Here is a 72,089-nt window from a genome sequence, read left to right as displayed (position 1 = left end):
AACTCTGTCTGTTAATTGGCCCATGTGACCTAACAAGTATAGTTTGTTTGGTTTGTTTGTGCACACCGTGAATCATACGATCCCAGAGGGTGGCCCATATTTTTTAAAATGGCAATTTTTTATTTATGATTACCCAATGGCACACACTACTAAAAGAGTATATTAGGAAAATATTATTTTTTTTACAGGTATGGGATCCGTTATCCGGAAACCCATTATCCAGAAAGCTCCGAATTACGGAAAGGCCATCTCCCATAGACTCCATTATAATCAAATAATCCAAATTTTTTTCTCTATAATAATAAAACAGAAGCTTGTACTTGATCCCAACTATGATATAATTAATCCTTATTGGAAGCAAAACCAGCCTAGTGGGTTTATTTAATGTTTACATGATTTTCTGGTAGACTTACGGTGCAAAGATCCAAATAACGGAAAGATCTGTTATTTGGTAAACCCCAGTTCCCAAGCATTCTGGATAATAGATCCCATATCTGTACATGAAGCAGGGTTTTACACTTGAGCTGTTTTATGCAATATCTTTTTATAGAGACCTTTATTATTTGGCAGGTATAGTTTTCCTTTAACACTGCACTTTAAAGTGTTATTATCTTTGCTTGAAAGTCTTCCTGTCCTCTTTCTTTCTTCTCCTCTCACTGCTTTGGACCCAGTGCAATTCAAATCCCATTGCTGGAAACTGCAAAGCTCTGCAGCTCTTGTTGCCAAGAGCTTTGCCATTTCAATGTGTATATAAAATGACAGCTTTCTTCAGCAGAGAAGAGCCCAAAACTGCTACTGCCACCTTCTCTTCACTTGAATTATATAAACCTGGCAATGTCTGTACTGGTGCTTTCTGACAGAAAATTCCCAAACCCCTATTGCTTCCCATTCCCATTATAGCACCAGTACTGTCACATATCAGCCTAAAAGTGCTCACAATAGCATCCTTAGGCTTAACATGACCTTTACTAGTGTTACCAGTAGTTGGGAGGCAGTGTCAGGTGCTCAGGTTCTCATGTGCCATCCGATTTAATAGATTATATCTTCCCTTTAAAGGTAGCTGTTATCTACATGTTTTTGTATCTAACATCTGAGATACAAGTGATAACTGATTACTGCTGGGGAAATAGTTCAAGCAGCCCAGTCATAAAATAGCCAGGATTCTAAGCAGTTCAATATATACAAGGAGCAGTCAGTCAGCTTCATACATTAAATACAGCCTTACAAGCAAATATTAGTTACAGTGCGTTAAATTAATGGCAGGCAGAAAAAGTTGCGTTCTCTGTTGTGCGCAATTGTGCACGCGCGTCCTCGGTTGCGCACGCGCGTCCTTGATTGCGCACGGTTGCGCAAGCGCGTCCTTGATTGCGCACGGTTGCGCACGCGCGTCCTCAGTTGCGCACCCGCGTCCTCGGTTTCGTGCGCTTGCGCACACACAGGGGCGGCCGACCTGGCCCAGTACTGCTTATGGCAGCCTTTCCTCCAATTAAGGTTTGCATTTTTTTAATGACGTTTCTAATGCCATTGCAATGACGTGTTCTAGTTATTTAAATCTGCTAATGTTCAAAAGCAATATTTATAAAAATACATAAAGGGCTGGACTGAGGGCCACAGGGCCCACTGGGGCTTCTGCCTCAGGGCTCTTCCCCTCTAGATGGGGGGCTGCTGCCTCAGGGCCTCCCGTCTGGCAACCCCACCGTTGTGCACATGCGCATTTGTGTTAGCGTGCATTCGTGCATGAGCATCACCACATCTTGGCACGCTGCAGCCACAGGCCGGTTGTGGCAGAAAGAAAACCAGGGTGCAGATCTAGAACCACCAGGTTTTTTCCCGTGTCCCGCCGGCCCAATCTGACTCTAAATACAAAACTAGCAGCAGGGGCATTTTAGTTAAAAAAGCTATGATGGAGCTGTTACACCACACCCTTTTGTTACAGGGTCTGCATGGTAGTATTGCCCTGTTCACTGGAGACAGCCCTGATTTCTAAAAGCAATTGGGCAACTGAGTGTGGTATCTTAAAGAGATACTGTCATGGAAAAAAATGTTTTTTGTCAAAACACACCCATTAATAGTGCTGCTCCAGCAGAATTCTGCACTGAAATCTGTTTCTCAAAATAGCAAACAATTTTTTTTTTTATTTAATTGTTTATTCTGACATGAGGCTAGACATAGGGGGTTATTTTACTAAGCTCCGAATACCCAAAATTCCCCGAAATCCGAAAAATGAGTGATTTTTTTTTTATATATAAAATCGGACTTTTAAAAAAATCACGAATTTTTCGGAATTTATTAAACCCCGAGGGCTAAAATGCGGTAAAACATGGAATCTCAAACTTGTCGAGGTTGCATAAAAGTCAATGGGAACAGTCCCATAGATTTTTGGTTGTGTCGGGGTTTCACGCAATTTCACTATGTTTTCTGAGCTTTCGGATGAAAACTCAGAAGATATCGGAGATTTCAGGGAAAATTCACGAAAAAATTGTGAAAATCTGAGCTTTTCCCGTAAAGGAAATTGTCTGGAAAATGTAATAATAAATAAGCGTTAAAAACCCGAGCGGGTTAGATCGGAGTTTGTAGCAGCCGATATTGAGATAAATTCGGACCTTGATAAATAACCCCAATAGTGACAGTTTCCCAGCTGCCCCAGTCATGTGACTTGTGCTCTGATAAACATCAGTCACTCTTTACTGCTGCTCTGCAAGTTGGAGTGATATCACTCCCTTTTCCCCCAGCAGCCTAACAACAGAACAACGGGAATGTAACCAGATAAAAAATTACATTTAATGGTTCAGGAATTACATTTTATATTGTAGACATGGGCGTACACAGAACATTTTCGAGGGGGGGGGGCAAGGAAGAAAACATATTACACAAATTACTTGTACCAACATTTGGGTTTCCACACAAACCTAACAACAGCTTTTCTATAAATATATAGAGTAGTAACTGTTGCACATGTATAGCATTGCCATTCTATTAGTGACACAAACTCCTTGTTTGCCAGGACAACACTTGGTATTTTGTGCTTTCTTAACAAAATTACTTACCAGAGGTTTGTAGAATGTTATTCCATCTAGAGTTCTAGTTACAACTAGATACAGTGAAGCATCCATTTTACATACCCTCATTTTAAGTATTTCCATATGTTATACAACTTTTTGTGGTCCCACCAATATTTAATGCATAATAAATTTCACTGACTTTACACCATTGTTCTGGTCCTTTTTTACATATGGCAAAGAGAATATCCTCTATTATGAAGTGTGTGTGTGTGAGAGAGGGAGTGTGTGTGAGAGAGTGTGTGTGAGAGAGTGTGTGAGGGAGTGAGTGTGTGTGAGGGAGTGAGTGTGTGTGAGAGAGAGAGTGTGTCCTAATTAAAGGAAGCACTGCATGCAAACACTGTCCTTGTCAGATTTAATTAGAAGGTGGATGCCTTCCTCAGCACCTGCTACAGTATTGTACATACAAAATATCTGTGGTTTCCAGAAACTGCTTCTGATGTAGGAGCCATGTTATCTCTTGGAGAAGACAGGGGCGTATTTATATTAAGGCACCCGAGGAAATTGGAAATCCAGTGACTGAGCTGGGGGGGGGGATGATGAGGGGTTAGGGTGCACGGCATAGGGGGAATGTTTAGGCCCTTGCTGGGTCTGCTGCACCCTAATAAAGCATATTTGTTGGCTGCAGCTCTAGTCTCAGAAAACTATCCCAATTCAAACATAAAGAGCTGCAAAAGAGTAAAGTGAAAAAGCATATTACCAACAGAATACCACTGTCTGCCTCAGTGATCCTATAACTGTATCTCTCTAGCCACTGCTAAACTACAATTCCCAGCATTCAAAGTCAGAACCAGTAGCAGAGCTATGAGCTCTCAGCAGGACCTTCATTCATTGGGCATGGGAGAGTCCAGTCAGGGACCAGTGAGTTCTGATGGTGGTCCTGGATCTATGACTGCTTATGTTTGATATCTATGTGTTGTATTTTCATAAATGCACATGTGTGTGACTGATGTGATTGGCTGCCAATTACTGGTATATCATGCCTTACTTGAGGATGACATCACTCCCAGCTCAGCACTGATTGGCTGAAAGCTGCCGGGGAAGGTGACTTAACGGCTCAGGCACAAGTGACCAGTATTTCATTTCTGGATTCAGAGGTAAGTGGAGCAGACTTTATGGGGGGGGGCATAAAGTCAATGATACAAGGGGATAGTTTGGGCAGTGTGGCTTCCATTATTTATAGTAGTTCTGGGACTAGAGCCTGGCCCGGACTGGGTTCTGGCAAACGCCAAAGGGGGTGCTATAATAGACAGACACTATTTATTGGGCTGCTGGGGGGGGGCTGTGTGGACCTCTGTGTGTCTCAAATGCCAGGGCCGTTTTTAAATCCCAGTCCGGACTTCAGTCTCGAGCCAAAGCTCCCAAAATTGCCCCACCATTGCCTGGGAAGGTGCTTGTTATGAAATTGTCCATTGGAGATGTCAGTTTGTCTTTCCATTTCCATCTTTTCCAATTTCATTGGAAAAGTGTGTGTGCGGGGGTATTTTTGGTGATAAGCCATCAGGGGGTACAAATGGGTACAACTACAAGGAAGGGGACAATCAATGATGGGGCCTTGAAAAGGGTTTCTGGTGGCAGCCCTGCCCCTTCCCAAACTACTAAATCTTCTGGGTGCCAAAGTACCCAAAATCTGCCTGTGTGCCATTGCTAAGGGGAGTGAGACAATATGAGAACTTGCTGTCTCACTGACTCTAAACCTGTGCTTATCTAGCTGTGCCTTAACTACAATTCCCAGCACCCCCTGTGGCTGACTTGTAGTTATAGAATATAGTGTGATTGGTATTTCTTGTTTACTTGTTACAGCTTTTGAAGTGTAAGAACATTTACTCTGCTGCTCTTTAGCTGTTAATGTCAACTGCCATTTTCCAACTGCCATTGGCCAACTGTCCCACTCATCACTCATCCTAGTGGCCTCGGCATTAGAGTAGATGATGGGTAAGGGAGGACCTGAGAAGAAAGACAAGTAGCACAAGCCAGAACAATAATTACATGCCTAGAATTAGGGTGCCTTGTGTTATGGGTGCAGGGGCACTGATCAGAGCTTGACTGGTTATGAAAAGCCCCAGTGGGCCCATTACTCACTTGGGCCTCTAATGGGAACCAGTGTCTTCTGCCCCTAATACACCCTGCCAGTAACATACAGCTTTACAGTAATGGCACAGAGGGATTTGGGATGTTTTGTCCCCATGTGATTTCCAGTTCGGTGTATGGCCAACCAAATGCTCACTCCCAAATGATCACTCCCGTTCATTTCTAAATTTAATTGAGCACTGGCAAAAGCAATTGGCATAGAAATGAAGGGTGATTCCAAGTGTTCATTTAACTATTAGTTTGTGCATTGTGTCACCAGGACCCAACCTTGGTTAGCAGGGGTGTCTAGGGCCCTTGATTGCACCAATAAATTCTGTCTTCCCAATCAGCTCCTTCATCTTTTAAAGTTGCTGCTGATTGGTGACTGGTTATTTATAAGGCACAATCATATTCAGTATCGCAGTATTGAGCTAGTAAGGGAAATCCAGTATATACAGATAAATATGGCACAGAGGGTTCAGTTCATAATCTTTTCTCTCTCTTTCTCTCCCCATAAAGTGAAATACGAGCGATTCCTAGTGATTCTCAGTGATTCCCAGGAGCAGAAGGCGATAAGGAAGAAACACAAAAGTCTTTTTAAAGACTATCAACTTTCATCAGGAGCAGAAGAACAACTTGCCCAACCCATTGTGGGTTATTTGGAGGAAGGTAAGGGTCCTGCATTTCCCATCCAGGGCCCGAGCCGTGCAGCCATTTTTCAAGTCCCGAACAGCCGAAATGCGGAAGTGCCAAAAAGCTGAACAGCCAAAGGACCCAAAGTCACGAAAACAGCTGAAGCCTAACTCCCGAAGCGGCGAAAAGACTCAAAGGGGTATATTTATCAAAGAGTGAAGTTAATAGTGAAGTTCCGCCACTAGAGTGAAATGCCGCCACTCCCCATTCATTTCTATGGGATTTTTAAAGGCGTATTTATCAAAGGGTGAACTTTCACCCATTGATAAATACGCCTTTCAAAATCCATTGAAATGAATTGAAAGCTGCGGAATTTCACTCTAGTGGTGGAATGTCACTCCTTGATAAATTTACCCCAAAGTCACAAAAACAGCCCAAATTGAAGTCCTGAAGCAGCGAAGAGACCCAAAGTCACGAAAAGAGGCAAAGTTGAAGTCCTGAAGCCATGAGTTCAATTCTACTGACCACCAATTTGTGTTTTTTTTAATCCCCTGGCCACCAATGTATTACTTTAATATTCTATAGGCCCCTGGGGCCCCAATTTTTTTTAAACTTATAAGGGGGCCCTGACCATCAATAGCTTTTTCTAACTTGTGTGTGTGGGGGGGTTACTTTTTTAGCGCTGTCTGTGTGGTCTTTTAGCTGTGATGTGGAGTGGGTGGAATCTGGGGTGGGGCTCAGGCACAAGTGTGGGCGGGGCCCAGGGGGCCCCAAAAAGTTGTTGTATTAGGCCCTGTGATTTCTAATGGAGGCCTTCTTCCCATCTATAATATGTATTACACAGTAGATGAGGCTGAATAAAGACACACGTTCATCAAGGTCTACCTTTTTGTGTAACTGCTGATCCAGAGGGGGCCCGGACAGAAATAATGGGCTGATTTGTGGACCAAATAAAATGGGATGGTATTGTCTTAAAATGGGGACATGGGGAGCTGGTGGGGAGGGGCATTCTATATACATAATTAAGCATTTGTTTCTAATTGGAACCATATGAAAACCATAGTTTCTGAATGAAAAGGGTTCTTATTAAATAAGGTGTCAATATGCTGCTGTTTTTTACCTCTTTATTGTGTTTATTTGGGGGTCTTACATCTTTACGTTAACTCTAACCTTCCCAAATCTCTATTTTATATTACAGGAACATCAAAGATGGGCATGAGTGCAAGTAGCAGGCTTTACTACCAGTGGCGCTATGAAAAGGTAAAGGTGCTCACAGCTAATTTCCTCATATTATTTTCTGACTGCTGAGAAAGGTATCCAAGGGGTTAAAGGAGGGGCTAACCCAATGCTAAACATGGCATATCTTCTGTGTAAATACAATGAAACAGAAATATGAGAGGGTTTAGCATAGTGTGTGCCCTGACCTCAATGTTTTCTTGCTTCTTACATTTTTCTAGCCCTCACCGTGGATCTCGCCTGATCTGGGCATCTTTGAGATCAGGGATTTTGAAGATCCACTCGCTGGCCCTTATCTCGAGTGCATCAGGGACAAGATCACCTATGACATCAGGACTGCACTCTACGATCTGTGGATGGCAAAGGACTGTGTGAAGATCACAAAATGGTGGAAATTACACCTTAAGAACGAGTTCTGGCAGGACTACAGATACATCAAGGCCCACCTGAAACACCTCTACAAAGACCTAGCGAAGATCAACAAGGCCATACTGATTAAGAACAATGAGAGATATTCAGGTGCATTATATAACCCATACTTTTCTTCCCCACACTTGGTCAATCATTTAATTTTGCTTAATCACTTGATTAGTGCTTAATGTGCGCCTAAATATTTGAGGTGTGGGATCCATTATCAGGAAACCCATTATCCAAGAAGCTCCGAATTACGGAAAGTCCATCTCCCATAGACTTCATTTTATTCAACTAATCCAATTTTTTATAAATAATTTCCTTTTTCTCTGTAATAATAAAACAGTTTAATGTACTTGATTCAAACTAAGATATAGTTATTGGAAGCAAAACCATCCTATTGGGTTTATTTAATATTTACATTATTTTCTAGTAGACTTGAGGTATGAAGATCCAAATTACAAATATCCAGAAAACCCCAGGTCCCAAGCATTCTGGATAACAGGTCCCATACCTGTATATGGATTTTACAGGGATATCACTTGCTAAGGTAAAAAAATACATAGTCTGAGTTATCTTGTTTGGTTTTACAGATGGTCCTCGGAACAACTCGCAAACGGCACAGGATACCAGCACCACCAGCAGTTTCCTCGGTACCAAATACCGATGCACCTCAGTCTAGGCATCACATCCTCAGGAAACAGCAGTAAGTATGGGGCATCTCAATTCCACCAGTGATGCCCCCTTTCATCCACTGCTTATTCACCAGCGGTACTTTCAGCCACTGTAGTTCCAGCAGTGGTTCCTCCCCTTTATCCAAAATATGGTGTTATACACAGGAACTCCTTTAAGCCACTTGGTAGACCCTGCATTCCTTTTCATTCCATCCCTCAGACTGCAAATGCCGGGGTCTGCAGGCTGCCCGGGTCCAATGGAATGGAATGCAGCATTCATTGTGTGGCTTAAATGTGCCCATGTTTATGCTGCCATATTCCTTTCTCTTTCTCATCCTTTCACCGCAGTCCCTTACCTTACCACAGGAGCGCCCATATTTTACTAATGCGGGGCCTACTTTTACTGATGTTGGCCCACTGTGATCTACATCCATAATAGGATTGTTAGCATTCTGTTCCATTTAAAATATTACTCAAATATAATATATTTATTTATGAGAGAATTTATATTGCTATACTGTATTTAACAAACAACTATTTTTATGTAACCTTAAAGTAATAAATATCAGAATGAAAAGCATGAAATAGGAGGGTGATTTAGACAAGCTGTTTGTTGACAGAGTCTTGAGATCTACTGATCCCCAGCTAAAGGTCTACTGGTAGATCCCAATCTACCTTTTGGGCACCCCTGCCTTACCATATTCCCCCCCTCTGCTTCCCTTGATTCAATGTGGCGCATTGATCGTGGGAGCAAATCCAATCGCCTTTAAGGGGTCAGGAAGGAATTTTTCCCTCTAGGAAATTCGCTTTTTTAGAGGTTTTTTGCCTTCCTTGCGATCAAAAAGCACAGTTTATCTAATTATTAATAAAGCTGTGGATTACACAGATTAACCACAAAGTCATTGTGTGTATCTTTATTGTGGGTATTGGGCTAGGGATTTGACAGGGATAACATATAGAGGGGGAGGGAGAGAAGTTAGAATAAGGCTCTTATAAAGCAGGAAATGGTCGCATTGGTTATGTTTCTCCTTGGTTCCTAACAATGAAACTGAAAAAACGCATAACTGATGTGTTAGTTCTACTATCCTCCATAGAACTTATAGGAACCTATGTAATACTGAGAGCCAATAAACATCCTTCCTAAATCTCACCCTTACTGGCCTTTGGACAACTCTTCCGTTTGGGCCTTTGGAAAAGGGCCGGCCCCACAGTTTAAAAGGGCCCTGATAGTCTGTGTTGGTTTAAGGAAGTCATGGAAATGTAATATTTAGAGAGAAAACCAGTTACATGCAGATCTGCAACCAAATTCTGTTTTAGAATCATCATCTCATGGTCTTTTACCTTAGTTGTCTAAAATTCCCTGGAATTAGGAAGGAATGTACTAATTTAGCCTCTTCAGTAGATGATAACAAAGGCAAGTTATACTGGGTTGCAGCTTGATTAGGTGGGATATTTATATAGACTTGACACTGCCCAGCCTTTATCACACCCATTTATTAGTGTAAGAAGGTATAATGTATAGAGGTTTTATGAAACAGAATCAGACTCCTGGAATGAACACAAGGTTGAACATAGCTAGCTGTACTGTATGGAGGAAGGTTATACAAGCTAAAAGTGCATTACACAATTCCCTCTGTAAAAAGCTGATAAAGCAACAGGGTAATACTGAGACGGTGGATGGTTAAATGACAGCAAGACCAGCAGTTTAGACATACAGTATGAATGAGGGTATTATAGATAAAGGGATCATGCAGGCAACTGGTTGGCGGAAGTGATGTCATGCGCACACATGCGTTTTTAGGTCAGGTGCTTAGGGTGGCATCTGACTTAAATACAGCCCTAGGAGAGAAACAAATTGTTTGAAATTAAATGTTAATTTATTTCAGAACATGGAACAGTACATTAGCTCTGATCTCTGTTTGCAAGCGATATCTATTGTTAATGTGGCTACACTTTTATACAAGTTAATCCTATTGTGTATATGTCAGAGCACTGGAATGAGATACCTGTACTTGGATTCTTTCTCGCACATCTAGATAAGTACACCAAAAGGGATTCTATACACTTACATATTACAGCAGAGTTCTGGTAAGCCCAGAGGAATGCCCAAGTTGACAGTTTTATGGTATTTTTCCACCAAAATGCACCATTTCAGGGGCCCCTAACTACTCAAAAAGTGCTGCACATAATACTTCATGTTTGTAACTCAACACAATACCTTTTCAAAAAAAAGTAATACTATCTAGGTGGTTTTTATTGTGCAGCATAGTGGGATGTCTAAGCAGTTACTGAATGAAGCAACATTGCAGTGAGTTGTGACAAAGTGTATCATTTACATTATATAATGCTGCTAAACATTTGGCATATCTCATGGTCATTCTTTATTTCTATGAGAACAAAAAGACTAAATAGATGGAATAATAGATGATAGTATTATATCATGTAAAGAAAAGAGACTAGGAGAATAGAGGTTGAGCGAGGAGAGGAAGACTAATAGTACTGAGAGTGGGCCCCTGGTCTAATGTTTTTGGGTGGGCCCCTGGTGTCCGAGTCTGACACTGATGATCGTGTGGCGGGGCAAGTGCCTTCTCCCTCAGGGTCCCAGGCTGTGCCATTACAGATGCACATGGGCAAGGGCAAGTCCATGGGGGGGGGCAGTGCCCCCTTTGCCCCCTATATATGGACGCCCATGATTGTAGAGTAACATTTGTAATATTTTAAGTGTAAGTGTAATTTAGAAATAAAAATTGCATCAAAGAAATCGTGACAGATTCCCTTTAACAAACCACCTTTGGCTCTGGATAAAATGATTTGGGCTGGGCCCCTTTGTTTGATTGTTGCTATACATTATGGGATATACTTATAAATCTGTGTAAAAAAACTGCATTCAAATTTATAAAAACATCACTGTAATGCCTCAGTAAACAATATAAAGTCAAACATATTTGAAAATCAGTGTGCTGACTTTATACGTGGGTGTGTGTATAGTCTAGTATAAGATGCTGGGGTAAAAAGCTTGCAAGAAGGAAAGACAGCATGTAAAAAACTTTTGAATGAAACACTTTTCCACAACATTTTATAGCAGAATTTGAAGGGGTCAAGCCAGGTATGAGGTGATGTCAAATAATTTCCTAGTTCTAGGCATCAGTGTGGCATAAAAATACACAACATTTTAAATATACGAATTAGCTTTTAACATTACATGATTTCTGCAATGCATGAAAGGACAACAACAGAGCTTTGTAATGCACCTTTAATTTGTTACCACTTTTGACACATATTTCGGTATAAACACCTTTATAAATATACCTTGGTGTCTAGCACGCTAGCAAAAAGGAAGCCACATATTTCCTCATATTCTGTGTTTGTGGAAATGTATATATGTCTGTGAAGTGAAGAGTGTGAGCTACTTTTGCTGGTTAAAGCTGTGGTGCTGCATGGTTTGAGAGATTTATTTACAGACACAGTCTATTCTTTTGTTACTCTTTTTTTACAATTTACAGCTCTGAGTAAGAATATACATGATTTGGACACATAAACAATAGTAGTTTTCAGGTCTCATATTGTATAGCAGCTGCCCTAATTTAAATCTCTATTTTCAAGCATCCTGGTGATCTCATTTAACCCAAATATATAAAGCTTTGCTGGGAGCAGGTGCACTCTATGCAGGAAAATAATTATCAGTACTAGCAAAAGTCCATTTACAAAATGCTGAATATATAATCACAATTGGATGTAGCAGTGTTGCAAATTCCTTGTTTAACCAAAACATTCCAACAAGGTAGTTGAATAAAACAAAGTAAAGAAATACTGATAACCCACACGATGAAAAATCAGATTAAGTCAAATAAAATCCACTCACCATGAACAAAGGGGGATCCAAGTGCACATGCCCCAAACCTTCTGCAAAGGGGAGTAATCGCGTATCCATGTTGAAAAAAGGCTGGCACAAACCGTTGTGTTATCGTGTTGTAAGCAAAGCCTGACACATTTTGTGCCTCTCATGGGCATAGTAGCCTATGATTAAGTGCCACAACACAATAAGATTTTCACTAATAACATTTTTTAAGCTGCAATTTTTGATTGTGATCCGGTTTGTGCCAGCCTTTTTTTCCAACATGGATATGGTAGTAAAGACATATCCAGTAATAAAATCCTGTCAACTGGAATGCTCTGCCTATGAACAGGGAATGCTCTGCACAGGGCTAGCAATTACTGACAATGAAAGTGAATAATCTTTAGCAAACAGTTAGATGCTTTATGCTAAACATGAACATCAATTTCTCTGCTATAGTGCCATACACATAAGAAACAAGCATACCAACACAGCTTATCTAGCCGGAAATACAGAAAGCCAGAAATACATCTGCCGCTTCCTTATTTAGAAACAAATAAACCTATTTCAGAAAATAATTAGCATGTTTATCTGTGCGACAGAAGTAGGTTTTAGAAGAATTTTTTACGTTCCTATAATTAAGTTAGAGCTCTTCCTGAAGTCACAGCAACAAAGTTAATATTAATTATAAAAACCAATAGCACCCAGTCTGTCTCATTAATTCCTGCATTGTAATCATGTGACACCATTATACCCTGACATTGGCAATCTGTAGAGCACTCCAGAAGGAAAGGGGTTAATATCTGTTCTAAAAAAACAAAACAAAAAAAAAACACTGTTGGTATGTTCTGACCTGAGAATGTGAATCAGAAATGTAACAATAAATAATAGTCAGATACACTCATACATTTATTGTTTTCACAATGGGATCAACGGTTTCAAATCTTTAAATGGCTTTAAACTTGGAGAAAGGACAAACTTTTTTTTTTTTTTTTTTAAACAATTACAGCTTAATAAGACCAACGCTCCTTTCACAAAATTTAAGGCACAGATCACCTTTAAATTAACTTTTGGCATGATGTTGACAGTCATATGCTAAGATGGTTTGAAATTGGTCCCATTTTCTTGTGTTTTTTTATGTACATGTATTTAGCTTTTTCTTTAGCAGCTCTCCAGTTTGGAATTTCAACAGCTATCTGGTTGCTAGGGTCGAATGTACCCCAGTTACCAGGCAATAGTTTGGGAAAGAGATATGAATATGTGTAGGAGAGGGCTTAAACTGAAAGATAATTACAGTATACAGGTTTTGTAAGTGTACATTGCATGTTAAAGGGGAGGTTCACCTTTAAGTTAACTTTTAGTATGTTATAGAATGGCTAATTCTGAGCAACTTTTCAATTGTACCTCATTTTTTCTTTTTTATAGTTATTCAATTATAGGTCTTTTTTTTACTCTTTCCAGCTTTCAAATGGAGGGTCACTGACCCCATCTAAAAAAACAAAACAAATGCTCTTGTAAGGTTACAAATGTATTTTTATTGCTACTTTTTATTACTCATATTTCTATTCAGGCCCTCCCCTATTCATATTTAAGTCTCTTATTCAAATCAATGCATGGTTGCTAGGTTAATTTGGACCCTAGAAACCAGATTACTGAATATGCAAACTGGAGAGTTGTTGAATAAAAAGCAAAATAACTCACAAACCACAAATAAAAAAAATCACTCTCTACATCATACTAAAAGTTAATGAAGGGTGAACAATCCCTTTAACTATAGTACTGCATGGCGTATTTACTACCATAGGCACTAAACTGGACTACTATAATTACCCATAGCAGTAAATCAGCAAGTAGTTTTGTTCAGGCTGTAGAGAGAGCAAGCTTGGTTGTTAAGGGTAACCTCACTGGTGCAATTAAGCACCCATGTTAATACATTAACTCCTGTTTCTTTCTTAGCTATAAATATTGTATTATTGAATGTTCACAGGGTCACTGCTCATTTCATCATGAAACAGTAATTTTCAATAATGTGACATTACATGAAAAAGGACACACTGTTCTGCCTGGCTCTTATAAAAGGACATTTTATTCCCATCCAATTTACAAGCATCAGTTCAACTGAAAGAAATAGTAGAGCGTTACAACTAATAGCTAAGTAAAAATAAAAAAATAAAATGAGACATACGTTTGTTTTAATATAGTACAGGTAGTGTAAGAACACAAACCTTTCCTTGCTGTCTTCTCTGCTTGATCAGAGCTAACTGGATCCCCAACTCGTTTGCCATTATTTAATGTGCTCTACTTCCTACCGCTGAAAAAAAAATTAGGGTTATGCAAATGAGCTTGTTACTGTACTTCATGTACAACAACCAATGCAATACAAAATGTTTGCTGAGAGAATGTTATGAAGCCTTTAGAGTGACCTATATTCTTGCATTAAAGGAAACTGTACCCCTGCACTCAGGTTCCAATAAAAATACATCACATACCATCAACACGGCTTCATTTAACAAACCATTTTAATAAAAATATACTCTTCTAGTACACGGTAGTATGTGCCACTGTATAATCGATCCTAAATAGATTCACTGTACTCAGAAACTATATATATATATATATATATATATATATATATATATATATATATATATATATATATATATATATATATATATATATATATATATTTTAATATTCTTTCAAATGTCACTTATGATTATATACATTTTTTTCAGTTAAGTATTCATTATTAAGGTATAGTTTTCCTTTAAATTATCTCACTGGGTCCTGATATTCTACTAAACCCCAACGGTTTTCCCATAAACCTTATTAAATAAAACAGATTGTATCTTAAATTGATTGTAAATAGACAACTGGCACAGAAACATGCCCCTGACTTTAAAAATTTTATGTTTTCTGTGCTTCCCTACAGAAAGATTATTTCTGCCTAACTGAATCCGAATTTGCATATGCAAATTAGAGGCGGGAAGGGAAATCACTTGACTTTTTGTCACAAAATAAGGAAGTAAAAATGTTTTCCCCTTCGCCCTAATTTTCTCTCAACACTGTTTTATGGGCACACAACATAATAAAATAAATATTCCAGCAACATGAGTAAAGAATTCCACAGAATCATTAATAAAACAAAAACGATCAAATCAGTTGCATCAACAAGAAAGCCTCAACAGCAAAAGTTCTACTAGTGTAATCTAGAATATCAAAATACAGTTATCTTGTAACCATCACAATAGGCATGTATACACGAAAAAGGTCTGTATATTGAGCCCTAAAATGTATACATAGCTAAGAAAAAAAACTGTCCAGAATGACTTTTTATTTCCTTCTAAATGTTTGGCATTGGAAAAAATTATTAGAAATTTTTTTTAAATGAACGCTACCTGTTAAATAGCATTTTTTCCTCATAAGGTTAAAACAGCATCACAAAGCTATGACATAATATGACTACAGGAACAGTTATTTTAATATTCTAGTCTAGAAAATGTATCTGCCTGGAGATCTGTGGAAATGGTTAATCTTGGGACCATTGGTCTTCAGTAGAAGTGTAATGCACAGATCCTATTACTCAATGTACTGAAACAAACAACTGTTCACTTTTGTTGAGTAGCTTGAAATTCCATCAGCTGCTGCTGGTACCATTCAGGTGCCTCTGGGCCATTTTTCCCTGTGATGTTATGGTCATATCCATAGGCCACGGTGAGTTCTTCCTCCTTTTCCACAGCTTTAATAGTTCGGATGCACTTGATGGGTCCAAAGCGAGGATGGACAAAACTGCATACAATAAGATACCTCTTTTATAGGCAATCTCAGAAATTGCAAACACTGGTAAGCCAATATGAAGCTTGTTTCAAAAAAAATTACAGTATATGTAATCTATAAGTAAAACATTATTAGGACACTGGCCAAGACCTGACCACTGCATCACATATAGTGACGAACAAGCATTACTTCTGAAATACATAGCACAACCTATTTATTACCTATTTTTCCCCCTATATAGGCCTCCTTCCAAACGACACTGAACAAGAACCCCAATGCACCTGTTCATAAACACACACACACACACACACTCCCCTAAAGTTCTAGGTTTTCAGTAAAGATATTCTAATAAATGTGGAAACTGGATTTTGGTTAGTAGCCTTTTGCTTACCTCAAAGTGCATTGTTGTAGAAAATAAAAGTAAAGTTATCTAGTTTAAAACAAACAAACCAAGAAAAAAAAAAATCTTTGCAGCTAAAAGGGATACTTACGTATCATACATACAGTTGGGTGTGAAGGAATGGTTTGCCTTGTGTCCCAGAGATGCACAATATTTGCTATTTGAGTTGTATGGTGCTGGCACATCAAGGACTGTTTCATCATCTAGAGAGATTGTGTTTCCATTTAGGGCCCATTCTCTGCTATCCACCTATTGACACAACAATTAGTTTCTTACTCCAGTGAATAAGCATGACGGCATGTTAAATTGATTTGATAGTAATTTTACACATTTTATTACCTTCTTCCCATTATTTTTACATTATTCACATGCTATGGAGTAGTATAAAGGTTGAAAAAAAAAACCTCAACACTATCTGACAATAATTTGACAATATTTTGTCATTTTGATATGGCTTACTATCACTCAGCATCAGGCCCTCAGTTGACCAATAAGAAATCTATAATCCTAGGAGATCGCAGATGATTTGTCTCTCATAGTAGAACAGATTTAAACGTGAGTGACAAATCTCCCCAAAGTGGTTTCCCAATGGAAATAAATGAAATTGCTGCTGGTAAAACATACTAGATGCTTCTTTTTCGGAAGTCACCCAAAGTTTCTCTGTTCGCAAAACTAACCTCGGTATATGTTTTCCCACTGCCGATTTACATTATTATTGCCGGTGGGAAACCATTTCAGAGAGACCTGCCACCCACGATTGCAAAGATTAAAACGCAGGCAACAAATCTCTGTGTGTTCTAGCATCCTAAATCTTAACCATATGCATATTAACCAAATTAAGCACTGTATCACACATGTGGTGGCTATGCGGATCAAGTTATATTACGCTAGATCACCGAATTAAAAGAATCCCCTTTGTTTTGTCCAGTAAAATCTTATGTTGACTACATAGATGCATAAATTACTTTTCTTAATACAGGTACGACAAAATGTAATATGCATCTCTTGTCTAGGACTTTTTTTTAGATTTCTTTTCTGGTAATGATCTGTTGTCCCAGAGCCTATGCTCCAATTGGATCTGGAGGCTAGCCATCAACCTTCAGTCCACATTCTACCTAGTAAGATTACATGGCAATATTGCTACAGATGTGATTATATAGCAGTCATAGTGGTAGACAAACTGGCCTAATTCACCAACAATCAAAAAAATCTTATTCCCGTCATTTATAGTTAGCTAATGACCCTTTGCATTTTCCATTGAAGCCACTGGTTGACCAATTGTCTATAGATTCCCAGCAAAAGTTTGATTGACACGGAGCATATTAAATAAATATTCTCAAGTTCAGGGCCCGCACAAACCAAAATAAAGCATGTGCTATTTGGAGTTATAGGAAATTAGATGGAAAGAAAAAATGCATGGACTCAAAAGGTATTATATGTAGCAAATTAGTTGCCCCCTAAAAGTTAAAATAATGATGTATGAAAAGTTGGAAAAGGATCATAAATGTTACATATTCTAGCTAATGTTATTGCTACTGTTATTGTTATTCTTTATTGGTTGCCACAAAAAAAATCTATGCAGAAGCACATACACCATTTACACAGTGTTGGACTGGCCCGGTGGGAAACCGAGAAAAAAGCCGGTAGGCCCCGACCCTCGTGGGCCCCCGCCGATCACTCCTACAAGTGTATGCGCAGAGCGCTGCGTCACGGTAGGGGGCGGGCAGGGAGGCCCTGGACAGCGGTCCCAGTGGGCCCCGGGCCCCCCAGTCCGACCCTGCATTTACATTCACGTCATTTCTTTTTTAGAATACCTACCTCTTGATGTGTAATCCGTACACCATTATAAAATGACATTACAGTCTGAGCCGCTGACACAACCTTAGCAAAGAGGCCTTCTCCAGCATTGTGTATCAAAGAGACATCAACATATACTCTAGGTAAGAATAAAAAAATAAATTAAAACCATTCACTGGGTTTCAGAAAATTCATCAAATTTACGCTAACAAAAATGAATACATTTGGCAATGACAAAGCGGAGATGCAGTATTTATTAGCAAAAAATAAAATATCTAACCACACTGTTGCCATGTACAGTGGGTCCAACTGTGCTTTCACCTACTGGTTCTTCTTTTTTAATCACATCATAAAAAAAAAAACTTTATTGTACTGTTCACTGAAATACATTCTCCTTTCTCTAGACCGGCCCTTCTTGTCAGTGCAGACACCGTGGGTTAAGTATCCACCTCCGGAAGCAGGACAGAAGAAAAAAATAGAATCTCGACTCCTCCCTCTCCATATAAGCTCCTGCTCCTCCTGATTCCCCTCCAGTTTTTTTCTTCTGTCCTACTTGGAGGTTAGAACAGCAATATTTTTTTATTCTTTCTTTTTCTTTCAGTGTTTTTAGCATTTTACATCCTAAAGAAGAAGCTATCTAAGAGCAGGAGGCATCCTAGCTCAGATCACACAGGTTTTCTGTGCGAAAATCCTCAGCCTCAAACCACTCCTCAGGACTGGTGCTGGCTGCATGGTGGAATGGTTACCTATTGGGCACAGCCACACTCTTTCAAAGACGAGTGTTGCTGCTGTTGTGCTGGATCAGGAGGACCAAGGACACAAGAGCGATATAAGGAATGAGCAGTGTAAGGAGCACACTTCCAGGTTCGGAAGCCATTGGCGCCAAAACACAGCTTATACGCGTGTGCTCCTTATAAGTGATGCGCTTGCAGGCGCCATCTTGTTTCTTACTGCGCACCGCAGCACAGCTACAAGCTGCAGAGGAGCGCAAGGTAGGAAATAAATTCAGCACAAGGGTATTAACCCAGGCTGTTTTCCCTTTGGTGGCTAATATGCTAAGAAGCCTTTAGGCTCCTGGGTTTAGCGACTGCATTTCCCAGTACTAATGCCTGCAGGGCAGTGGGACGCGCTTACAAGCGCCATCTTGGTTTTCTTCACTATGCACGGAGCAGTGGTGTGACCAGAGAACAGCTGAGAATAACTGCTGACACACAAGCCCAGATTAATAAACCACAGCACAAGGGTTTTAACCCAAGCTATATGTTGTTATGGGGAAAAGGCATTTTACTGCCCTTAAAGGAAAACTATACCCCCCAAACAATGTAGGTGTCTATAAAAAGATATTGCATAAAACAGCTCATATGTAAAACCCAGCTTCATGTAAATAAACCATTTTCATAATAATATACTTTTCTAGTAGTATGTGCCATTGGGTAATCATAAATAGAAAATTGGCATTTTAAAAAATAAGGGCCGCCCCCTGGGATCGTAGGATTCACTGTACTCTCAAACATACATGTTAGGTCACATGAGCCAATTAACAGACAGAGTTGTGTCTTTTGCTTCCACACTTCTTCCTGTTACAGTTAGAGTTGTAATATTTCTGGTCAGGTGATCCCTGAGGCAGCACACAGACCATCATGAAATGGTGGCTCAAGGCAAGACATGTAAAAGGGCAATATTTACTTAAATATATATTCCAGTTTGGTAAGATTCTTTAATATGCCACTTAATATGATATGAACTATCTGTTGCTTAAGTGTTCATTTTGGGGGTATAGTTTTCCTTTAAGCTTCTAGTACATGCATTACATATGGTGGCAAAATTATTCAAAGCCTGTAGGCTGCTGTTTCTTAGGATCATTTTTCCCCAGTAATTAACTTATGGCCATAAGATACCTATAGGGCAGACAAGGCCAGTCCTTTCTGATGGTTGTGGTTTTAAAGGACAACGAAAGGTTAATCAACATGCTGGCTGAAAGCAGAGGCATTCTCCCTTATCACTTACTGTGCACAGTGAATTCTGTGTTGTCAGCTAAATCTCTTCATGTTCCCACCCCACTGCCTCGGGCACATAGCAGACTCCTAAGCTCACATTCTTTCACTCTGCGCATGCATCTAATTAAAACACTCCTTCCCTCCGTCCTGGCCTCCTCCTAAGTACCCAGTGGAAATCTTAGTAAAACAAGTTACTTCTTAGGTAGTGCTCTATGAGGACCACTATCAGGGACACTATATAGATTTTGACTTTCGTTCTCCTTTAAGGCACATTAGTGACAAAGATATATATTCTATTCAGATATTACACTATGGATACAGACACGGCTCTGGAGGAGTTTAGGAGGGATATGAAACCCAAGGCAAGGAAGGCAAATAAAAGATCCCACAACCAACTAAAATAAAAATTCAAGTTTTGTAAACATACACTACACATAGGGGAACAAGGAGTATGCATAGACTGTGCAGAAGCAGCAGATTCAGCACCAACCTTATCACCACAGCCAATTCCTTTGCAACAGGCATGCAAGTCAAACAGAGGGCAGCCCTCCCCCGCCTTAGAAACACAACAGCCTTTTACTAAACTTCCTCAGTTGGAGAAATTATTTGATAGGATTAAATCCACCATTCAATCTTACGTCACCTAACCTTCTAAGCATAGTAAGAAACAGAAGGCACATACAATTTTAGATACAAATGCATCTGATTCTGAGGATGCTAGTGTTCAGGATAGGGATATTGAGCCTGGAGAAACCTCCGCCACTGAGAGCTCCTCTGATGACTCAGACACAGAGCACCAGTACCGCACAATTGCAGAGCCAGAAACCAAACGATTACTTCGGGAAATGCTAGCTAGATTACATATTAGAGACGAAACAACAGCCACATCAAAGCCTGACAAAGTATTGGATGTGCCACCCAGGAAGTCTAGGGCCTTCCCACCTAGCCAAAAGACAAGCTCTAGTACAGATTGTCAACAATCTACGACACAACAATGTCACTGCACCAGTGCCACACGAAGAACGCTACAAAGGGCTTTACTCAAATCTTTCTTGGTCTTAAAGAAAGAGGGCACTTTAAGACCGGCACTAAATCTAAAATCACTAGGTGTCCAAACAAAAGTTCCGAATGGAGTCAACTTGTTCAGTGGTGATGTCCACGACGCACCATTGCTATATGACCAAAGTGGATCTTCAGGACGCATACTTGCACGTACCCATCAGAAAGCAATCTCGGCAGTATCTAAGATTCACTGTGCTGGAAGAACATACCAATTCCGGGCACCAGCAGAATCAAAACTACCTATCAACGTGCTAGAGATCAGAGCAATATGGAATGCCTGCTTCCTTGGTCCCGGGAGTTGACAAACCAGCCACCCCAAATTCAATCAGACAATGCCACAGCGGAAGCCTATCTAAACAAACAAGGGGACACACGCAGCAACAGGGCAATGCAAGAGGTAACGCAGATCCTCAGCTGGGCAGAACTACACGTTCCGGCCTTCTCTACGGTTTTCATTCCCGGAGTGCTAAACTGGGAGGCAGATTACCTCAGCCGACAGACCAAGGAGAATGGTCACTTCACCCAGAGGTCTTCCAACAGCTGGTAACCACATGGGCCCTGCCAGACATGCTAGCGTCCAGACTCAGTTCCAGGATGCCTATGTACTGCGCCAGGTTGCAGGACCCAAGGGCAGCATATGTAGACGCCTTAGTCATACCTTGGACTTTCAACAGAGTTTCCCCCTCTAGCTCTCTTACCAAGAGTGATACTCAAAATTCAACAAGAAGGGGTGGAGACGATTCTAATTGTCCAGATGGCCGAGGGGAGTATGGTATTCAGACATCATCAATATGTCAGCAGCTCCACCATGGTGGCTGCCTCTTCGACCAGACTTACTCACTCAAGGACTAATCAAACAAAACAATCTGCCAAGGTTGTATTTAATGGCCTGGCTCTTGAGACTGACATTGGCCCTCAAAAGGGTTTTCAGGAATGGCCACCAACATATTCTTGAAGGCCAGAAAACAGTCCACAACAAAGGTCTATCATAGACTACGGAAGACTTTCATACATGGTGTGAGTGGAAACAAGCGACAGTTCAGACGATTGTCGAATTCCTCACACAAGGGTTCCATTTAAGTTTTTCATTAGCCACTCTGAAAGGACAAATATCAGCCCTTTCCTTACTACTCCAACATCAGTAGGCTAGAGAGCCAGACCGTATTCAGTTATGCAAGGGGTGGGTAAAGTCAGACCACCGTTCAGGGATCAAACCCCTACCTGGGATCTTACCATGGTCCTCAATGTCCTACAAGGACCCCCATTGAACCTTTAGCGACTTGTCCACTAAATTCCTTACCTGGAAAAGGATTTTCCTTTTGGCCATTACGTCAGCAACAAGAGTATCAGACATGGCAGCCTTATCTCACAAGGAACCTTGGCTCATACTACACCAGGATAGAGCAGTTTTCAGGACTATACTTTTTTTTCTCCAAAAGTAGTACCAGCTTTCCACATTAATGAGGAAATCAACCTTTGTTCCCTATGCCCTCTAACACTAAAGAGAAGCTCTACATAACTTGGATGTAGTTAGGGCAATACGTTACTATCTAGACAGATCCAAAACTTATAGGAAGTCAGATGCTTTTTTGGTTACTTATGGCATCAATAAGGGATCGCCTGCTTCAAAGAGTACAATAGCCAAATGGCTAGTAAAGACGATAAATTGTGCTTATGACAGTCACAAAACTAGACCCTTCAAGATCAGAGCTCATTCTACCAGGGCACAAAGTATGTCCTGGGCATTGCATAATTAAGCTACTCCAGAACAAATTTCTAAGGCAGCCACTTGGGCATCACTATCTACAATTTTATAGACTACATGTATTCACAGCCCCTGCAGCATTTGGTAGAAAAGTACTTCAAGCTGCAGTAAGGCAACAGTAACTCTTAGACCCAACCCTAGAAACTGGACAGTTTTGGGACGTCCCCACGGTGTCTGCACTGAAATAAGGATTTTAAACTTACCGGAAAATCTAGACGGCCCAGACTGTCAGTGCAGTAAGCCCCACCCTGGAGTTAAAGTTATGATGTTATGTTGTTGTGAATCTCTTCTCGCTCTTTCTCGGCTATCCTTCTATTCTCCTAACTGAGCTGACAGACTAAACTGAGGGGAAACAGGAGAAGCAGGAGCTTATATGGAGAGGGAGGAGTTGAGATTCTATTTTTTTCTTCTGTCCTGCCTCCGGAGGAGGATACTTAACCCACAGTGTCTGTACGGACAGTCCGGGCCGCCTAGAAAAAGATTTTCCGGTAAGTTGAAAATCCTTATTTATGTATCAATATTACCTAGAGCCATAATTTGCCACCTCTCACTGAATATAATGTTACCATTCTCACTCTCTCTCTCATTTTAGGGCTCATTTGCAAGTAGGGATGCACCGAATCCAGAATTCGGTTCGGGATTTGGCCAAGATTCTGCCTTTTTCAGCAGGATTCGGATTAGGACAAATCCTTCTGCCTGGCCGAAGCAAATCCTAATTTGCATATGCAAATTAGGGACGGGTAGGGAAATCGCGTGACTTTTTGTCACAAAACAAGGAAGTAAAAAATGGTTTCCCCTTCCCACCACTAATTTGCATATGCAAATTTTCGGTTTGGTATTCGGCTGAATCTTTCGCCAAGGATTCGGGGGTTCAGCCGAACCCAAAATAGTGGATTCAGTGCATCCCTATTTGCAAGCAATGCGATAAGGTGCATTTTAATATGCTCTTGCTCCAAGCAAACCAAGATTTGGAAAATACAATAATTGGCTAATTTGGATGAAAAATGGGAACTTGCCAACACTGTCCAAAGGTATGCTCATGCTTGAAAAAAACTAATAGTAACAGACTTTTTGTGTTTCTGACAATGGTTTGTGCTTGTCTTCAACCACTGTTCATAATATGCTGTATGGCCAATTTAGAAGTTACTGCAGATGCATGCTGCACACCATTGTTTTGTACATGCATCAAAATTATTTATTAATCGTATAGATTGTCTGGCTACTATAAACTATAGTTCAAAAAGGCAAACCAGCCATTAGAGTGCCACAGGGACCTTAGGTAAACATCCAAAATGCCGTTGACAGAGTAAAGGCCTGGCAGAGTACCTTTTGTGCCCAGAATTATATTACCCACTTCTGCCAAACATGTTACCCTCTGCTAATTATTGCAATTCTCAACTAAATTTATTTTAGCATCTTTCACTAAAAAATAAACCCCTTTAATAATATAAAGTTTCTTCCTACAGTTGAAAATGATGCATGCTGCATAGCCATGTAAAAACATACAAGGTACTTAACAATTTGGGTGGCAAAGCTGATTTGTTGACTTAATCTGGGTCCTTTGAGAAATAGATTAAGAAACACTGTCCAGGAGCCTATTCCCTTTACAAACTTCCTTGTCAGTACGGTAAGTACTGACATGGAGTTTGTACAGGAAAGGAAGATCACGGTAAGTTACAATCTTTCCTAACCCCTCTAACTCTTTTACCCTCATATAAAATATGCACTCCAAAGTTACCCTGTATGTTACCCTCCCATTTATACTGTAAGCCCTACGGGGAAGGGTCCTCTAGCCTTTTGTTTCCTTGACACTAAGCACTTAATCTGCATTGTAATTATATTTTATATTTATGTGAATTGTATTCTAATAATGCACTTATTGTTACTTTTTATTCCAATGACCCCTTGTTTGTTACTACTAATTTATTGTTTTGTTGTACAGTGCTTTGCCCTCAAGGAGCGCTTTACAAATAAAAATATACATACATACATACAAAGGTCACACGCAACTAGGGATGCACTGAATCCACTATTTGGGATTTGGCCAAATACCTGAATCCTTCGTGAAAGATTCAGCAGAATACCGAAATGAATCCAAATTTGCATATGCAAATTTCTGGAAAGGAAAGAGGGGAAATTTTTTTACTGCCTTTTAATGTGACAAAAAGTGACATGATTTCCCTCCCCGCCCCTAATTTGCATATGCAAATTTGGATTCGGTTCAGCAAAGCACAAGGATTCGGTGGAATCCGAATCCTGTTGAAACAGGCCCTAATCCAGAACTGAATCCTGGATTCGGTGCATGAAAAAACATGTGAAAAAAACATAGGAAAGCAAGTTTTTTTTTTTTTTAAAGGGAGGGCTCCTATACCCTTGGGCATGTACAGCAGCTATTTGACTGTGTAAATTATTCAAAAAAAATTGGCCTTTACTGATTTAATTGAAGTTTAACTCAGAGTATACAATCAATAAATATAACAAACACATTTCATTTTACTCCAGGTAAATTAAATTAACACAGAAAGCAATGGGAAAATAGAATGTTTTACTATACCTTTCTGATTCATATGGGTCTGGGAGCAGAGGATTTATTGAAATACAGGAGGGAGTTGATTTATCAAAAGTATAAACTGTTCCTATAAAAGAGAATTGAAACTAAATAAGTTTTTTCTTTCTGTGAAGCTGCTTCCTACCTACAGTGAAGTAGGGTTGCAACTATAGAGGAAGAATACCCTGCATCTGATTGGGGCCACTTGTAGAGCACTGATTGATTTCAGTTTGATGAAAAAATGTCTTACTTACAAAGTTTAGGGGCTTTAAAATGATTATTCTGTGGGACCCAGTGTCTTGCAGGTACTCCATAGGGAAATTAAAAACTTTTGGAGCCACAGCTGTTTTTAACACCCATCATCCTTATCAATTTCCTACTGCTAACTCAGTTTCACAGGGCTGTCAAATTTGATGACCATATTAAATTCACTGGCCCAGAACATGCTTGCTCTTGCTTGTCTATCACATCCCTCGCACTGCCATGGGCAGGTACAAATGTAGTATAGAACTTCATCAGTCACTGTACCAGGTATGTGTCTAGCTTGAATTGCAGCAGATGGTACCTGTGGGCAGGCAAGATGACAGATACCTTGAAGTTTATATACCTTCATAGGTCAAATGAGCATGTACTCCTCCAAAATCAAGTTATCTTCTGCTAACTATTAAATCTCATCCTGAGCATATAGGAATGGGTCCAGGAACTTACCACTTGGAACCAGGTCAAAGTGGGGCTTTCCTTCATCAACTGAAGTAAGAATTGCCAATTTCCCTTCGAGCATTTCAGAATCAATAAACTTCCCATAAAGTGCAGTTCTACCATCTGGGTAGACATAAGCGATCTTATCTCCTGTCATGTCTCCATCTTCATTCACCTCACCCACAAGGCTACCGCCATCCTGCAAAGGAACACATTTTTTTGTTTGTTTTTTACTTTGCAACATATTAAAATTAAATGCTGTAATGACACACAGGGCTCTTTGGCTGGTGCTGTAATCAAGCTGAAAACAGCAGGAGCAAGTGGTTAGGGGTGTTTTCGACTAATATTGTTTTTGGCCTGATGGCCCTTAACTTAGAAACTCTCTAATGAAGCAGCATATATGGAATATTAGCATCTATTGTATCTATTATAACAGCTGCCTTTAATGAAACTCAGCAGGGCCAAAGATAAACCTCGATATTATAAAAACAGCCACAAATAGAAAGTAGCTGAAAAAATTATTTATTTCTGGTGAACTGTATGAAAATGACTGAACTGAAAGTGTTGGAGGGGTGTTTTGAATAATGCTGTTTTTGGCCTGATGGCTCCTAACCTAGAAATGTTTTTCTGGCTGAACTTCCATTAATTTAATACCAAAAAATAAATAAAAAGGCTGAAGAATATTAAAAAAAAACTCATGAAGATTTGAAATACTTGCTAAGATGATCATACTGGATAATATATCCAGCATACGCCATGCCGGACATTATCTTTGTATTGTCCTTTGAAGATGAGTTTTCTGTCGGTGTCATATTCCTGAGCTGGACCATTTAGCTCCCCTTCCACATAAGTGCCATGAAGCGAGCCTCCATCTTCATAGGTGTAAATCCCTTGGCCTTGAAGTGCATCATCAACATAAAAACCTTCCAATGTGCTAGAGAGAGTGAGAAAACATATGCAGTCATCCCATGCCAATCAGATCCATCTACTCTTATATTAAGTAAATCATGATATTTTGTTCTGGCGTCACAAAAAGTCAACATGCTGAGTAAAATAAAGTTAATGTTTTAGGTCTTGTTTACTCTGACAGATAATCAGAGGAATTTATCAAAGTTGGAAAAAACATAATACATTTTGAAATAATCCAATGGAAAATCAATTTTTAGTGAAAAAAGGCTTTAGAAATAAGAAAAGGTGCTTCAAATATGGGCTCTTATATGTGATAATGCTTACAGAGACACAGAGGGGCCTATTTACTAAAACTAAAATTAATCTTGTTTTTTTTTTTTATTAAAACAAAGTTGACCAAACTCCCTTTCACAAATTGAACTAATTTATGAAAAAATTTTCCTTGAAAAAAGGTGGAGCGAAAAACACTGTTACAAAATCAAACATCAATTCGGATTGTGCGATTTACACTCCAAACGCGCGATTTTAATGAATTGTTGCAGCGAAAACTCGACTTTATCGAATTATCCAGCGTAGATTATAATCTCAAGAAACAACTTCAGGAACATCTGCCATTGACTCTACATGACTTCCACGGGTTTGAGATGGAATATTTTTGGTTTTTTTTGCAGTTTTGGGTTATAATAAATCTCTAAAAAAAAAAAAAAAAATCCACAAAAGAGTTTTTCCCCTAAAAAAAAAAAAATAACTCAATCAGAAAAAATTGACGTTTAATCAATGGGCCCCATAATTTTCAGCAGTATAATATCCCTTCATGAAGTGAGCACATATTTTAATATATAACCCCCCTTTTTTTTTTTTTTATTAATGTCACTGATCTTTTAAAGACCTCCATTGTACATGGAAATCTTCAACAATAAATTTGATTTCAGGGTTATCAAGTTCTGAAGTCTTCATACACACAATTTGCCTTTCACCAGCTTCAGCTGCAGCGGCACCAGGCCAATGTGTTCCAAATCCCACACACTTCATGACAGACAGTGTTCACTGCACTAAAGGAATTTACAGATCTCGTACCCTCTGAAATGCTACTGTCTAATTGCCAAAATGTTGCTTTCATTGCTTCTTTGCAAAAAAAATACATATTGTGTAAAATAAATCACAAGCAGCGCTTGGAATAATAGAATGGTACTTTATTTTGTTATGGCTCCAACCCAAAGCTCCTAGCTTATAAAGGGAAATGTACATCCCCTATTTCAGCACTTGTATGTTAAAATACTGTCTACTATTATAGACCAGTTCAAATTCTCAAGAATAATAGAATGGTACTTTATTTTGTTAAGGCTCCAACCCAAAGCTCCTAGCTTATAAAGGGAAACATACATCCCCTATTTCAGCACTTGTTTGTTAAAAATACTGTCTACTATTATAGACCAGTTCAAGTTCTCAATTTAAAGTAAATACAGGCAATAAAATCAAGCACTTACGCTTATATATGAGGCTCAACATCACATTTCGAGTATACGCCTTTTTTGAACAAGCAAAATAAACTTTATGTGGAGTCACTTTAACTAACAGATAATACGTTCACAATTCTGCAGCAATTCCAGTGGCCTTATTTGAAACCATCTCTATAGAGGGATTGGGCAGGTGACTACATCCCAAAGTTACAACTCACTACTCTCAAGATACCCCCTTTATTGGAACAACAAAAACCAATGCTGAAATGGTCTGTTAAAGTTCAGTTCAGTTGTTTTCAGATTGTTCATAAGATACATTTCTCAGCAGATGCAGTAGCAACTATTGTATCAGTTATAACAGCTGCCTTTAATAAACCTTAGCAGGGCCAAAGCTAAACCTCAATAGTAGAAAAACAGCCACAAATAGAAAGTAGCTGAAAAAGGTCTTTATTTCTGGTGAACTATCTGAAAATGACTGAACTTAAAAAAAGTGTTGGAAGGTGAAAAACCCCTTTAATACACAGGACATACATATACACAACACATGCACAGTGCTTTGATAATCTCCTCAATTTTGTTTCAGAGCAGAAAACCATATATTAGAGATCTTTCTGCATGTCTGTTAGATTGAAAGCTCTTATCAGTAAGGATTCTTTTTTTTTTACTTCCTGTATTACTTAGTATTTGTATATTATACACAAGAGCCATGGATATCCTATAAATTATGTGCTTATAAATAGTGCTTAATATATGAATGTATTTCTGTCACATGACTCACTGAAACTTCTGTATTATAATGTTGTAAAATACTGTATGAGGATATCAGATGTCACCTCGGAGTTCTATGACCTGTGTAATTCAGTTTTGTGCTTTTATATGATCGTGGAACTCCTCCTTATATAGTATTTACTATATAATCTTTATGTTTGATGTATACACCCACCTATTTAACAACTCTGTGGAATATGTTTATAAATATAATACCGGTGTCTACCAAACGGAAAAATAAAAGAAATCACAACTGCTATTCGAGCATGGTACAGTTCATGCTGAAGCAATGAGGTGCATTACACGCATGTACCTTCCATCAAAAAAGTAGAACTTTCCACGTCCATTTTTTTCTCCATGTACAAAGTGCCCCTCAAACCGATCAGTCGAGCTGTAGTTGACAGTGCAAAACCCGTGAGGTAATCCATCATCATCCAAAAGACCTTCCCAGAAACAATAAAGAGGATTAAATAATAAGCTTGGGGTGAATACAATACAGCAAGTGGAATGGTTTAAATGTAGTAAAAAGAATCATTTGTATAGCAGACACATGGGTAAAGCCCTGGAATCCAATGTACTGGACACGCACCTACATCATAGCAAAATTTCATTTACTTAATTACCTATGGCCAAAGAAAGCAAATATTGGATTGCTATTGGATACTTTGATGAGATTAAGGGTTTTTTTTTTTTATTATAGGTCGAGTTTGTGAGGTTTTTTTCTACCTCGAATAAACTCACAACTCGAAAGTTTGCTTATTTATGAAAAAAACTGAATGTAAAAAACTTGCAATCAGGGAAAAAACTCAAATACTCAAACGGTTATCAGCTAAAAAAAAAAACTTGAATACCTTGATTTTTTTCGAGCACAAACCACCGACAAAAAAAACAAAAAAAAATCATAAAGGCTAAAACATCTTCAAATGGTTCAAGGGACCTCTGCCATTAATTCTACATGACCAGCAGTATTTTCGGATTTGGGCTTTTTTGCAGCTTCGGGCATAATAAATCTCCAAAACATTTTTAATCCCAAAAAAATTAGGTTTTTATTGAAACTACCCTAGAAAAACTTGAATTTTGTTGTTAATAAATTAGCCCTACATGTCACTAAATAAGATCCAGAGCTAGAATTCTACAAATACTTCATGCAGTATGTGAGAGCTAATTGCCCACTACATAGGAAACATTTTATGGTGTTGATTAATAGTGAATATCAGCATGCATAAATATGCAACATATAATATTTACTTTCTGATTTAGCACAGATGACATGGTTTCAAAATAATTTATCATTAACAGTGTTCAGTGTTTGATTTAATCCTAGCACATACACAGACATGATTATTATACAAACTATTAGTATTTAAAGGGAATAAACCTCTTTTTTTCTCCTGGTCTTTCTCCCTGTATAAACTCATTTTCAATTAATATTTCTGTAAGCAAAGGCCCCCTAAAATGTAAGGGAAAAGATCATTACCCCACGTTGCAATGGAATAGAGAGTACTACAATAATCTCTCTCTTACAAAATCCCAAGTGTAAAGCCATAATTCTCTATGAGTATTGTCTGATAAAACAACAATGACAAGATACATTTAGCATTACTGCCATTGTGAAACTGACAGAAAATGTCAAATTAAATTCTGCTTTGTGGTTTGAGCGATACACCGTTACAGATCTATTTTGTGCTCTGGAATTACTAAACCACAACAACCAAACCACCCCCAATCTTGAAATATTACACCACTTTTTTTTCTCAGCACAATTTTTATCGACATTTTTGAAGTTTTATGATGTAGAGAGTGATATTCTGAGACAATTTGCAATTGGTTTTCAGTTTTTATTATTTGTAGTTTTTTAGTTACTTAGCTTTTATTCCGCAGCTCTCCGGTTTCCAGTAATTTGGTTGCTAGGGTCAGATTACCCTTGCAACCATACCTTGATTTGAATAAGAGACTGGAATATGAATAGGAGAGGCCTGAATAAAAAGGTGAGTAATAAACAGTGGCAATAACAATACATTTGTAGCCTTACAGAGCATATGGGGTCAGTGACCTTCACTTGAATGCCAGAAAGAGTCAGAAGAAGAGAGTAAATAATTAAAAAAAACTATAAAAAAATAAATAATGAATTGCTTAGAAATGGCCATTATATAATGTACTAAAAGTTAACTTAAAGGTGAACCACTTATATGCAGTGGGTTCCTCCCTTGGCAAATTAATAAATTTGTATGGTTTCCACTACCACCTCTATGCTGACGATACTCAGATCTATCTCTCTCTATCTATCTCTCTATCTCCTGATCTCAACCCAGAACTCCTAACTCGCGTCTCCTCCTGCCTGTCCGCTATATCTACCTGGATGTCGCAACGCTACCTTAAATTAAACCTCTCTAAAACTGAACTGGTTCTCTTTCCTCCAAGAAACACCAGTAGCATCCCCGAAGTATCCATCATAGTTAACAATTCCACTATCACCCCCCTCTCCCCAGGCCCGGTGCCTTGGGGTTATCCTAGATTCTGCCCTGTCATTCACTCCTCATATCCAGTCACTTATTAAATCATGTCACTTCCACCTAAGGAACATATCCAAAATACGATCATTTATCACCCAAGACGCTGCCAAAATTCTTATTCACTCTCTCATCATATCGCGTCTAGACTACTGTAACTCTCTTTTAATTGGCCTCCCCCTCCAGAGACTGTCACCTCTCCAGTCCATAATGAACACTGCTGCGAGGCTCATACACCTCAGCAACCGCTCATCCTCTGCCTCGCCATTCTGTCAATCCCTGCACTGGCTTCCGTTACCTTTCAGAATCAAATTCAAATTAATGACACTGACTTTCAAAGCACTTCACAACTCTGCTCCACCCTACATCTCTGAACTCATCTCTATATACTTACCCACTCGCTTACTACGCTCCTCTACTGACCTGCTACTCAACTCTTCTCTCATTACCTCCTCACATGCTCACATTCAAGACTTTGGAAGGGCTGCACCCCTCCTCTGGAACGCTCTCCCACGATTTGTCCGACTTTCTCCCAACCTTTCTGCTTTCAAAAAATCTCTGAAAACGCACTTCTTTCGAGAAGCCTACCCTCACTCTGCTTAACTACCAAACGCAACACCACATACAACACCACATTTCTCACCCACTTACTTCGATCTTGCCCACTTCCACACCTTGTGTATTACTCCCTTCCCTTTAGACTGTATGCCTATGCATAGGGCCTTCCTCACCTCTTTGTACCTGTATTGATTGTGATGTTTGTTACTCCATATATTCTATGTATGTAATTCATGTGATGTAGTTGTATAATCACAGTTACTTTACAGTGCTACGCAATATGTTGGCGCTATATAAATACATGTTAATAATAATAATATACAGTATATTACCACTTATATAAAGCCTTTGCAGAGCTGGCAAACGTCATCTTGCAGGATCATTTTTGATGCTCTTTGTATTAACCTCTGTCCCACACCACAACTTTCATATTGACAGCTTAATGAATTGATACACTGCCACTTGAGAGTATCTGGGTTCCATTATGGAGAGAAAAGGTCACAAAGCCCTGCTGTAGTTTAGTGACTGTTTCTTCCTATATTCCCAATGTAAGCCGCTTTATTCCTTGTCTGTCTAATCTCTGTCTGCTGTCACAGTACACTCACATCTCTCTTGATTAACAGTAAACAAGATTTGTTTGGCAAAGGCACTGTTTTGGTGAAAGGCAATGGCCACTGACAAATGTTTAGGGGCCTGGCTCCTTTCTATTCATTAGTACAGCAAAATCACCCACTATAAAGATTTTTATAAAATATTTAAAAACCTTGAATGACTTTTAAACAGTATCCTTATAAAGAGTTATTAGTGATGTCTCATCACGATTCATAGAACCTTAGGCATTATAAAAAATGGCATATTTGTACAGGTATGGGACCTATTATCCAGAATGCTCGGCACATGGGGTTTTCCTGATAACGGATCTTTCCGTAATTTGGATCTTCATGCAAGTCTAGTATAAAATCATGTAACAGGCTGGTTTTTCTTCCAATAAGGATTAATTATATCTTAGTTGGTACCAAGTACTGTTTTATTATTGTTATACAGAGAGAAAGGAAATCATTTTTTAAAAAAAATTTGATTATTTGGATAAAATGTAGTCTATAGGAGACAGCGTTTATGTATTTTGGAGCTTTCTGGATAACGGATTCTATACCTGTATATAATACAGGAAGTCATCTAGGAGATCTGTGACCTGTATAAAATCACACAGCTTATGAATTTTATATGGTTTTGGAACTCCTTGATGACTTCCATTATACTTATCGTTTCAATTACAGTAGGTCAATGAATGAAAAAATTATAGCCTTCTGTGTACGGTCTTCAGACTTGGGTTGGTTATCTGTATATTCTGCTGTAGGCAGATATAAACCATGGGGCAAATTTACTAAAGGGCGAAAATTCGCCGGAATGACGTCATTTTGGAACTTTGCCGATTTACTAACGGTCGACAGGCGTAACTTCGCTAGCGAAGGAGATAGACTCTAGCGGTACGTCGTTCCATAACGCCAGCCGAATTTGCGCTCTGGCGAATGGACCTAACTAAGCAAGATGCAGATTTTACTGAATGTTGTCTCTAGCGCCAGACTTGCTTTTGCCACCTAAGGCCAGGCGAGGTGCAATAGAGTAGATAGGAGTTCCTCAAAAAATAGTTGAACATTTTTCTAAGTACCAAAAAATGCTGACGTCGTTTCCTTTTTTCAGGGTGATAGGCTGCAAAAGAGCGTAAATTTTTTTTTGGGGTAACCGGCTTCCCCCCTACATTTCCTAACATATGGCACATAAACTATACACTGGGCTCATGTGTAGGGCAATATAACAATTTTATTTTCTTTTATTAAGGTTTCCCGGGCTTGTGTAGTGTAATGTATTTACTGCAACATATACGTCCATTCAACTTTAACTTCCTGCCGTATGCAAATTAGCCAACGCTAGCGCAACTTCACCAACATTCATCGCCAACTACGGATTTTAGTGAATTAGCGAAGTCCTGGCGAATCTACGCCTGGTGAAGTGTTGAGCTGTGAGTGAAACCGGCGCTGGTGAATTTTCGGAGGTTAGTGATTTTGCCCCCATAACTTCACATGGGGGGGCTGTTTGAGCCTCTGTGTACTTGAAATACCAGGGCCAATTCTGTATTGCAGGGCATTTTTCATTGCAATGTACACAAAAAGGTGACCACACTTTGCAGTTCTGTTTCAAAAATAGAAGACAAGTTGCAGATTACCATACGGGCAATCCAGCCAGGTGCCAGCGCCCATAATTTCCTGGTAGCCCATCGCCGTAAAGGATATTTGAACACGAAACCTGTTTTATTTTAGTTACAAATAAATTTAAACATCTTTGTTTTTGGTTAGTCAGTGATCAGTGGAAAAAGAAATAAAATTACACCTGACAAAAAAAAAAAAAAGATTTATATACAATCACTTTTTCTATTTATTTTTCTCCCTGCTATTCACAGGTTTCTAGCTGTTTGTATAGCAGAAACTTATATATAATGATCCTTATCTAAATGACTATCGCTCTTCCACCCTGCAGATAAGAAAAAGTAAATGAACTTGTAAGCAGAACCTACCATTTTTATGAAGTATTCTAAACAAAAATTATAGTTGATTTAAATGTATATCCTGTTTTTAATTTACAATGTTTTTGCTTCCAACAAAGATAAATATATTTTAGCTGGGATCAAGCACAAGGTAGTGTTTTATTATTACAGAGAAAAAGGAAATCATTTTTTAAAATTTGGATTATTTGGATAAAATGGAGTCTATGGGAGACAGCCTTTTCCGTAATTTGGAGCTTTATGGATAACGGGTTTCCAGATAACTGATCCAATACCTTTACATTATGTTCAGAGCAGAAAAACTTTTCAAATGGTCTTCATTTTTTATTTTTTTCTAGTTTGTAAATTATTTGCCTCCTTTTTTGGACTCTTTCCAGTTTTCAAATGGGGGTCACTGACCACATCCAAAAAACACATGCTCTGTAAGGCTACACATAGATAAGGCATACAAAGTAGCAATGATAATCAATCTATTCATACCCTGTCCTGTTCATATTCCAGTCTCTTGTTCAAATAAATGCATGTTTGCTAGGGTAATATCGGCCCTAGCAACCAGATTGCTGAAATGACTGGCCTTTTGTTGAATAAAAAGTGAAATAACTCAAAAAACATAAATAATAAAAAAAAGAAAACAACTAGCAAATTGTCTCAGAATCTCACTCTCCACGTCATACTGAGAGTTAATGTCCAGGTGAACAACCCCTTTAATGCGGGGATACATTATAATACTATATACTATATTTGTATTAACTATTTTTACTATCAAGTGTCAGAACTAGTATAACTGCCATAAATGCACTACTTTCAATAGCAATTGTGTAGTTGCTTAGCATAACCTTAGCTTTCATTATGCAAGGGGCAGTTTTTAGGTGGAGATCTTTCATCTTTCTGAGCTGTAGTTGAACTGTAATTTCTGGCACAGACAGAGTAAGCGGGCACTGGAAGATATAGTCAATCAGCAGAAGGATTGTCATGGGATTTCTATCCAGTGACCCTCAGCCACACTGTGTATTCCCCATAGCTTCTCATGTGCATGAGCAATCCAATTCAATTATTCTGACACTGGCCCTAATCCACGTGGCCCTGGGTGTGGGGGCCACTGACATAGTTTAGAATCTGCAAAAAAACTCACTAACCTCCAGCAAACAGACTGAAATGTCTGACTGCTTATGGGTTGCTATGGGTTACTTGCTGTGTGCTCTTTTGCATTTAGGTTGGTAAAAGAGCTCTTGCAGTAAACACGTATAATCCCCTCCCACCGCGGCGTGCTGTCCTATCCGGCGCTAATTTCTCCTGCTCTTCCCTTCTATGGACTGGACCCCCTCTCATTACTTTATACAGATACACGAGGGACAGTGGCTCTACGGCTTCAACCATACGAAGAGAATAGCGCCCTCCTATACAGTCAGCCCCTAGAAGTACAACATGTGTATGGCTCCTTTGTCTTACTTTCTGTTGCGCACCATCCCGCCTGTTTGTTTAGCAGCTGGAGAAACACACCAGCCCCGTTGCTAAAGCATTGCCCCCCATTTTACCAATGATCGACGCCTCAGTCAGCCTCAGACACAATAGCACTCACCGTCTACCGTCTCCTCCACTGTTTCATCCTCGCTGTCCATGGCTTGTTCCTCCGCAAGTGACAGGCGACAGCAAGTTATTCGGCGTGCGTGTTCCTCCCAGCTCTAGCTCCCCCTCCCTGCTGAGTATAATTGGTACACTCTGTTCCTCCCGGCGTTCCCGCGCCGCCTCTGATTCGCTCCTGCTCCCTCTACTGGTGGCTGAGCGGTTCTGGATTTGGCGTAAGTGGCGGGACCGTGAGGGGACGGGTGGGATTTAGCTGCTAGTTGTTAGCACTCAGCACTGAGGCACCTCCTCGCATTTACTGAAGCTTTTAACCTGCAGATGCACTGACATCACCTCAGCCAAATCTCCCCTGTGTCTCTTGTCATTTCCTAGAAGCCTGAGCTGCTAAAGTGAATCACCAGTTTACTGTCAGCATATCCCAGTGTTTCCCAATCACAATAACCAACCTGATCAATTGTTTCTGAAGTAAAATAGTTGAGGCATTTATCTGTTTATCAGGGTTGCCAGGTCTTATTTCAAAACCACACAAAGTCGGCTACAAAACCAGCCCAAAACTAGCCAAGAGGCACTTCAAAAGTAGCCCAAAATAGCACAAGTGCAGTGAAAAAGTATATAAAAAATGAATGTATGTGAAAATACGCCTTCTTCGCATTTTCACTATTTTGCAGAATGGGACAGATTCGCCCGTCACCAGGGACGTAACTACAGAGGGGGGCCCAGGAGGTGTAGGTGCCCCATAAGGCCCTAATACATATACAGTTTCAAAAAATATTGGTAAAACTGCTTAACCTCTAGACATGTTGGTGGCCAGCAGATTTTTGCCCCAAAATTGTCTGAAATTGAGGAAAATGCAAGAAAGCTTAAGAAGGACGGAGACTGGGGTACAGAGCCCAAAGTCTGGTAACTCCTGACTTCTACACAAGTCAGTCCCATTGCATGCTGGATATTGTAGTCAGTTGGCAAATTGTTAAACAAAAACTGCATTACCCAACATGCATTGGGAGACGCAGGCTTGGTACAAAGTACAAACCAGCCAAAGGCCCAAAAAGTAGCCCAAATCCATACCTTGGCTAGTTTGTACTTTCAAAGCCTGCCTGGGCTTTACATTAGTAGCCCAATTTGGCTGGAAAACAGACAACCTGGCAACTCTGCTGTTTATACATATATATTAGATGTCATTTTGTTTAGATGTGTAACAGACGTGTTGCACCCTGGGAAACTTTGTGTTTGGGATTGTCATACTGTCCAAACCAAGGCAATGTATGGTTGCTTACTGGTCCCCAATATTTTTAGCTTTCTTCCCTTTTTTCGTAGCATTGGGAAAGAGGTTTACCCAGTGGGCCTTTTAATGCTGTGGTATTTTTTGGGTTGAGGGATTAATTATTATTTGTGCAAATTCTTCATGTGGCGGATTTGATGATAAAACAGTTTGCCCAGGAACAAAACCAGATGAGCTTGTTTCTGTGTTGGCATCAGACATTATTACCAAAAAGATGACAAGGCACGTCCCCTGTGCATTTTATGAACATTACAGTAATCATCTGGTACTGGTAGGCTGAATTATCACATGAGAGGCCAGTGACCTCAGGCTTTTCACTTCAGAGCGACCAACTGCAATCTGATCAGAACTCTGATTATATTTCCAGAATAGCTGACGGTCTATCAATCTAGTCATCTCGGTCTGTGTATGATGCAGACAGATGACCATTGTCAATATAGTCCATTGTTTGTGACTTAAATGAATAGTCTGATGTCTTACAGGGCACTTCATATTCTGAAAATGTGTTATCAGTGTACCACAGTTATGCCACCAAAGGGACCTTTGCTGCTGTAACAATCCATTCAAACACGGTGTCACATGGAATCATAGCCAGTGATGGGCCAGGCCGGCCACTTCAGCCCCCACAGCATCAGTGCGCAATGGCGCGCAACCGAGGACGCATGTGCGCAATCGTGCACAACCGAGGACGCGTGTGCGCTATTGTGCGCAACCGTGCGCAACTGAGGACGCATGTGCGCAACCGTGCGCAACCAAGGACGCATGTGCGCAATCGTGCGCAACCGAGGGTGCGCGGTTGTGCGCAAAGCAGTTTGACCAGAGAGCGCATACACTTCTCACTGAGCTAACACTTGCTGGACTAGGAGTAGGCAGCACCCTGTCACTTAGAACAATAGTTGTTAATATTTCTCCCATTAAGTGAAAAGCTGCATATCTTCGAAAGTACTGTCGTTGCCTTGGTCTAGAAAAGAAGCACAAAACACAATGGTTAGCATATCTGGCCTATGTCTTTGTGAAACGTTCATTCTCTTTTAATGGGATATAGCAGTGGCTACAAGCTCAGTAATTCTGGTGCAGATTCTGACCTGTTAAAATTTTGCAACATTTAATTGATACATTTCTGAGCAGCATCTCTGGAGTATTAGCAACTATCGTATCAATTCTAACATCCGCTTGTAATGAAACTCAGAGATTCTGCTCAGGAGGAACAAAGATAAGAAATGTATCAACTACATTTATCAATTTAGAACAGGTTACAGGGTCGGCGACCCCCCTCCCAGAGCTGCTTTAAAAGGTGAAAAAAAGACACTTTGCATGTAGAAAAACAGTGACAAATGGAAAATAGAAAGTAATTGGAACAAGTCTTTATTTCTGGTGCTTGTTTGAAGGATAACCACACCTTTAAGCATCAGATATTTTTATCCATTCTTCTGATATGGAATGTCAGTTATTAATTGCTAAAATAACAATTTCTTGGCACTCTACCTTTGAATGGGATCACATTCACTTAGACCTGACTGTTTACAGGCTGGTAATCCAGCAAACCTGGAAAGTCCTCTTGAAATTTGGGAGAGAACGGGGAACTAGGATCGAATAGCACAGTACCTCTTCCTAGTGGACATTGAGGGATCCAATTCAAGTCCAACTAGGTAATAAAACACACAGAGATTTGCCCCAATAATGAAATGTATATGAAAAAATGCTACAGATATCTAATGCATTAAGCGACTCCTGCAGTTGGGACACATGGGGAGGTATTTGACAGGTGGATAAAACACTCTGACTGACTAACTAACACAGTTCTTGAATTACAGCAGTCCCACAGTTGACAGAGGTGGGTATAAATAAATGCACAGTTCTTTTTCATGTCTCTTCCGAGTGCTCTTCCCCTAGGTACCACTACCTTTTCCTAAGTACCTTTGCTTGGAAATGTTAGATGTTCCCATGTATCACTTACAAACACAAGACCTGTCCTCACAGTGAGTGTTTGAGCAAGGCTGGTTGAGGCGTGTCTTCTACACTGACCAAATCATTCTGTATTTTTAATACACAGACCGGATCTCGAAAACACAGGATCTCTCAAACATGGCTGAGGATAAAGTGCTCCTTGCTGCCGTTTCTGTTCTTTCAGCTTGTCAGCTGGGTAAGACAAATAGAATTTTTTTTAAACCGTGTCTGAAGATTTTGTGCCACTCCAGTACAGGAACATGTTAGTCTGCTGAGTGCACTTAGAATCAAGTCAGCATATAGCACTGTATCAGGAACAACAAGGTGTCCTATTCAGCAGCTCTGAAAACCATTTCCTTAATTAAATTGCATAAATATATTAAGTTATCAGAAGATGTTTCAGGTGTAGACCTTAAAAATGACAAATGGCTTTGTAAAATGTACTTGTTAAATTGCTCAGACAAATTGTCATTACTGGTCCTCTAATCGGGTATCAGGAACTTGTGGCTCAAGTGTGTTGTGGAAATTCTACCTCCTAGACTGCTCCAGTTCTGTTAAAGACATCATGGAGTTGAACATCATAAAAACAACATTATATTAATACTTGTGTTATTTATCATGCTAAGTATTTAAAATGTTTGCACCTAAATATTTTAACAGCAAAAGTGGCACCAATAATTCGTAGGGATTTATCTGTATCATGTATATATATATATATATAGTAGAGGGTAGATCTATAGTAATACCAACACGCAGTGATTTAAGGCGATGTTAGAAGTCACGGAGTAGTTCTATGACCACATAAAGCAGAAGACCATAGGTTACCTGCCTTCATATAGGTCACAGAGTTTTAAGATGTATTCTAATTTCTATTGTTTAACTGCAATCTGATCAGAACTCTGATTATATTTCCAGAATAGCTGACGGTCTATCAATCTAGTCATCTCGGTCTGTGTATGATGCAGACAGATGACCATTGTCAATATAGTCCATTGTTTGTGACTTAAATGAATAGTCTGATGTCTTACAGGGCACTTCATATTCTGAAAATGTGTTATCAGTGTACCACAGTTATGCCACCAAAGGGACCTTTGCTGCTGTAACAATCCATTCCAAAACGGTGTCACATGGAATCATAGCCAGTGCTGGGCCAGGCCGGCCACTTCAGCCCCCACAGCATCAGTGCGCAATGGCGCGCAACCGAGGACGCATGTGCGCAATCGTGCGCAACCAAGGACGCACGTGCGCAATCGTGCGCAACCGAGGACGCATGTGCGCACTCGTGCGCAACCGTGCGCAACCGAGGACGCGTGTACGCTATTGTGCGCAACCGTGCGGAAGTGAGGACGCATGTGCGCAACCGTGCGCAACCAAGGACGCATATGCGCAATCGTGCGCAACCGAGGCTGCGTGGTTGTGCGCAAAGCACTTTGACCAGAGAGCGCATACACTTCTCACTGAGCTAACACTTGCTGGACTAGGGGTAGGCAGCACCCTGTCACTTAGAACAATAGTTGTTAATATTTCTGAGGATAAAGTGCTCCTTGCTGCCGTTTCTGTTCTTTCAGCTTGTCAGCTGGGTAAGAGAAATAGAATTTTTTTTTTAAACCGTGTCTGAAGATTTTGTGCCACTCCAGTACAGGAACATGTTAGTCTGCTGAGTGCACTTAGAATCAAGTCAGCATATAGCACTGTATCAGCAGCTCTGAAAACCATTTCCTTATTTAAATTGCATAAATATATTAAGTTATCAGAAGATGTTTCAGGTGTAGACCTTAAAAATGACAAATGGCTTTGTAAAATGTACTTGTTAAATTGCTCAGACAAATTGTCGTTACTGGTCCTTTAATCGGGTATCAGGAACTTGTGGCTCAAGTGTGTTGCGGAACTTCTACCTCCTAGACTGCTCCAGTTCTGTTAAAGACATCATGGAGTTGAACATCATAAAAACAACATTATATTAATACTTGTGTTATTCATCATGCTAAGTATTTAAAATGTTTGCACCTAAATATTTTAACAGCAAAAGTGGCACCAATAATTCGTAGGGATTTATCTGTATCATGTATATATATAGTAGAGGGTAGATCTATAGTAATACCAACACGCAGTGATTTAAGGCGATGTTAGAAGTCACGGAGTAGTTCTATGACCACATAAAGCAGAAGACCATAGGTTACCTGCCTTCATATAGGTCACAGAGTTTTAAGATGTATTCTAATTTCTATTGTTTAAAGGAGAATTCAACCTTAAAGTTTAATAAACCCTACCCCCCTTCCCTACATAGACCCCCCCTCCTCCCCCCAGTCTAGCTACTACCCAAGGCAAAAGCACCTAAGTCTTTACTTACCCCTCTGCGCAGATTCTGTCCAACGGAGTTCACAAGCATCATCTTCAGCCGCATCGGTAATCTTCAGAATGAGACTGGCACTTCAGCAATTGTCACGAGTTGGGGCACATACGCAGATGTCACAAAACACAAAATTACTCTAACTGCTCATGCGCCGATACACCAGTCTCATTCCGAAGAATGAAGATGATGCCTGTGAACTCCGCTGGACAGAATCTGCACGGAGGGGTAAGTAAAGACTTAGGGGCTTTTGCCAGGGGTAGCAGCTAGGCTGGGGGGAGGAGGCCCAAAAAGTAGCCCAAATCCATACCTTGGCTAGTTTGTACTTTCAAAGCCTGCCTGGGCTTTACATTAGTAGCCCAATTTGGCTGGAAAACAGACAACCTGGCAACTCTGCTGTTTATACATATATATTAGATGTCATTTTGTTTAGATGTGTAACAGACGTGTTGCACCCTGGGAAACTTTGTGTTTGGGATTGTCATACTGTCCAAACCAAGGCAATGTATGGTTGCCTACTGGTCCCCAATATTTTTAGCTTTCTTCCCTTTTTTCGTAGCATTGGGAAAGAGGTTTACCCAGTGGGCCTTTTAATGCTGTGGTATTTTTTGGGTTGAGGGATTAATTATTATTTGTGCAAATTCTTCATGTGGCGGATTGATGATAAAACAGTTTGCCCAGGAACAAAACCAGATGAGCTTGTTTCTGTGTTGGCATCAGACATTATTACCAAAAAGATGACAAGGCACATCCCCTGTGCATTTTATGAACATTACAGTAATCATCTGGTACTGGTAGGCTGAATTATCACATGGGAGGCCAGTGACCTCAGGCTTTTCACTTCAGAGCGACCAACTGCAATCTGATCAGAACTCTGATTATATTTCCAGAATAGCTGACGGTCTATCAATTTAGTCATCTCGGTCTGTGTATGATGCAGACAGATGACCACCATTGTCATTATAGTCCATTGTTTGTGACTTAAATGAATAGTCTGATGTCTTACAGGGCACTTCATATTCTGAAAATGTGTTATCAGTGTACCACAGTTATGCCACCAAAGGGACCTTTGCTGCTGTAACAATCCATTCCAACACGGTGTCACATGGAATCATAGCCAGTGCTGGGCCAGGCCGGCCACTTCAGCCCCCACAGCATCAGTGCGCAATGGCGCGCAACCGAGGACGCATGTGCGCAATCGTGCGCAACCGAGGACGCATGTGCGCACTCGTGCGCAACCGAGGACGCGTGTGCGCAACCGTGCGCAACCGTGCGCAACTGAGGACGCATGTGCGCAACCAAGGACGCATGTGCGCAATAGTGCGCAACCGAGGACGCGTGTGCGCAACCGATGGCGCGCGGTTGTGCGCAAAGCACTTTGACCAGAGAGCGCATACACTTCTCACTGAGGTAACACTTGCTGGACTAGGGGTAGGCTGCATATGAGGTAAGTGCCTGGCTCCCTTCAAGCTTTGCGCCCTAGGCACGTGCCTCTTCTGCCTACCCCTAGTTCCTGCCCTGGCCATAGCCATGACCAGATTGGCAATCTGTTGATCTTGGCAAATACTGTTGTCAGATGCATAGTCACTATTCATTGGACCTAGCTATTAAGGCTTCTGTGTACTTGAAATGGCCTATTATGAATCCCAGACCTGGAAATAGAGTGCGGAAATGGGGTGTTAAATTGGAGCAGCCAAGGGTGATATTGTTAGCGGAGAGATAAGCATTCTCCTATTTATATATATAACTTGTGTTGTTAAGTGGCTGGCTATTTATGAACTAATTGCCCCACATCTGTTCAAGGCTGAATGACAATGTAAGGGACCTCATACCCTGACAATAGTTGTTAATATTTCTCTCATTAAGTGAAAAGCTGCATATCTGCAAAAGTACTGTGGTTGCCTTGGTCTAGAAAAGAAGCACAAAACACAATGGTTAGCATATCTGGCCTATGTCTGTGTGAAACGTTCATTCTCTTTTAATGGGATATAGCAGTGGCTACAAGCTCAGTAACGATTAGGCAAAAATTTGCACACGCACACCTGTCCTCTCCAATTAGTTACGTACGGTGCCTGGGGTATAGGAGGACGGCCCCTCCACAATTAATGAAGAAAAAGTAACTCCAGCACACGTAACATGTTCAAGGGATTGCTCCCGTGTTTAAAGGGATACTGTCATGGGAAAAAATGTTTTTTCAAAATGAATCAGTTAATAGTGCTGCTCCAGCAGAATTCTGCACTGAAATCCATTTCTCAAAAGAGCAAACTGATTTTTTTATATTCAATTTTGAAATCTGACATGGGGCTAGACATTTTGTCAATGTCTATTGTGTAAAATTATTTCTAACAGCATTCAAGTTTCGTATTTCACGGATTTTGTGCTTGGACTTTTCAAAACGGAACTTTTTGCATTTTCTTGGACTTATGTTCTTATTGTAAATTTACATAATTGGAGGGGTGGATACCTGCAATTAATGGATTTAAGGAAGGTGGTGGGTGGTTTTGAGCACCTGACGAAGGGGTACGCCCACGAAACATTGTATCTGTTGGATTGACATTAAACACGGGGGCAATCCCTTGCGCATGTTACGTGTGTTGGAGTTACTTTTTGTACAAGCTCAGTAATTCTGGTGCAGATTCTGACCTGTTACAATTTTGCAACATTTAATTGATACATTTCTGAGCAGCATCTCTGGAGTATTAGCAACTATTGTATCAATTCTAACATTTGCTTGTAATGAAACTCAGAGATTCTGCTCAGCAGGGACAAAGATAAGAAATATATCATCTACATGTATCAATTTAGAACAGGTTACAGGGTCGGCGACCCCTCTCCCAGAGCTGCTTTAACAGGTGAAAAAAGACACTTTACACTTCAATATTAGAAAAACAGTGACAAATAGAAAATAGAAAGTAATCGGAAAAAGTCTTTATTTCTGGTGCTTGTTTGAAGGAGAACCACCCCTTTAAGCTTTAGACATTTTTATCCATTCTTCAGATATGGGATGTCAGTTATTAATTGCTAAAATAACAATTTCTTGGCACTCTACCTTTGAATAGGATCACATTCACTTAGACCTGACTGTTTACAGGCTGGTAATCCAGCAAACCTGGAAAATCCTCTTGAAATTTGGGAGAGAACAGGGAATTAGGATCGAATAGCTCAGTACCTGTTCCTAGTGGACATTGAGGGATCCAATTCAAGTCCAACTAGTTTATAAAACACACAGAGATTTGCCCCAATAATGAAATGTATATGGAAAAAAAGGCAACAGATATCTAATGCATTAAGTCATTCCTGCAGTTGTGGCACACAAGGATGTATTTAACTAGTATATTACCTAATTACATAACAATTGCATAACTAACATAGTTCTTGAATAACAGCAGTCCCACAGTTGACAGAGGTGGGAATAAATAAATGCACAGTTCTTTTTCATGTCTCTTCCGAGTGCTCTTCCCCTAGGTACCACTACCTTTTCCTAAGTACCTTTGCTTGGAAATGGTAGATGTTCCCATGTATCACTTACAAACACAAGACCTGTCCTCACACACGGGCCACACACTGGGTTCATAGGCAGCTCTGCAGTGCTGACTCTCTCTACAGTGGCACTGGCCACATCCTGGACATCTAGCAGCATGGCAGGGAACAGTAAAATGTTTCTTCGGTTGAACTCAGTAGTAGAAAATTCCTCTGGCATTTTAAGGGCAATGCAGTCACCGGCATCCAATCACAATAGTTCCATTCATCATATTCAGGTGGGCGTTAGCTGAAACTCAGTGAATTGCTTTATTTGCTTTAGAACAGTCCTCAACCTGTTATACATGTGAGCCACATTCAAAAGGAAAAAGTGTTGGGGAGCAACTCAAGCATGAAAAACTTTCAAGGGTGCCTTGGGCATTACACCATGTTTTAATGCAATCAAAACTTGCCTATTAGCCAGGAACCGAAAAATAAGAACCTGCTTTGAGGCCACTGGGAACAACATCCAAAGGACTGGTGAGCAACATGTTGACCATGAGCCAGTGGTTGGTGATCACTGTTTCAGAATCATCTCCACTAGATAATGTATCTCTCTGTACAGCTGGAGCTCCAGGCCTCAACTCCTGCCAGCAGGGAGTCCTTTATAACCTCTGGTGGCCCACCCTGTAGCTTGGGCACCAAAACTAGACTTTCTCTGGGTCCATCTTCTTTCCCAGATATACCATTGGGCTCCCAGCAAGCTTCATGCATTGTCCAACCTCCAGACCAGTCGGATTACTACCCTGCCTATAACTGGACAGGAAGATGTCAAAAGTAGAGAAAGCTGAAGCACAGGAGCTGGTTGGCCTGAAAGGAATGCAGGCAGACAAATCCTATGAGTATAACACCATGCAGCTATTAGAATGATGTGGCCACTACAACCTATAACCAGAGCCGGACTAGGAGCAAAAAGTAGCCCGGGCAATAAACAAACAAAGCAGCCCATGTGTAAACACACACACACAGACACAAACACACACAAACACAGAGAGACACACAAACACAGAGACACCTACACAGACACAAACACACAGAAAGACACACAAACACAGAGAGACACACACAAACACACACAGACACACACAAACACAGAGACACACACACAGAGAGAGACACACACAAACACAGAGAGACACACACAAACCCACACAGACACACACACAAACACAGAGACACACACACACACAGAGACACAGACACACACACACACAGAGACACAAACACACAAAAAGACACACAGAGAGACACAAACACTGAGACACACACACACAGAGTCACACACAGACACACACACACACACACACAGACACAAACACACAAAAAGACACACAAACACAGAGACACACACAAACACACACAGACACACACACACAAAGACACAAACACACAGAGAGAGACAAACACAGACACACACACAGAGACACAAACACACAAAAAGACACACAGGCACACAGAGAGACACAAACACTGAGACACACACAGAGTCACACACAAACACAGACACACACACACACAAACACACAAAAAGACACACAAACACAGAGAGACACAAACACTGAGACACACACACAGACACAAACACACAAAAAGACACACAAACACAGAGAGACACACACACAAACACACACAGAAACACAGAGAGACACACAAACACAGAGAGACACACACAAACACAGACACACACACAGAGACACAAAAAGACACACAGACACACACAAACACAGAGAAACACGCACAAAGACACAAACACAGAGAGACACACACACACAGAGACACAAACACATACACCCCTACCTCCCCCTACCTCTCTTAGGAGCTTCGTGAAACAGCACGGAACTCTCCGACACCTCCCACCCCGTCTGCTGGCCAATCAGATGGACTTTGCCTTTCCCTGACTGATCTTAGGAGGTGGGAGGAGGGAGGAGGAAGGAACACGCAGCTGCTTGGTGTGTGTGTCTGTGAAGGAGAAGGAGGTGGAAGGAGAATCACAGCGTGCATGCTGTAAGTGTCTCTACCTCAAATCGCCACAAAGCAGAAGCGGCCCATTTCACAGGTAAATGGAGCGGCCCTTCGGGAAATTGCCCAAACTGACAGATTGTCAGTCCAGGCCTGCCTATAACTGTTAGTTAAAAAACAGTGCATTTAAGAGATGCCAAATATCTGTTGGGAATTAAACACAGAATGTTCATACAGCTATCAATTCAGTATTCTACCGCTTCCAAAAGAATAGGTCAAACTTACTCCCAAGCTCTGGGTGGAGTGAGAATAACCTGTTGTCAGTATTACTTTCTCTATGGAGATCCTTTTTTTTTATTCCCCTTGTGGCTGTATACTGTAGGTCACATGATTTGGAGGTGGTGGAGTGAAGGATTTCTATTAGCCAAAATAGAGAAATCTGTGTGTGTGTGTGTGTGCACACCCTTCCTTCCAGCTGCCCTTGTCCATTGTCTTATACAGAATTAAAATGCCTCTGACCAGATCAGCTGGTTTGGGAAGTGCATGAGTATAGTAAAAATAACTATGTAGAGCACAGGTGAATCTCTATGTTCAGAGCAACAGATCAGCCCTTGGCAAGGTAGTGAGTGTTTGAGCAAGGCTGGTTGAGGCGTGTCTTGTACACTGACCAAATCATTCTGTATTTTTAATACACAGACCGGATCTCGAAAACACAGGATCTCTCAAACATGGCTGAGGATAAAGTGCTCCTTGCTGCCGTTTCTGTTCTTTCAGCTTGTCAGCTGGGTAAGACAAATAGAATTTTATTTAAACCGTGTCTGAAGATTTTGTGCCACTCCAGTACAGGAACATGTTAGTCTGCTGAGTGCACTTAGAATCAAGTCAGCATATAGCACTGTATCAGGAACAACAAGGTGTCCTATTCAGCAGCTCTGAAAACCATTTCCTTATTTAAGTTGCATAAATATATTAAGTTATCAGAAGTTGTTTCAGTTGTATACCTTATATTACATGGCTTTGTAAAATGTTCTTGTTAAATAGCTTAGGCAAATTGTACCTACTTAATCGGGTATCAGGAACTTGTGGCTCAAGTGTGTTGCGGAACTTCTAACTCCTAGACTGCTCCAGTTCTGTTAAAGACATCATGGAGTTGAACATCATACAAACAACATTATATTAATACTTGTGGTATTCATCATGCTAAGTATTTAAAATGTTTGCACCTAAATGTTTTAACAGCAAAAGTGGCACCAATAATGCGTAGGGATTTATCTGTATCATGTATATATATAGTAGAGGGTAGATCTATAGTAATACCAACACGCAGTGATTTAAGGCGATGTTAGAAGTCACGGAGTAGTTCTATGACCACATAAAGCAGAAGACCATAGGTTACCTGCCTTCATATAGGTCACAGAGTTTTAAACCCTACCCCCCTTCCCTACATTGACCCCTCCTACCCCCAGTCTAGCTACTACCCAAGGCAAAAGCCCCTAAGTCTTTACTTACCCCTCTGCGCAGATTCTGTCCAGCAGAGTTCACAGGCGTCATCTTTAGCCGCTTCAGTAATCTTTGGAATGAGACCGGCACTTAAGCAAGTTGTCGCAAAACAGAATATTGCTTCAACTGCGCATGTGCTGATACGCCGGTCTCATTGCGAAGATTACATAAGAGAATAAGGTGGCTGCCGTTAACTCCGCTGGACAGAATTTGCACGGAGGGGTAAGGAAAGACTTAGGGGCTTTTGCCAGGGGTAGCAGCTAGGCTGGGGGAGGAGGGATGGGGGTCTATGTAGGGTAGGGGGGGTAGGGTTTTTAACTTTAGGGTTGAATTCTCCTTTAAGGCTGGGGCCAGACAGGGTAGAAATCAGCCGAATCTTCTCGTCTGCTCGTGTCCGGAAGTCTTTTGTCAGCTCCGGCATGAACAGGCTCCCCAGACTTCTGAAAAGAAATTTGATACTTTGCATTTTGAGCTGAAATTTCATGACGGAGCCAACACAAGGCTTTAATAGTGAGCTCTAATACATCTTATAGGTAAAAAGAGCCCCCTTATAAGATATATTGGATCTAACTATGCAGACGCATGTACTCCTTACAGATCTTGCTTGGTTGTTGTCAAACCAGAATCATAAGGTAGCAATGATCACCGCTGCACTACTTGCTATAGTATCAAAGCTAGCCTGCTTCTCAAATTTACTAGTAAGGATGAAAAATGAAAGGCAAATAATGTTTCCAAAATCATGGTGCTGGCTATATGTTTGTTATTGTGTAAGAGCAACATATCCTTTTTCCCAACAGCCTTGTATGCAGTGCTTGTGGGCAAGTCAAGGATGAAGCATAAAGTAATCCCCCCTGCAGTGACTGGGCCACCAGAATTTGAGAGAACCTTGCGTGCCCAGTAAGTTCAGACTTGATTTTCATTGGGTGGCTGAGAGCTTATTAAAGGGGTTGTTCACCTTCTAAACACTTTTTTCAATCAGTTGTTTTTAGATTGTTCCCCGTATATAAAGACTTTTTTCAAATTACTTTCCATTATTTATTTTTTGCTGTTTTTCCAAAATCTAAGTTTAAAGTTGAATGTTTGTGTCTCTGGTGTTTCAGTCTGGCAGCTCAGTAATTCAGGTGCAGACTCTGCTACAATTTCGCAACATTTAGGGGCAGATTTACTAAGCTCGAGTGAAAAAATCCATCGACTCAATACTTCGACAAATAAAAGCTACCGAATTGAATGTTAGCCTATTGGGACATTGTAGATAGGTGTTGGGCACTTTTTATGATCGAATAAAAATAATTCGATCGATTGCTTAAAATCGTTTGAATCGTTCTTTTCGAATGATTTTATCGTTTGATTGAATGATTTTCATTTGATCGTTCGAACAAACCTTTTGCTCTAAAATCCTTCGAATTCGATATTCGAAATCGAATTCGAAGGATTTTACTTCGAGGGTTTTTTAACCCTCCAAATTCGACCCTTGATAAATCTGCCCCTTAGTTGATACATTTCTGAGCAGCATCTCTGGAGTATTAGCAACTATTGTATCAATTCTAACATCTGCCTGTAACTCAGAGATTCTGCTCAGCAGGAACAAAGATAAGAAATGTATCACTAAATGTATCAATTTAGAACAGGTTACAGGGTCGGCGACCCCCCTCCCAGAGCTGCTTTAGAAGGTGAAAAAATACACTTTACACTTCAATATTAGAAAAACGATAACACGTAGAAAATAGATTATCTATGGAAAAAGTTGTTATTTCTGGTGATCTATCTGAAAACAACTAGTTGTTTGAAGATGAACCACCCCTTTAATACTTATCAGATAGCCAGCTGCAAGATAGGCTGTTTTTCCTACATTCTATACCGCAATTCTTGTGTTTTTCTCCATTACTGATATTTACTTTTAGCTCATACAATCACCACCATCGGAAATCTTGGAACCCATTATACCTTAATGCCTATATTCCCAAACTAAATGCAACACTGGGCCTTTCTAATTCCTTTCTTGTCTGGGACAGCCAAAAGTATTCTTGTAAAAACTCATAAGCTTGCTCATTAAAAGGAGAAGATGGAGCAGATTCTATGTTATAATACTCCTGGGCACCTGGCACCTTTGGGTCGGTACATAAATCCTTTGTCTTCAACTCCTCAGGTTATAATACCTCAGACTCCGACACTGACTCAATGTATTTTCCATGCTGATTGAAAGAAAACAACATACAAGGCATTTCGTCATGTCCAGTGCTCAGCAATTTTAAAGATGTATGAAGATGGTGTCTGCTTTTGGGAATAAACCAAAGAGCTACTGGCTAGGAAGCAGAAACACTACCCTTTTGGTAGCCTGTTGCTGCTAACATGAAAGAGGATACTTTAAAGGGATACTGTCATGGGAAAAAAAACATTTTTCAAAATGAATCAGTTAATAGTGCTGCTCCAGCAGAGTTCTGCACTGAAATCCATTTCTCAAAAGAGCAAACAATTTTGAAATATGACATGGGGCTAGACAAATTGTCAATTTCCCAGCTGCCCCAAGTCATGTGACTCTGATAAACTTCATTGTGGCTTTTTATTTATTCATTGTAGGAACTACAAAACCTATTAACATTCCTTAAACATAAAGTTTAATCAAAAATCTAAAATTTTAACCATAGCTCAACTGGACTTCACACTAGTGAAACAACTACACACTGGGCTTTATGTTTACAGCAGAGCAGTCGTTTATCTGACTAATAGGACATTGTAACATATTTGTTTACAATTTTGTTTTTTATAACTCTATAATACATAAAAGCCATGAATATCCTGTAAATTATATCCTTATAAACGGTGAGTTCTGATGTCATCAGTTATAAACGGTGAGTTCTGATGTCATTTCTGTCACATGACTCACTTAAATTTGTGTATTATAATAAATAAAGTACCCCCAGTTGCAAAATATGAGGATATTAGAAGTTACCTCGAAGTTCCATGACCTGTATAAAAACACTCGGCCTTCGGCCTCGTGTTTTTATATGGTCATGAAACTCCTCGGTAACTTATAATATCCTTATATTTTACAAGAGGGGGTACTTTATTCACTATATATACATCTTCATCATTTTCTGCCTATGTATATATTCACATCTAATCCCAAACATTTACAAATAGACAAGTTGCTGTTGTCCCTTTGACCTATCTTGCTTTCAGCATAATAAGGTTCCTTCACTACCCTGCACCACATGACTGAGTTCTAATTGGTGTTGCAGTATCTCTCTCCTTTATGTTTCTTGGTTGAGTTAGAGCTGCTCTTACTAGCTGCCTTGACTAACTCTCAGCGCTACCGGAGGCTTTACAATAGTTTTCCTGTCTCCAGCTAAACCTACAGTTCCACCAACTATAGGGGGATCAGTGTACACTTAGAGGAGGCCCTGAAAACTGTTTGCTGTGGGGCTCAGAGCCATGGAGTTATAACCCAGTCCCTTTTTATGTGGTCCAGCACCTCCGGCACCTGGTTTTCCTCCCTTTACTCTTATACTTTATAGGGCCACTGCCCCCACTTTTAGAATCTTCTTAAAGGGATACTGTCATGGGAAAACATGTTTTTTTCAAAACGCATCAGTTAATAGTGCTGAATGACTGGGGGCAGCTGGGAAACTGACAATATGTCTAGCCCCATGTCAGATTTTAAAACTGAATATAAAAAAATCTGTTTGCTCTTTTGAGAATTGGATTCCATTGCAGAATTCTGCTGAAGCAGCACTATTAACTGATGTTTTCCCATGGCAGTATCCCTTTAAAGGAGTTTTCCAATTTCCTCTGAACACTACCAGTTGTCAACAACAACAACCATCTAGAGGTGGAAATAAATAGACACATTTAACAGAAAAAAGGAAAAAGGAAAAAAAAAACAGAATGTGATAGCAGATTCAAAAACACTTGTAAAAATAACCTAAATTGTTTATGGCTATAAAAATTGTAATTGTACCTACACTTTATTAGGGCCAACCCTGGTAAAGTGCTCCCCCTAAAGAAATGTTTTCTTTTAACTTGCAAAATGAAACTGTAATTACTTACAGTAATTTAGACAAACAACACAAATAAACTATACATCATACAGTACATTCTGGGACTATAAGGTATTTATGCAGCTATGTTAGTGTTTCTTTGTTTCATTACATTCCCAGCCAAAACATTTGCCATGGTTAGAAAGTGAATGTATTAGGGGCACATTTACTTTGGGTCGAATATAGAGGGTTAATTACCCCTCGATATTCGACTACGAAGTTAAATCCTTCGACTTTGAATATCGAAGTTGAAGGATTTACCGCAATTTGTTCGATCGAACGATTTGAAGGATTTTAATTCATCGATCGAACGATTTTCCTTTGATCATAAATTGCTAGGAAAGCCTATGGGGACCTTCCCCATAGGCTAACATTGGTGCTCGGTAGGTTTTAGGTGGCGAAGTAGGAGATCGAAGTTTTTTGTAAAGAGACAGTACTTCGACTATCGAATGGTCGAATAGTCAAACGATTTTTAGTTCGAATCGTTCGATTCGTAGTCGAAGGTCGAAGTAGCCAAAAAAACGTTGAAATTCTAAGTTTTTTACCTTCTAATCCTTCACTCGAGCTAAGTAAATGTGCCCCCTACTGTTACTATAGGTCTTAACCCATTACACAAAGTTCTGTTTAACTTTTAATCCCCATATTTGCACTGCGAACATAGAAAATAATACTTAAATTGTCTATTAATGATGTATCTCTCTTCCAGACAAAACTATGTGGAGTTCATGCCAATATTCTTGGTACTGCTATGGACCGCCGGCCTTTACTTTCATCAAGGTAATAGTAGTATAGAGTAATATGTGTACTTTGATATAAATGATACTCTTATATTGCCATTTGGATGAAAAGTACAGTTTGGGTGGGGATAATGCATACCTCCCACCTGTCCCGTTTTCTGCACGTTACAATTTTGCCAGCTCAGCCTGCAGTCTCTGGTTATTTACTGAAATGTCCTGATTTTCTCTTTGATCTCCTGCACTGACACCAGAAAAAGATACAAAGTTTAAGAAACTTAATTAAAAAAAGAGGCTTTTTGGCAGAGAGCTCAGAACACTCAGCAGCTCCACTTGATGCTTTTGTAACAAAAGCAAAGAAACAATTGTAACTATTTAAGATAAGCTGGTCTCTTGGGAGAAGTGAGACTCACAGCTTAAAGGGCAATTCACTTTCATTAGCAAAATTGTTATAACATATAAAACCTTACACTAAAACTCCCAGAAATGTGTTCAAACTTTATAACCTGCCAATTTTGTAAAATTGACATGAAAATTAGGGGGTGTGGCCACAAAATGGGCGTGGTCAAACAATTTCCCCCTCTTTCCACTTTTTGAATGTTGGTATGATAATGCATGCTACTGTACTTCTCTGTGTCTCTTTTCCTACTGTGTGAGTAATTTATTAAAGGAAACCTCAAAACAAATAAAATTACTCTTCTAAGCACTTTTTCAATGTACATAAATTATTATTTTTTATTAAACTGCTCATATAATGAGCACCGTCTACTAGTCATTCAGTTGGGCTAAAAATGAAGTTCATGAGTAAAGTAACTTTCTTGTAAAGTTGACGAACAAAGAAGAGTCACTTGACATCTCTCAGGTATTCCTGTTATTCAGATAGATCGCAATTACCGGAAAACCATCTCCTATAGAGTATTTTTTAAGTAAATAATTCCATTTTCCTTAAATTATTTTCTTTTTCACAGCAATTTGTGCCTGATGGTAACTGAGCTACACAAATCAATTAGAATTCTACCTTTATAAGTGAGTTAACCAGAATGCTCAACATTTCGGGAGGCCCCTTACTCTGATGGAAAGTAAAGCATAAGACACCCCTTAAAACGTTATCAAAACCACATAAATATATATAATAAAAAAACAATACCGCACTCAACAGGCTCAGTTAGAGTAACTGATTTTCATAGACAAGCAAAAGAAATTTTTACCTAACATTTCAATCACATCATAGTGATCTTCCTCAGGCACGCTTCTCCTGAGGAAGATCACTATGATGTGATCGAAATATCACAATATAACCGAAAACCTGTCTCATATTTTTTACAAAACAGAGTATCCTACGGATGATATGCAAATCCAGAGACTAAAAGGGTCATTCGTTAATACCCATTGGTGCTAGAGAACAGTCCAAGAGGCCCACCCACATGCTCCCTCCATTGAGCAATGCATCATATGTGAAAAATCAAGCATATAAGGAAAAGGAAATAACAGCATAAATGCCTTATTTAGATCTGTGCTTGGGGTCTAAACTATTACTCTTATGCTCCTGCTTGTCACAACTAATTTATCAAATTCTGCAAGTTTCAAGGTTACAATTACAAGGCACAATTCTATCATTGCCACTCTAAAATAAGCAGGATGTATATCTTAATTAAATCCAATAGGTGCCAAAGCATCCAGTCTTAATCTACATTACTGATATAAGGAAAAGCGAAGAGTGAGTTCTATTATTCACATTATTCATAAACTGGCTTTTATATTAAATTCCAAAAAATGAAGAAAATCAAAAGCTACTGCACAAATATTTATGTAGGGTAAATTTGCATGGTTTGTTTGTTTTCAGAAACAGCAGCAGTTTTTGGCTTGCTATACATAATAGCACGGCACATCTACTTCAGAGGTTATACTGGTTCTGTACAAGGCAGGTAAGTATAAAGTAGACAGTGGTGGTGGATTATAATAGGGTCGATGCTTGGTCCTCAAAGCAGCTCCAAGCAATAGTTGGGTTTTCTGTTCATAATATGTAGCCAGAAGTTCATCATACAAAATTGAGACTTGTATGCTGTGTTATGGGTGTGCTCATTGCCTTCTGCATTCACCTGATTCCCTGCTCTGTTCTATACAGCTACGTTTGTAATAGTCTATAACAATGCTTTTGGACAGTCACTGGCCTTCGGAGTATATCTGATGTGGGAGTGGAGGAGGAGTGCCAATGTCTTGAGAAATTTCTAAGGCACAAAGTTCTTTTAATCCACCGCAGATATTAGAGGAGAGAATGCAAGCAGACTCCCTTTCCCAGAGCTATAAAAATTTAGGGAGTTATTTACTAAGATTCGATTTTTTCTATTTTGTTTATTAAAACAAAGTTGGCCTAAAAAAAAGGTAAAAAAGAAAATTGGTGCAAGAAAAGTCTCAACATAATTGTGCGACAATTTGAATCGTACGACTTTTTTCGATTTTGTTGCTTGAATCGTACAAGAAAACCTCAACTTCTTTGGATTATTGGACGAAAACCATTGTAAAGGAGACATTGACTTCTATGTGACCTGGACAGGTTTTAGCTGGAGTATTTTCGAATTCGGATTTGTAGCAGCTTCGGGGATATAATAACTCTCTAAAAGTTTTGTTTTTTTCCCTTTTTTTTCTTTTAAAAACGCCACCAGAAAAAATTGAGGTTTTATGAATAGGACCCTTAATTTGTACAACTGGTTGGCAAAGGTTAACATGACAATGTAAAGAAAACACAACTGAGTTCATTAACTCACACATTTACTGTTTTCAATTTCTTTGTCTTCATGTTCACTTTTCTTTATCTATCGGGTTCAAGATACAATACAGGATAGATAGATAGATAGATAGATAGATAGATAGATAGATAGATGATAGATAGATAGATAGATAGATAGATAGAGCAATAGATAGATAGATAGATAGATAGATAGATAATAGATAGATAGATAGATAGATAGATAGATAGATAGATAGATAGATAGATAGATAGATGGATATAGACTGAGAGAAAGAGAGAGATAGATAGATAGATAGATAGATAGATAGATAGATAGATAGATAGATAGATAGATAGATAGATATAGACTGAGAGAGAGAGAGAGAGAGAGAGCGAGAGAGAGAGAGAGAGAGAGAGAGAGATAGATACAGTAGATAGATAGATAGATAGATAGATAGATAGATAGATATAGACTGAGAGAAAGAGAGAGAGAGCGAGAGAGAGAGAGAGAGAGAGATAGATACAGTAGATAGATAGAAAGATAGATAGATAGATATAGACTGGTAGAAGATAGATATGGATGGCTGTAGACATTTAATTCATGTTTCTCCTTTTCTTAAGGGTTCCTGGATTCCTGATGTGTTTGGCACTACTGTTTTTGCTGCTTTTTATGGCAGCTGTTGGCATCACAGGCAGTCTTTTGAAGAAATATCTGGACCTTAATATTTTCAAAAAAATGCATAAGATGATATAATTATTGGGAAGGTATTGTACATGTCTGAATGCTTTTCTAGTGTGAATATCATATGAGTGTGTGCATTTATATTGATTTCATATATCTGATTGGCATATCAAAATTGCAATTTGTGTTGAGAGTTAAAAACAAGATTGTACAGCTGATCTACAATGTTAAAACACAATAATTCATGTTTATTTAAAATATGTTAAAAGTTTAAGTTTGATTTTTGAGTATAAAAAAAACATTTTTGTCTGAGAATTTTGATCAAAAAAAAAATTCAAATTTGAAATTACTATTCGACTCTTAATAAATCTATCCCTTAAGATTAATCAAACAAGGAGAATAAATGCATAAGTTGTAGAACAACCGTTGGAAAGAAGTCACTGCCACAAAAAGCTTACTATCTACTATCATTTATACAGTGATTCATGTGTATATATGTGCTTGTGTATACAGTATATATATTTTTCCACTTAGTTATGCTCAGTATTTGCATTTATTTATCAAAATATATTAAAATTGTAGCCTAAGGAAGCTACCCAGTTCTCTCTGTAAATTACTGATGCCTTGAGAAGTAATTGGCATTGCAGGCTCGGGCTAATAACGTCACCTCTTGCAAGAATGGCATTCTATTTTGGATATTTTCTAGGCTTTCCAATCCACAGCAAGATGGGAGGCCCTGTTTCTTGCTCCAACTGTAACAGCTTCTGCATTCCTTAAAGGGAATTTTTTTTTCAAAATGCATCAGTTAAAGGGGAACTAAAGTCTAAAATAGAAAAATGCTAGAAATGTTGTATTTTGTATACTTAAAGGGCATGTAAAAGCAAAAAATTAAAATCCCATTTTTACTTTCTTTAATGAAAAAGAAACCTATCTCCAATATACTTTACTTAAAAAATGGGTACCGTTTTTATAAGAACTGTATGCAGTGAAATTCTCCCTTCATTTACTGCTGTGGATAGGAATTGTCAGATGGTCCCTAACTGCTGAGCAGGGAAACAATCATACTTATGAACAGCAGGGGGAGCCCCCACCTAACTTTCCAGCCATGCAGAACTCAAGCAGCTTTGTTTATGACGATCCCTAAGCAGCCCAGACCACACTGAGCATGTGCACAGTCTTAGTCTTGCAAAGATGTTTAACAAAGTTCAAGATGGTGACCCCCTGTAGCCAACTTTGAAAGCATAAATTATTTGTTTGATTAGGCTTGTGGTGCAATAAGTTCATGTTTATATTTAGTATACAAAATACAGCATTTCTAGCCTTATTCTATTTTACACTTTACATGCCCTTTAACATAAACATGAACTTACTGCACCAGAAGCCTAATAAAACAAATGATTTATGCTTGGCTGCAGGGGGCTGTCATATTGTAACTTTGTTATACATCTTTGCAAGACCAAGAGCATGCATGTGCTCAGTGTGGTCTGGGCTTCAGTTGGGAGGTTAAGCTTAGGAATCGTCATAAATTATCAAAACAGCACTCAAATATATAGTATAGGTAAATCTAAAAAACAACAGGACCTGGATGAATGAAAATCTTCATAGTCACTAGTCAAATAATTTCTGCCATTGAAGCTGATTCAGCACGACTGATTAATAATCAGAATTTACAGACTGCATTGGGTCTGTGGATACAAATCTCTGCACATTTGCAGGCTGCTTTATAGGGAAAAAAACAAAGCTACTCGAGTTCTGGGAAGTAAGGGGGGCTCCCCCCTGCTATTTGAAAGTATGATTGTTTCCCTGCAGAGCAGTAAGAGACCATCTGAAGTTTCCTATCTGCAGCTGTCAGAGCAAGTAAAACGAAGGGGGAATTTCACTGCATACAGTTAGGTTTATTATAATAACAGTACACATAATTTAAGTATACTGGAGATAGATTTCTTTTTCATTAAAGAAAGTAAAAATGGGATTTTATTTTTTTGCTTTTACATCCCCTTTAATATTGATGCTCCAGCAGAATTCTGCACTGAAATCCATTTTTCAAAAGAGCAAACTGATTTTTTTATATTTAATTTTGAAATCTAACATGGGGCTAGACATATTGTCAGTTTTCCAGCTGCCCCCAGTCATGTGACTTGTGCTCTGATAAACTTCAGTCACTCTTTACTGCTGTACTGCAAGTTGGAGTGATATCACCCCCCTCCCTTTCCCCCCCAACAGCCAAACAACAGAACAATGAGAAGGTAACGAGATAGCTGCTCCCTAAAGGTGGCCATACATGGAGAGATCCGCTCGTTTGGCGATGTCGCCAAACGAGCGGATCTCCCTCCGATATGCCCACCTTGAGGTGGGCAATATCGGGCTGATCCGATCGTGGGCCCTAGGGCCCAACGATCGGATCCTAACGATGCCCAAACGGGCGGTCGGATCGCGGGACCGCATCAACGAATAGATGTGGCCGCGATCCAACGGGATTTTTTTGCCCCATCCGATCGAGATCTGGCCGACTTTCGGCCAGATCTCGATCAGTGAAGCCCGTCGGGGGGCCCAATACACGGGCCAATAAGCTGCCGACACGGTCTGTCGGCAGCTTTTATCAGCCCGTGTATGGCCACCTTAACACAGCTGCCTGGTAGATCTAAGAACAGCACTCAATAGTAAAAATCCAGGTCCCACTGCGACACGTTCAGTTACATTGAGTAGGAGAAACAACAGCCTGCCAGAAAGCAGTTTCATCCTAAAGTGCTGGCTTTTTCTGAAAGCACATGACCTGGAAAAATGACCTGAGATGGCTGCCTACACACCAATATTACAACTAAAAAATTACACTTGCGGGTGAAATTTTATATCGTAGAGTGAATTATATACAGTGTAATTTAGAAATAAAAACTACATCATAAAAATCATGACAGAATCCCTTTATTTAATCCACTTTTCTGATATACAAATATATTCACTGCACAGTGGGGCAAATTCACTAACATTCGTAGTTTCACCAGGCGCAACTTCGCCGCTCTTCGCCGCACTTCGCCAGGCGTAGTTTCGCCAGCGCTCCACAAATACACTAAAATCCGAAGTTGTGCACAGGGGTAGCGTAAGATTGCGAAGTTACGCTAGCGTTGATTCGCTAAGTGAAGCGAAGTTACGCTAGCGAAGGCTAATTTGCATACGGCGCCAAATTCAAATTTCAATGGAGGAATACGTATCAGCACTACAAATGCCTAGAAAACCTTCAAATCATCAAATAAAATTTTTATTTTGCTCTACACATGTGCCCACTGTCTAGGTAAGTTGCCATGAGTCAGGAAATGTAGGGGGGAAGGAGGGGAGGCTCAAAAATTTTTTCGATCTTTTTCAGCCTATCACCCATAATGTAGAAAACACGCCAGCGTTTTTTGGGACTTAGAAAAAATTTTGACTTTTTTTGAAACAATCCCTATCTACTCTATTGCGCTTCGCCAGGTCTGAGGTGGCGAAGGAAGTCTAGCGTAAAAGCTAGCGTTCAGTAAACTGCGCGCGTTAGTGAATTTGCGTAGTTACGTTGCTAGCGAAACTTCGCCAGGCGTAAGGGTGCGAAGTAACACTAGCGAAACTACGCCAGCATTCGTTAGTGAATTTGCGCAGTAACAAAAATGACAAACGCTAGCGAAGTAACGCTAGCGTTCGGCGCTTCGGCGCTTAGTGAATTTGCCCCAGTGTCTCTTCTGCCTGCATGTTAGTACCTCCCTGAAATACAGTAATAAACTGGACCTTGTTCTTTCTAAACCAATTTTTGGGTTGCAAAACTGTCTTCAAGAAAGACTCTGGGTCCCTTAAGAAAAAAATGGAAATATATCCCCTTTTATGAAATGAGCTCATTGAGTTGGGCTTATGTAGAAAAGATGCATAAATGCTGAACACTATTTGTACTGTCAACAGTAAAAGATACATTTATTATTTCACCTGACTGCAGTTAATTATATGTACACCGAAGTACAGACTATGTCAGCACATAGACAGTTAAAGTTATAGTGGCGTACGGATGTGGTGGGTGTGCCTTCAGCTGCTTACCCTTTGCACAGCCCTTCTCTCTGACTTTCTCATTCACTCTTTCTCGCTCCTGTTAAAAAATGTCTGCGGATATTGTCCTACTCGCTACAGTTTCTTTGATTTCTGCCTGCCAGCAGTTTCAGTGCCAACTGGCATTTATACAGAAACAGGTAATACAGGATTTAAAACGACACTTAGAAATGGTGTACATTGTAGGTAATGTTTACAACTGCAGTTTATATGGATCCTGCAATCTTTCACTTATAATTCTTATATTCTCTGCTTCTTGCTTGACAAGGTTGTCTTTAACTGTGAGCGTGCAGACATGTTCTCTCTCTCTCTGAACTCTCTGAACTCTGAAGCACATACAGAACACCTTTATATTCATTAGGAATGGTCAGGCAATTCCACCCATGGTTCTGGGAATGAGTCATTGTTTCAAAGATCGTCAAAATAACAGAGCACCCTTTAATCCTGAGTCACAGTTGTACACACAATGAGTAATAGAGAAAGGAAACATTCTTTAAATCTGGGAAAAAAATCTAAAAATGTCCATTAATCCCTTAAAAGCGTAGATTGTCATGTAAAAGATTGGTGAAAACCCTTTACAGACACACACATATTGTACACACACACACACATATATGTATTTACAGTATATGCCATATATTCCACTCAGGGGCGTAACTACAGAGGAAGCAGACCATGCAGTTCGGCCCAGGAGGTATAGGAGGCCCCACAAGGCCCTAATTAATGAGCAATTTCAACATATATTTGTAAAAAACTATAACCTCTGGATATGTTTGAGGCCCTAAAATTAATTTGCTGTGGGACCCGGTAACATCTAGTTACACAACTGATTCCACTGATATGAATGTTGCTGGTGGTACTGCCATAGTAGGCTGCATGGCTCTTAATATGATCTTGCTTTTGGCATTCACTATAAATGCAGCTGTGCATCCACCCACAAACAGCTAATAAGCCTTCCTTTCTATGTTGTAGGGTAAATACCCCTAGGCAGCTTAGAGACATTTTGTTGGCAGCATGGGTGTGACAGCTGGGTTCCCTGTTACTAGGTGGAGAATAACAGATGAGCTAAAGAACTTTGCTAATGGCTAGGTAGAGGTGGGTATTGTTCATTAAAATGGTTACGTCGCAGAGGGAGGATGCAGAGCATGAGACAGGATTCAGCAGTTATGAGTAAGTGTGGGTTTAGGATCCAGTTACAAGGTTAGTAGTCCCACGTAGGTGCATTCCTAGTACAACACCTTGGGGCTGTTTGTAGAATAAGCAGCCAAGGTTTCACTGAGGAGTTGTGGTGGGTCATTACCTCAATGGAACCTACTAGTAGAAACTAAATGATACTAAGGATATACAGCTATTCAAGGACACAAAGGACAGTCTTTCACTCTGGCTCTCTCCAGAACAGAAGCACATACAAGCATATTTTACTTTCATTTTTTTTGCTGTTGGCTCTCAGTGACCCTGGAGATGTCCAGAGATGTATAAAATAATATACTGTACAATACACTCTGTATAGCGTTTCATTGACTAAACCGCTTTGCACTCTGTATAGCGGTTTAGTCAATGAAATGTGCAAAATCCACTCCCCTCCCACATTCCAAACTTTCAACACAGCAGCGCTGATCTAGTGGGGTGTTCCAATACACATCAAGGCATACACATCACCCTTTTTTGAAACGCATATTTTAAGGGAAACTATATTCATACATAACTCCCAACATTTGCAGCTGGAAATGGCAAATGTTAGGTCATACTCCAAGCCACCTTGGTTAAACCCAGCTACAGACATTTCACCAAAACCTTGCACAATTTAGGCTTGTGAATATGAACCTTTTCACCTAAATGAAGAGGTACTTTATAACCAAAAGTGTCCAGAAAGCTGTATGTCCAATATCTCATTCCCAAGCCAATGGTGGTAATCTGAATTTGTCTTTTTTGCTATAACAGCCTCTTCTCTTTTAGAAGACCATTAGTGAGGTTGGGCAAGATAGCTTTCCAGTTCATCTCACAGGTGTTTGGTTGGGTTGAGGGCTTAGCTACATGCAGGCCAGTCAAGTTATTCAAGTACAGTCAAGTACACAACATTTTGTGTATACCTCACTTTTGTGCATGGGGACATATTGTTCTAGAACAGGAAATAGCCTTCCTCAAACAGTTCCCACAAATTAAGAAGCACAAAATTGTCGACAATGTCTTAGGGAGCTAGAACACGGGCAGATTCGGGGAGATTTAGTTGCCTGGCAACTAATCGCCTCTTCTGCGGGGCGACAGTCTCCCCGAACTGCCTTCCTCGTGCCTGCCGCCTGTTATAATGACAAAACACCACCACCAATGCACTCGCGACGATTCGATTTCTGAAGTCGCCGGAAGTTGCCTCACGCCAGGCGACGTGTTCTCCCCGAATCTGCCTGTGTGCTTAAACCCTTAAGGGGAAACAAACCTCCTTTTTTGACATGAGCTCATTGAGTTGGTCTTACATTAAAAAACTCCAATACTGTCTAAACAGTAAAAATATTAATTTTATGCACCATCCACTATAGAAAGCAGAGGGACTTATTTGTATTTATAAAGTAATGATTTCCACACTGTTCTGTACAGTTTTCCATAAGCCCAACTGAATCAGCTTATTTAAAAAAGTGGTTCTATTTTACATACGATTTGCTTTCAATGGAATGAGGAACCAAATCCATGAAGAACAGACCCAAACCATTGTTACTCTATGCAGACATTATGCATTCAAGCAGCTAGTATCTCTCTGGCACCTGCCAAACCCAGACTTTTCCATCAGACTGCCAGATTGGGAGATGCCATTTATCACTCCAGAGGACGTGTTTCCACTGCTCCACAATGTGATAGAAGTGACTTCTACACTACTCTAGCTGACACATGTCATGGCATGATGTTGGGATCCTTTTCCATTGATCATCCATAATAACTCCATTCTCCCTATGAATAGGGACTGAGATTTATTCAGAAGACAGTTGTGGCACAGCAGTGAGTGTTCTAACTGAGGATATGTCTTTTGGCTTCAAATATGTCCAAACACTTTTGGCCATATATTGCATATGTATATCCCACTATTCATGTTCCCAAGCAATACTCTACCAAATTTTTTACATTTGTCTATTAGTATCTTCCAGTATCTTGAAGATCGAAATTAAGGTGAGATCTATTATCCGGAATCCCCCAGGTCCCAACCATTCTGGATAACAGGTCTAATACCGCTACCACACTTTGGCCAAAATATGTAAGCTCACGTGCCACATCAAGGCCCCTCATTGTATGTCCTACACTATTGATTAGCATTCTAAGTTTGTAGTGCATTTAAAATCAAGTCCCCCAACAAACAGTGTGACTGAGTAGTAAGACTATTGTGTAGTTACCCTTAACTCTGGAGCTCTAGTGAGAAAGCAGGAAGCTTTTAAGCCCCAGACAGTTAACATACACCTGTAAATAATTCCTCGTTTTAAAGGCTAAATTGCAGCTACAAGCAAAATTTGTACACAAAACAAAGCAAGAAAGTGCCCGCTATGGCTTTGACCAGCTGCTATAAACACCCTTGTGCTTGGTCTAACCCACATTCTGGAGTTGACCAGCTGCTATAACTATAAAAAGCCAATATTTGTACACAAAAAAAGAAGAAAGATATGCTCCAAGGGAATTATTTCTACTCTAACACTATACATATGAATCCCTATGCTAGAGGCTAATACCTGGGTTAGTAGCACATTATTTAAGGAATACATGTGTTCTACAAGCTTGGCCTTCCATTCCTCTTTTCATTTAAACTAAGGGAGTGCTGTGCAAGTGTTTCTCTATAGTGGGCCATTTATTTATTACCTTTTGAGATGTCTAGTTGAATAGGCCTGAACTAAAATATGACAATAACAACACAAATGATGGAAGCGCTATTGTATCATCAGTTCATCTAGTTTTTTTTTTAGATGTCTTGTAATGTCAGTGCCCTAAATCATATTTGTGTTGCAGCATACTTTGCCAAACTTGTGGGAAAATATCGAATGAAACATAAGGTCATTCCTCCTGCAGTTACTGGACCTCCAGAGTTTGAAAGAGCATTCAGAGCACAGTGAGTTCTGCTTACATGACCCTGCTGGCTGGAACAGGTTATATTGTATCTGCTTCAGGGGACTGAACGTGTACATTGTGTATGATGATCAATACAGTCAACTTTTTTATTTTTAAAATTAGTTTATAATTGCATTTACTCATATATTTAAACACAAATCAAAACCTAAAACAAATATAATAAATGTTATATAGATACTATATAGTATGTAGCATTCTTACCTTTGTCCTCCACATAAACTACCCTACATTGCCCCCATATATGTCTCCTAAGGAATAATACTTATATTAAAATCCACCTATATAATTGTTGCTGTGACTCTGCTGAGTTAACACTACCTAATTCTTTCTCTTCCAGGCAGAACTGTGTTGAGTTTTCTGCAATATTTTTGGTTGATCTTTGGGCTGCAGGATGGTTTTTTAATCAAGGTATTTAGTATTTCTTCTTCACCAATATTCTAAATATCTTTAATGTGAACTCTTAAATTACTTTTGCACCTAATACTTGGCTTGAGCAGGCAGTTAGTACAGGCTCCCTTTGCATATAACGCCTTTGCACACTCAATGTTGAGTCAGTTGAATCACACACAGTTGAAGGTTGTGTAAGTGTATACCCATGTTTCATCCTTGCAGGAATATATTATGCTCATTTACAAGCAATGTACTAAACTGCACACATATTTAAATTGCTGGTATCTGGTGCAAAATGTTGTACCAGCTTGCAGAAGTCACAATTTGCTGCAGTTCTGGGAATGAATGTTGCACCATGGGAGCAATACATCCTTACCAGGATGTTCTCATGTTCTCTTCAGCCTGCAGGAAATTAAATCACAGGAATGATTTGTTTGTATTTGGATAATAAATAATGGTTCTTTATATCTGGGGATGCTTAGTTCAAATTTATTGCTAAGTCAACAAACATTTTACCTAATTTAATGGCAAGAGAGCCATGAGTCAATGAATGAAGTGTTATAGTCTGAGCGATGTTGTAACTATTAGCTGTAGAGGGGCCCTGATCTGCTTCCTCTGTATTGCTGGTGACCCACCAATTTTTTGGCTTCTTTGTTTACCCCCAATATTTTGCACATCATGAATGGGGCTTGGAAAAAAATGTTTTGTTACACTGGACTGAGTTTCAAAATAGGCCCTGGCATTTCAGTACAGAGAGGCCCAAAACCTCCCACACAGGCCCAGCAAATAGTGACTACGGCATCTTATAGCAGCCAAAATTAGAGACACACACACTCTTTTCAGAAGGAGAAAAGTGCTACCCCTCTCCCCTGCTCTGGCATGTCTCTGCACTGACAGGCGGATATTGGCAAGATCACGCAAAACTACAGTATGCAATTTCTCACCAAAATCAGCTTCATGTGTTCAGAGACATGGTTGGTGCAGAGGGGAGAGCATTGACTTCTCTACTTGCAGAGAAAATGCAGTCGGAGAGGACTAAAGGCTGCACTTTCTGTGCCAGTACCCAGGGTCGGACTGGACATTGGGGGGGCCCGCCGGGTTCCATACCTTTGGGGGCCCCCGCGCACATGCACCAACTCTAAGCCCCTGTGCACACGCGCGAATGGCAGCACGAATGTGCAAACGCCGGATCGGCGTGCATGTTTAAAAGCCGGCATGGCATGCAGATGCATGGGCAAGGTCCGGCGCTCGCCGCCACTGTTTGTTTTTTTGGGGGGCCCAGAAGATCTGGGAATGGGGTCTGGGCTAGTGGGGGCCCATGAGGGCAGGGCCCACTGGATTTTTTCCCAGTGTCCTGCTGGCCCAGTCTAACCCTACCAGTACCCTTAGACTTGTGTATATAATATTCTCCACCACTGGCAATTTGTGGATGATGGTGAATTCCAGAGGGCTGCCCTAAGGTGCCATAGACAATCTCAATTTATTAGGCTGGTGGGGGGCTGTTTGAGCCTCTGAGTATTTGACCTGATCTCCATCAAAATGTTGTACTATGAAATAGCTTTGCAAAGGTAAAATGCAAAAGGATATTCACCATGGCTGCCTTAGAGGAGGTCCCCTATCCATCCTTTGTAAAGAATATGCATTACAATGGGTTATAAGTGTTTAATTTGTTTGCCAATTCTGATTATGTCTCTTTATATACCCCTGCATATATGGAATTTTGTTAACCTTTATATTGCAGGATTAGCAGCAGTATTTGGATTTGTATACATTTATGGGCGCCATTTATACTTTCATGGCTATGTGGAGTCAGCTAAAGGAAGGTAAAATCACCAATTATGTATATTATCTTATAAACCTTTTATTTATTTGCTTTAAACAAAGATCCAACTGTAGTTAAATAGAACATGTGATTGTGCAGTTCTGTGTTGAAGTATAAATCCATTTACATAAATTCAGGACTCTCTCCATATTGAACACCACATTTGCTTCCGCAGCATCATCTCGATCACCATGTTGAGCAGTTCATGTATTTACTTCCACATTTCTATGTCTATGACCTTGTTAACAGTACATTTGCTTCCATAGCTCTGTCCCTGTGCGGAGCCGTACTTGTGTATACTGTCACATTCATATATCTATCTCCATATTAACAAAACACTTGCACACACAGCTCCATCTATATCCCCATGATACAACTTACATGTGCTTTCACAGTTATTGTCTGTATCCACAGTACATGTGTTTCTGCATCTTTTAACAGTTATTCACTTTAATAGTTATTTAACCACAGAAAGATTGGGAGAAAGTTCACCCTAGAGAAGTCCTTTCCTTCCCCTTCTCTGCTTTCAGATACATTAGAGTTTCTGTAGGAATAATTTGATTAGTGCACCATTGTGTCTCATCACAAAGCATCTGTATTAAACTGGCCATACGTTGTCATATTTAATCTGCTGATTTGGCCCCTTCAGACCAAGTTGCTGCTTCTCTGCCCATGTATCAGGCCTTTTCTCCAGCCTCCCTGACACATATCTGGCAAAAATGTGACTTTGCAGATTCTCCTATGGCCAATTAATCTACTCTTGACTAATTTGGAGAGAAAGCCAAACTACATGGCCAATGGCTTCAGCACTCTATTAATTTCTCATACATACTGGAATTATGGCATATTTGTAAGATATCGGTTCAATATAATAGAAAAAAGATATTCCTGAAGTCAGTGTTCTGCTTTCTGAAAATTTGCTATGCATGGAGATAAGGTGTAATCTAATAAAAGGAGCAAAGTTTATCCAAGGTCTGATAACCCATAACAAGAAATCAGAAGGTAGCATTTATTTGCATTATGTTGTTGGACTCTTTTGTTACAAATGATCCAATCCCTCTCTCTACCAGATCCACCATAGACTTTAGGGAGGTGGACCACAAGATGTAGACAGCAGCAACTGGAAATACTGTAGCATGCATGAGCCATACAGGATTTTAAATAAAAATGTGTTTATATGAATAAAATGCATATTAAATTAACACATTTATTTATTTGATGTTCCTCAGGCTTCCAGGATTTTCACTATGTAAACTGTCCCTGGTCTGCTTACTGGTCATGGCTTCAGTCGGTCTTAGCAACAGCTTCCTAGACAAATACTGTGACATCAACCTGTTTGGCCGACTACAACGTCTGATATCTGGATGAGGAAGCAGATAATGTACAATATTGGGGGAAGTGGTTTTACAGTTCATTGTTCTTTTCCCATGTATTTTAGAGAAATAAAGATAGAGAATTGATGAACCACAGTGGGAAACCTCTCCTCCAGTGCATTCTCTTGTTAAGCACGGTTATAAAGTAAAATGGGTAGATGGGTAGTTGAGGCTGAGCTGTGATAAATGTTGCATCTATTAAATACATGGGAGAGAATAAGTATCATTCTGCAGCACAATGAGATAGAAGCAGGTCCACTGCTGCACTGGGTTTTCATGCAGTCACCTTTTGGCTGTATTCTACCAGACCTTCATCTCAAAACCCTCCCTATCATTAACTTAGTTGGATCAAAGAATATCCATTTGCCTGACAGTCTGGGCATAAATGGCACAAAAAATCCTGTGAACATACTAAATAACAGCTAGCCTGTCCAAAATGGAGATTTCATTTCCAAGGCCCCTTATTGTACAAAACCCATGTCTAAATTGGAGTCTTGCAAGCTGGATGTGTCCTGTGACATTTTTCTGCCTCTGCCTAACCACACGCAAGATTTTTCTATGAAATTGAAAGAGAATTTTAATAAAATCCAGCATCCAAAAACACAGATATCACTGTTACGCTAGCGATGGCAAATTAGTGTGCAGTTAATACAATGGTCATATATATTTGCAGCAGCAAACACATTACACAAGGCCAGGGATGTATTCTAATGCCCTACACATGTGCCCACTGTATAGTTTAAGTGCCATATGTTATCAAATGTAAGGGGGAAGGAGGGTACCCTAAAAAAAAATTCAATCTTTTTCTGCCTATCAGCCTATAAAAAATAAAAGATGCCAGCGTTTTTTTGGGACATTTCAACTTTTTTTGGACCATCCCTATCTATTCTATTGCACTTCGCCTGGTCTGAGGTGGCAAAGTAAAGTCTGGCGCAAGAGGTAACGTTCACAAAAATCCGCAACTTAGTGAATTATCGTAGCTACGTGACTTTGCCAGAGCGCAACTTCGTCTGGCATAAGGGTGCGAAGTAGCGCTAGAGTAGGTCCACTTCACTAGCGAATTTACGCCAGCACCCGTTAGTAGCAAAATGACGTCACGCTGGCAACTTAACGTTCACAAAAATCTGCAACTTAGTGAATTATCGTAGTTACGTCCCTTTGCCAGAGCGCAACTTTGTCTGGCATAAGGGTGCGAAGTAGCGCTAGAGTAGGTCCACTTCGCTAGCGAATTTACGCCAGCACCCATTAGTAGCAAAATGACGTCACACTGGCAAATTTTCGCTAGCGTTAGTCACTGCGCCCTTTAGTAAATTTGGCCTTATGTCACAAATATAGTATTTTGTATTTCTGCAGTAGAAAATGTAATATCAGGTCCATATCTGGGTTGGTTAGTCTTGGTTAACAAAGTAGGGTCCTACAATGTCTGTTATCCTCTGGGCTTTCCTGAAGCAATTAAAAAAACTATAGATTTCCTTTTTTTGTACTTAAAACAATAGGCAAAACAAGTGGAGGTCCTAATGGTGGCGGCACCCCAGGTAAGTGAATTTATTGTCTGCGGCCCAATACTGACAGGTGGAGGCAGAGCACAATTGCACTCGTGACTTTGAACTCTGACGAGAACTCTCCTGCTCCCTAAGCTGTCAGCCTCCGGAGGTAAAGAACTAGGGGTCAATATGCAGAAAGTGACATACCCTGTTCCCCCTTACTGTTCCACTCTAGCCATGTGTCTCTAGTCTTCTGCCTAACCCTAGTTCCAGTCCTGCGCAAAAATGATGCTGTTTTATATATAACAAGCACTATTTATTGAACTCATGTTGAAAAGGTGGCATACTGCTTCTTAAAGGTGGCGACAGTTTCATGTGGTTTCATGTGCTTAGAAGATTCCCAGTAGCTCCGTTGTCCTTACTGGTTTATTTGGCTTCACACATTACAGCAAGTCACACCATGTCCACTAAAATGAAGTATATAGACAAACATAGAATTTCAAAATAATACTGCTTGGTTAGTTGAATCATTTTTAAGCACTTGGCAATGCCCCATGAAGAACAGTTTGGTTTTTTTTTACTAACGTTTTACATTCAGAAGTAGCATTGTTAAATAAGACATTTACCATATATTTAAAAAAAAATCTTTTTCTCTCTTTAGTTTTTCAGTGTTTATGTTAGGGTCTCCATACAGTGTGTATTCCAATATTGGAGCTTCAATATGCCTAACCATATTTTCACATAATTAAATCTCCATTAAAAGGGGGGCCTCTGAACCTTTACCTGATTTTCTTGCTGCCAGAATGTTACCATTGTAGAGAACTGTGATATATGCTCTGTAGCATTTATTCATTTATAGCCCCAAGGAGGTCGTTCTAAGAGTCATTATGACTGCAAGAACAGTGGTGGTCAAAAAATGTTTCCAGCAGCCAGTTAAAAAAAAGGAAAGGTACTTGATGCAGGGGAACTTGGAGTTAAAGCCACCTCTAAACCAGGAGGTGACTCCAGGGTCCCACAACAGCCTGCATCAATTACTGGAGGATACCAGCACACACTTCCTTTCTTCTAATCGGAATGCCTGACCTTGTGTCAGCTGGAAAGACGTACTGGTAAATAAAGCATTATAGAAGTTATTGTATAATCCCCTTATATATTTATACATAGTTATCATATCACCCCTTAAAGGGGACCTGTCACCCAAAAATATTATTCCAAATCCTATTTCATCACGTTAGTCAAGCAAAAGAAACTTTAATTACACTATATCAATTTTTTGAATCTTGTTTTCTTCCATCTGGGAATTCATAATTGTAGCAAGCAGACAGGCGCCATTTTATGGACACTGTTATTAAGACAAGCCTTGCCTCATCTCAAAATCTTGTTTGTGCACTTGAATGGGGGACCTGATGTCCATCCCCATGCCCTGGCTACACAATTAAATGGTAAAGAGAGAGGGGGAATGTGGGGAGAGCAGTGACATCTAGTAAGTGGTGAATGGAAAGTGAAAGTAAATGTCTGCCCCGCCTCTATGCCCAAGGGTAGGACTACACGAGTGGTTTCTGTGTGAAAACAGAAAAACGCTTGTGTAGTCCTACCCTAAGGCATAAAGGAGGGGCAGACAATAATTGATTGACAGCTGAGATTATAAATGAGTTTACAACAGCTATGAATGCTTTAATAAAAAAAAGAATTTGAATTTCATGTTTCATTTGGAAAGGACTTTTATTAAACAGCTTTTTATGTCTGGGTGACAGGTCCACTTTAAGCGCCTCCTCTCCAGTGTCGATAACCCCAACTTTGCCAGTCTTTC

The 72,089-nt window shown here is 39.8% G+C and overlaps 3 protein-coding genes across 5 annotated transcripts; 2 read left to right on the top strand and 1 right to left on the bottom strand.

The window, feature by feature from the left end:
- Positions 1–13,986: 13,986 nt before the first annotated feature.
- setd7.L (SET domain containing (lysine methyltransferase) 7 L homeolog) lies at positions 13,987–36,446 on the bottom strand. Its single transcript, XM_018231743.2, has 8 exons — positions 36,308–36,446; positions 29,414–29,543; positions 26,696–26,897; positions 25,973–26,162; positions 25,271–25,352; positions 17,914–18,031; positions 16,187–16,344; positions 13,987–15,707 (listed from the first exon to the last, which is right to left on the bottom strand). Exons 1-8 carry the CDS (start codon positions 36,345–36,347, stop codon positions 15,527–15,529), a joined length of 1,101 nt encoding a protein of 366 aa, XP_018087232.1. The 5' UTR covers positions 36,348–36,446; the 3' UTR covers positions 13,987–15,526.
- Positions 36,251–65,181, top strand: mgst2.L (microsomal glutathione S-transferase 2 L homeolog). Of its 3 annotated transcripts, XM_018231760.2 has the most exons (8): positions 36,251–36,527; positions 39,645–39,734; positions 48,063–48,152; positions 49,664–49,763; positions 53,610–53,680; positions 55,481–55,562; positions 56,987–57,130; positions 65,091–65,181. In XM_018231760.2, the coding sequence occupies exons 1-7, from the start codon at positions 36,266–36,268 to the stop codon at positions 57,117–57,119; spliced, it is 828 nt and encodes a 275-aa protein (XP_018087249.2). In that variant the 5' UTR covers positions 36,251–36,265; the 3' UTR covers positions 57,120–57,130; positions 65,091–65,181. The 3 variants fall into 3 exon arrangements, with proteins under 3 accessions (XP_018087249.2, XP_018087245.2, XP_018087244.2); XM_018231756.2 differs by lacking the exon at positions 65,091–65,181 and having other exon boundaries at positions 56,987–57,649; XM_018231755.2 differs by lacking the exons at positions 36,251–36,527; positions 39,645–39,734; positions 65,091–65,181 and adding an exon at positions 41,071–41,118 and having other exon boundaries at positions 56,987–57,649.
- On the top strand, positions 60,661–68,886 carry LOC108699671 (microsomal glutathione S-transferase 2). Its single transcript, XM_018231787.2, has 5 exons — positions 60,661–61,215; positions 65,089–65,190; positions 65,548–65,618; positions 67,342–67,423; positions 68,652–68,886. The coding sequence occupies exons 1-5, from the start codon at positions 61,160–61,162 to the stop codon at positions 68,788–68,790; spliced, it is 450 nt and encodes a 149-aa protein (XP_018087276.1). The 5' UTR covers positions 60,661–61,159; the 3' UTR covers positions 68,791–68,886.
- Positions 68,887–72,089: the final 3,203 nt, after the last annotated feature.

Source organism: Xenopus laevis, chromosome 1L (genome assembly GCF_017654675.1).
Source record: "Xenopus laevis strain J_2021 chromosome 1L, Xenopus_laevis_v10.1, whole genome shotgun sequence".
Taxonomy (NCBI): Eukaryota; Metazoa; Chordata; class Amphibia; order Anura; family Pipidae; genus Xenopus; species Xenopus laevis.
This window is presented reverse-complemented; position numbering and strand designations above follow the sequence as displayed.

Excerpts from the sequence above, each read along its gene's own strand:
- LOC108699671 (XM_018231787.2), top strand. The coding sequence starts at position 61,160 with ATGTCTGCGGATATTGTCCTACTCGCTACAGTTTCTTTGATTTCTGCC. Across the intron at positions 61,216-65,088 it reads TTGATTTCTGCCTGCCAGCA|AGCATACTTTGCCAAACTTG; the intron begins GTTTCAGTGCCA and ends TATTTGTGTTGC. Across the intron at positions 65,191-65,547 it reads GAAAGAGCATTCAGAGCACA|GCAGAACTGTGTTGAGTTTT; the intron begins GTGAGTTCTGCT and ends TTTCTCTTCCAG.
- setd7.L (XM_018231743.2), bottom strand. The coding sequence starts at position 36,347 with ATGGACAGCGAGGATGAAACAGTGGAGGAGACGGTAGACG. Across the intron at positions 18,032-25,270 it reads GACCCATATGAATCAGAAAG|AGTATATGTTGATGTCTCTT; the intron begins GTATAGTAAAAC and ends ATTCTTACCTAG. Across the intron at positions 16,345-17,913 it reads TACGGATTACACATCAAGAG|GTGGATAGCAGAGAATGGGC; the intron begins GTAGGTATTCTA and ends TTGTGTCAATAG.
- mgst2.L (XM_018231760.2), top strand. The coding sequence starts at position 36,266 with ATGATCGACGCCTCAGTCAGCCTCAGACACAATAGCACTCACCGTCTA. Across the intron at positions 36,528-39,644 it reads TGAGCGGTTCTGGATTTGGC|ACCGGATCTCGAAAACACAG; the intron begins GTAAGTGGCGGG and ends TTTAATACACAG. Across the intron at positions 53,681-55,480 it reads CGGCCTTTACTTTCATCAAG|AAACAGCAGCAGTTTTTGGC; the intron begins GTAATAGTAGTA and ends GTTTGTTTTCAG.